This window comes from Oenanthe melanoleuca, chromosome 1A (assembly GCF_029582105.1).
Source record: "Oenanthe melanoleuca isolate GR-GAL-2019-014 chromosome 1A, OMel1.0, whole genome shotgun sequence".
NCBI lineage: Eukaryota > Metazoa > Chordata > Aves > Passeriformes > Muscicapidae > Oenanthe > Oenanthe melanoleuca.
The window spans coordinates 8,827,484-8,898,211 of NC_079334.1; the positions used below are offsets into that span (position 1 = coordinate 8,827,484).

The 70,728-nt window shown below is 44.2% G+C and overlaps 2 protein-coding genes across 7 annotated transcripts; both read left to right on the forward strand.

The window, feature by feature from the left end:
• The first annotated feature begins 10,454 nt into the window (after positions 1 to 10,454).
• On the forward strand, positions 10,455 to 21,377 carry LOC130248332 (elongation of very long chain fatty acids protein 4-like). Of its 3 annotated transcripts, none has more exons than XM_056482034.1 (9): positions 10,455 to 10,688; positions 11,151 to 11,262; positions 11,801 to 11,866; positions 13,338 to 13,519; positions 15,232 to 15,312; positions 16,058 to 16,114; positions 17,194 to 17,308; positions 18,165 to 18,292; positions 19,529 to 21,377. In XM_056482034.1, the coding sequence occupies exons 3-9, from the start codon at positions 11,809 to 11,811 to the stop codon at positions 19,697 to 19,699; spliced, it is 792 nt and encodes a 263-aa protein (XP_056338009.1). In that variant the 5' UTR covers positions 10,455 to 10,688; positions 11,151 to 11,262; positions 11,801 to 11,808; the 3' UTR covers positions 19,700 to 21,377. The 3 variants fall into 3 exon arrangements, with proteins under 3 accessions (XP_056338009.1, XP_056338010.1, XP_056338007.1); XM_056482032.1 differs by having other exon boundaries at positions 10,474 to 10,688; positions 11,151 to 11,217; XM_056482035.1 differs by lacking the exon at positions 11,151 to 11,262 and having other exon boundaries at positions 10,461 to 10,688.
• A 4,980-nt stretch (positions 21,378 to 26,357) lies between these two features.
• On the forward strand, positions 26,358 to 50,210 carry KCNA5 (potassium voltage-gated channel subfamily A member 5). 4 transcript variants are annotated; one of them, XM_056482036.1, is made up of 4 exons: positions 26,358 to 29,778; positions 45,016 to 45,095; positions 46,912 to 47,033; positions 49,547 to 50,210. In XM_056482036.1, exon 1 carries the CDS (start codon positions 26,358 to 26,360, stop codon positions 28,230 to 28,232), a length of 1,875 nt encoding a protein of 624 aa, XP_056338011.1. In that variant the 3' UTR covers positions 28,233 to 29,778; positions 45,016 to 45,095; positions 46,912 to 47,033; positions 49,547 to 50,210. The 4 variants fall into 4 exon arrangements, with proteins under 4 accessions (XP_056338011.1, XP_056338013.1, XP_056338014.1 ...); XM_056482038.1 differs by having other exon boundaries at positions 49,504 to 50,202; XM_056482039.1 differs by lacking the exon at positions 45,016 to 45,095 and having other exon boundaries at positions 49,504 to 50,210.
• Positions 50,211 to 70,728: the final 20,518 nt, after the last annotated feature.

Genomic DNA, 70,728 nt, shown 5'->3' on the forward strand with positions numbered 1-70,728 from the left:
GCACAGTGACTCACCTCCCAGGAACACTGGTTTGCCTCCAGGATCTTTCAGGTGGGTAAACTTGGGTGAGATGAAGCTTATCCCAGGAAGCAATTTCTGCTGCCATCTCTTGCCTTGCTCTGCAAGCATCCCCAGAGAGAGGTGTGCAGTGACTTGTGAAGAAATGTGCTCTTGAGGATGAAGCAGCAGCTCTGAAATTAGCATTGTGAAATGTCAGTGGCTCTGCCCATGGACCTGTGGCCAGCTTGTAAGAGTAACTATTGAACTTGGACTGGGCTGGAAATCCACCACTCTGAGTGCTCAGCTTGCTTTTACCCACTTTACTTCACTTACAGACTGATCTCAGGGGTTACTCTGAAATCCACAGCAAAGTTTTCTCTACACCTGCAGAAAATTTGCATATCAGAGCAAAGCAGAGAGTTCAGGTGGTCAAATCAACATGAAAGATAACTGAACCAAAACAACATGATATAAGCAGAAATCTTGTTTTGGAAATACCCATCTCTTATGACTACTTGAGAATAAAAAAGTGTTTCTCAACCCTTCATGCATAGGTGAAGTAATTCTTCCAGGCTACCAACACCACTGAAGATGTCAGATGTGCTGTATTGCCAAAACAAATGCATAAACATGCTAGATGTGAATATTTATTCCTAAATTTCTATTTCTTCCTAACTTGAAACCAGCTGGCTGGGTGTCTGCTCAGTAAATCCCAATCTAAGCAATGTTACACAAGAGATCAGTCCACAGGTTTTAAAGAGAGCTGAGGAAAGTTGCTCTTGTTTATAAATATTAAATTATTTGTTTATTAAGTATTTTCTTTTATTAGACTGCTGAAAAGTTGCTTTTTTGAACTTGTTCTGCCATTGGCAGAAAGTTGTCTTCAGAAGCTGAAATTAAATATACAGAAACTTTTTTACAATCATGGTGCAGATTTGGACTCGTGGTACTTTCATGCCACTGACATAATGAGGATTTTTCCAAATGTGCAGCACATTACAGGCCTCTAGTGGTAGAAATAATAATAAAAAAAAATCTAGCTTAGGATCCATCCTAACTGTAACAGTTGCTTATGGTACTCAATTCCAGTCTTAATAAATTACATAATGCTTTCTGTTTATAGAATTGGCCTTGTAGTTTGCTTACCTGAGGAGAAATGGAAATTCAGCAGAGGTCAGAGATGTCAGTGACAATTCTCTGTTAATCTAGGGGGGAAAAAAAAACCAAACAGATTTTAAAAAACAAGAGAAAAGCACATGGTGCATAGCCCCTAGTCTTGCTCAATTAATTAATTAATTAGTTAATTAATTAATTAATTAATTAATTGCAGCAGCCAAAGGAGGTAGAATGCTGTGAGTCTGGCAGGTTACAGCCTTGCCACACCTGCTGAGGCTCCAGCCTTACCCCCCTTTTCCTGCCAGGTCTATGTGGGACTCTGCCAGCCCATCTCAAATCCTGGTTGCTGTCACCTCCTGACATATTCAGGTGAGAATTGCCCAGGAGCATCCTCCTTTCAGCCCTTGCAAAAGGAGCATATCCTCCTGCCAGGGCTGATCTCACAGCACTTAGCATTTGATTTACTCAGCACAAATTTATTTGTTTTGCATCAAGTACAAGGCAGTGACTAAGCAATTCCCACAGGGTTGTTTGGTGATTCGGTTTTGGTTTTCTGAGTTTTTTTATTTTGTGTTTTTAATGATAATTTTTTACTAAGATTACTAATAATACTCTCAAACTCTTCATTTTCGAGATAAATATGATGCAGATTTACACTTCTCAAAATTCTCAGCATTTTACTACATTTTAAAGGCAGCTAACACTAGGGAGAAGAGTATTGTATGTAAAAAAAAAAAAAAAAAAAAAGTGAGAAGTGTCAGAAGTGATTGCAAGTGTTTTCCCCCCTTATTGTAAAACAATTTTTGGGGGGGTGTTTGGTCACTGATCACTGTATTTTGGTGGAGGAGCAGGCAAATTTGAAAAGCTTCAGAAGAGGTCAAATGAAATGCAGGAACGTGGTGGGATTGTTGGGGTGGACCCAATGATCCCAGAATCCAAGAGAGTCTGTTTCTATTGTTAAATCAACTTTTTAAGCAGATTTCTTGCAGCTGTTAAGTGTTCCCAAGTATAGAAGATGTGATGTCTGTGATGTCTGAGATATGGCTAAAGACTCATGGCTACATGGCAAAAAAAAAACCCAAAATCAGGTAATAAAATAACTGGCATAAGTCCCTAGTCCACAGCTAAGCCCTGGCACCTATGGTTGTTGATTTCCAGAGAGAATGAATATTTGCCTGGGAGCTAGAGGATGTCTCTGATAATCCATTTAACTGAGGTATAAGGGCCCCAACAGAAGTGATTTCCTGATAGTGCTGAGGAGGGAATTATTCTATTAATTTAGGGCCACAGCTGATCTCTCCCCTTTTTGAGAAATTCCTCTTTATGAGCCATTCATGGGGTGGAAACCTTGCTGCACATTTCCCACGGTGCTGGGGCAGTGTCACCAGCTCCCCAGGATCCCAGGGAGCTCTCAGGTGGGACATGAGACCCTTCTCTCACCACCTTTTACTGCTGGCAGCTGGATTTTGGCTGAGACATTGCTCCTGGGGAAGGGGCTGGGCAGCTGAGGCTGTGAAATCCTGAAGTGAATTCTTCTGTAAGCAGATGGGGGGAATCTTGGTGGATTGTGTGGAGGGCAGTTCTGGCACTGTGCTGGCACTCAGCAGAGCCCTAAATGGATGCCTTTGGAGATGCTTTTGGGGGTGCAGCTCCAAATCTCCCTTTAAATCTTCTTCCTTACCTACCTAGCACAGAGATGGAACTATCAGCCCATTATAGTTTGCTATAACTATCAGTTATAGTTTGCTATAACTAATTTAATCCTAATTTCAGTGCACAATCTCTGTAGTCTTAAGGAAGCCCATAAGCCATGTAGACATTTTTTTTTTGCTAAAGAAGACTCCTTTTCTTTTTCCTATCTTTCTTTATATCATTAGTTTGGGCCTGGCTAGTTACAGAGTCATCATATCTTATTTTAATTGTCTAAATCTCCTCCTGACAGAAAGTCATTAAAAGGCTTCCTTCATCTGCTGTAAGACAGATAAAGACAAATTGTGCACCCTCCATTTTTTTAATAAGCAGATGAGACAGGGGTGTGTGACCTGCATACTCAGAATCAGGTTTTTTCCAAGGTCACTGCCTGCTCTGTGCTCCATCGTGCTGCCATGGCAGAGATCAGTGTTTTCTCCTCAGAAGGTGCTTTGTTGCCTTCCAGCTAGGAGAATACTCTATCACTGTGTTTTTCCCACACTGGTGTGTCAAAGATTCTGTCTCAAAAGCACTGAAGGGCAACAAGGACTAACCCACAAACCAAAGCAGCGTGTACAATCCCAAAGGGATCGGTTCCAAACTTCTCTCAGTAGTCAAGATGAGAAGGAAGGATGAAATCTATTGAAGTAGATTGAGCTAGCCCACATCATCCCTCAGGATTTGGCCTGTAGCCTGCAATTATGACAAGACCTGTCCCTGTAGGGCAGGTCAACTTTCCCTAGTACCTAATCCAGTTACAGGGAAATGGAAAACAGGAGGAGAAGGAATTCCTGCGTGTTACTCTGGCTCATTTATTGCCACCTTTACCAGGACTGCACTGCCAGCAGCAGCACTGATATTAACAGCTCTTGCCATGAACAGATGGCCTTTCTGTAAGGATCCCTAAGAATAAAACAGTAATTAAACCTCATGAAGCCTCGGGGAGTTGCAAAGGAGTCATGTCACTTTTATGATGCAGCTCTGCAGCTGTTTGACTGTGTATGGCCCTTCTGTTATTGACTGATTCTCCACAGGCCCAAGGAATCTGAACTGGAGGAGTCCCAAGCACATTCTTTTCCTGCAATAAATGGAGGGAGAATGGCAGTTTTTCTCCAGTGAGTCACCCACGCTGTTTTCAGAGAATCCCAAAATGGTTTGGGTTGGAAGGGACCTTAAAAATCATCCAGTTCCAACCCCCTGCCTTGGGCAGGGACATCTTCCACTAGCCCAGGTTGCTCAGAGCCCCTGAGCAAAACCTGGCCTTGAGGATTTGAACACAGTGTTCATTACTTTGAGAGCAATGCATAAAATCCAGCCAAAGTCCCTCCCAGGAGAGATGTTGCCATTTTTTGATGTGTGGAGGAGTTTGTTGCCTCAGTGAGGATTTCATGTCACTGTCTTTTGTCATGAGTTGCTTTAACTCAAGGTGAAATCTTCTATTTCACACAAAGATAGAGATTCAGGATGGACCATGAAAAACACTGAATCTTTTTTGCTATTGTAAATATGAGGCAATTTCAGGAAGGTGTCTGCTGTTCTCCACACAGTAATTGCTTTAGAGGACAGAGATCAGAACACTCTGTGCTGCCTATTGGCTCCAAAATCCACCATTGGAAGCTGGAAAGTCAAACTGCTCATTTTCTGTCTCCTATAAATATCTGCTCTATTTGGCTTCCAGATCACTGGGAGCAGATGTACCAGATCATTAGAGGAGGAAAGAGGATTTTGCATCCTCAATTTTTATTGCTGCCATAAATACTTTGGTAGTCACTGCACAGGGAATGAGAGTCTGCAGAGCCTGCAATCTGCATGTTAGATCCAGTGCTTTGCAGGCACAGGAGAATGGCAGGAGCAGGCAAAATGGGAATAAAAGGAGAAGTGGAAAGAGCTGGGGACACATCACAGGCTGCTTGACCACCACATCTCAGTGATTTGCAGGCATGATCAGGGTGAAAGCCTGGATGATGAAAGGGAGCCATTCTAATTTCTGTGGGGAGGTTTCTCCAGGTGCAGGGCAGGAACAGAAGGGGATGAAAGCACAGAACCATCACAGAGGGATCTAAGTTTGATTTGGTGGACACATCTTTGCAGAGAGAGGATGACATGGGTATTTGCCAGACAAACAAAACAAAACAAAAAACCAACTAACCAAAAAAAAAAAAAAAAACCAAACCAGGAAGAGTTGTCTTAGACTTCCAGAATCCTCATGAAGCAGACACATGTTGGTGTGGTAATTCAGGGCATCTGACTTTAAAAACAGAATCACATTATTTTCTTTCAACAGCAGCATCCTCTTTCCTATGGTGTGAACCCCAGACATTTGCAGGTGGCCTGCACAACATTTGTGCACCATTTAATGTCTCTCTTCAGCTTCTGAAGTGGCATCTGGTATGACTGGCATGTTTGATCAGCTGAGTGCACATAGCAGAGGAATATCAGAAACTAGAGGGGAAAAAATAAAAAAGTAAAAAAAAAAGGAAAAGATTCCCTTCTCCAATGGCAGTGGATGTTCAGTGGCAAGTTCTATTATGTGCTCTCCCTTTGATAGGAGCAGCTGGTCAGAGTTAATTTCTCAGCTCAGTGCTGTTGGTCGTTTGTGTGGGAGAGAAATGGAAGAGCAAAGTTCTCAGAAGCACTGAAACATTCAAATATTACCAAGAGACAGGTATATGGAGATTTGTACTCCCTTGATTTCCAATGGGAAAACAAGAGACAGCAGTCATCAGCACTGCACTCTCATTCTGTGGGTACTGCACTAATTACAGCAGGAATTTAATCTGTGCTCTACCCATGGTTCCAGCACATTGGAAGTGCCATGAGGTCTGGGTTTGGAGATCCACAAGCTGCTTCTATTGGAGCCCTTGGAAAAATCAGGTTCATTCTGTTCTTTGTAGAGCTCTAGGACTAGAACAATATTCCTGGATCCCTTGGATGTCTAAATGAAGGCTCATCACCTGCTCTTCCTTTTGGCTTCTCACTCCTTTTATGCCAAGATCTTGGCATAAAAACCTTGTTGCTACCATGATTCCTAAGGTTTGGGATTTGGTTTGTTTGGTTTTTGGGTTTTTTGAGTTTTTTTTTGTAAGAGGTTGTTATTACCCAATTGATCAATACATAATTTTAAGCTCATTTCTGGGAGGTTTTTGCATAATGCTTGGGATCAGCATTAAATCCTTTCTCCTTGCCAGTCACAGTGCAACTTTGAAATAACACTGATTCAAGACATGCTTTAAAGACAGCAGATTTTGAGATGAAAGTCAAAGGTTTCTGAGTTCTCTAGGCCTAGGAGTTACTGGGGAATGCATTTTTGGAGGCAGGGCTGTTTCAGGCTCCCACAGCCAAGACTGATGCTTGGTCACAAAAACACATCAGAGAAGGTTCTTATCTCAAAAAACTGGTCAAGTCAGTAGGCAAGGCTGGCAAAAGGTGGGTCTGGAAGCAAAGAGGACTCAATTCAGATTCCTGCACATAGGTAGGTGCCCAGTGCCACTGGAGATGCCTTTAGATAGCTCTGATATCCACGTGGATGTGTTCAGGTGAGATACCCTGGGGCATCCTGAATGGCAGCAGGTTCCTCTGTGTGGACAGCTGGGTGAGCCCTTAGAACTCCCTTCAGCCTTGCAGAAGTTCATTAGTGCAGACACCTAATTTTAGGGCTTTTGCTTGATGATTCACACTTGAAATTACTGGCCCAAGGTCACAAAGAGCCAGAAGTGCCCTAGTTTGCCCCCAGATGGGTGGAACATGGCAGATTTGGCTCTCCACTCACTGCAGGTCACCTTCACCACACTCCTGTGGGACAGACAAAGTTTCCTTCTCCTTTACAGCTCTGGGAAGGAGAGGCTGAATGACTTTTCTGAGACCCCCATGGTTTAATTAAACTGAAAAATCCATGCTGGTAAAATTAAAATACTGGGGTTTAAGACTGTAATTTACACAAGAGTTGGTGCAGTCTCCTAGTCCTATGCTCAGAGACAGTCTGTTTAGTACCTCTGCCAAAAATCCCTTCCTGTAATCTCTTCCTAACCTGTCAAGGTCTGTGCAATTGGTTGCATGGTGCATAGGGAAGGCAATCAGGAAACAGAATCCCTGTGCCAGAAGCATCTTCAGCTGCTTCACTGTGCCTCTTTAGGGCTCTTTTTTGCTCTAAATCGATGTGAGTTTGGATTTTTTCATTCACAAGAGCTTGGTGAACTAGACCCAGATGTAGTGGAAAGTTTGGTGAGGTTTTCAGAGTGTTTTAGTGATGGCTGATTGTCACCTGAGACCACCATAAATCCTAGAAACATATATAAGCTGGTAATTGCATGTTAGCAAAACTAACTCAGCCATTCAATTATTATTCTTTGTATGTAAAAACATCTATTGTTGAGAGAGTACTCATGAAACCAGCTGTCATTTATTGCTGTTGTGAGCAATTGAGAGATGAAGTTAAAAAACCTTTACTGAGAGCTGGTTGTTAAAAATCTTGGATTAGGGGAGATGACACAAACCTCCCTTGGCAATATATTCACAAAGATGTGAATATATAACTTATTTCAGGAGTTCAGAGCTTGCTCTGGGGCACACTCCTGCCAAGGAGCAAGGTAGTGCAGACACAATCCTTGAACTTCTCCTGACTCAGAAATATGTTGTCCCATAAGCAGCTTGTTTAGTAAGAGTGGAGATGTGAAGTGAGTAAGAGATTTGTGGGTTTGTCACCTTCCTTCCTGTTCTGTGGCATCCTCAGCTCTGATATTTACCTCTCATTGAAGTCAGTTCCATACATAAGTTACCAGTCTAGTTCCATACATAAGTTATCAGTATTTTTTATTATCTGCATATATAACACTTCATCTGAGTATCTGCATGCATCAATCCCTTGAGGAGTTTGATCCACTTGGATTGCACAGGAAGTGAATTTGATGCCATTCAGGAGTTCCAAGGGCCAGGTGTGTGCAAGTTTGAGAAGTTATCTGGCCACATCAAATCTTTAGGAGTGTGCTGATAGCTAAGGTTGTGGTGCCTGAAGAGTTTAGATACTCTGTGACCCAGCTTGAAATTCCTGCTGTAATTTGATGTTTTGTTGATTTGAGCAGGTTGGTTATATGAATTGAAGGTGTGTTCTGCTGAAGAAAGGATTAAAGAACCACAGAATGGTTTGGAACCTTAAAGATCATCCTCTTCTTCTTCTCCCTGGGGAACAGAAGGTTTTGGGGTGACCTCACTGTGGCCTTGCAGTGCCTGAAGGGGACCAGAGGAAAGATGGAGAGAGACTCTTGACAAGGGCCTGGAGTGACAGGACAAGGGGCAATGGCTTCACACTGACACAGAGCAGGGTTAGATTGGATATTGGGAAGGAATTGTTCCCTGGCAGTGTTCCAGGCCAGGCTGGATGGGGCTCTGAGAAACCTGGGATAGTGGAAGGTGTCCCTGCCCATGGCAGAGGGGTGGAATGAGATGAGATTTAAGGTCCCTTCCAACCCAACCTATTCTGTAATTCTGTAATCTGCCAAGTTTCTGCTGTGGGGTTCAGAGCAGCACAGTGGCATGTGTATCCAGATGTGGGTGGTCCCCTGCTCCTTGTCATTCTCAAGCATTTAAATTTGGTAATTTGTGCTTTTAGTACAGCTCTGGTTGAAAGCAACAGCAATCATAGGACCAAAGAGCAAAAGCTGCACAGTCTAGAAGCCCTCAGGATTGTTTTACTGCTGGTATTTAGTGTTGATAATAATTTTGGGGCAACATATCTAAACTTTGCTGGAGATAGCCAGGTTTTTCATTAGTTAAAATATTTTTCAATCTCTGATGGAGTAGTCTGAGCTGTCACACACTCTGCATAACTGAGTTCCTTATTACTGTGCCTGTCATTCATATCCCTGTAATCCCCTTTTTTCTTGCCAAGTCACTGAATGAAAAACCCAATTCACTCTGGCATTCAGAGCTCCCCTAATACTATTCCAGTAAAGGAGCAATGCTGGGGGTTATTTTTCTACTGAGTTCTTGCTGAAAGTGAAAGCCCTGAGGCTTTTGTGTGTGGTCCCTGCAGAGCTGCCCTCTCAGTTGCACTGAAATTCATCAAAGGATGCCCATTCCTGGAGTGTAAAAGTACCACATTACTGATGACATCTCTCCATCTGCCAGCCATGCTAGGGAACATCTGCAACAGCACCACTGGGAATACTTCAGGAACAGGGAAGGTTTTTAAAAAATAAAATAGGTTTCATGGCATTAAAAAAAAAAAAAAATCCAGTTTATGTGAACAATTCCACAAATGAAGTTTGTGAAAATTCACTGCAAGTGGTGCTTTTCACCAGGGTAAAAAACTTGATGGAAAAGTTTTCTGTCTGTAATTCTGAGTCTTATACATCAGTATAAATAGCTCAACAAATACTGCTTAAATTACCAGATAGATATAATAAAATATAGTCCCATCTATATGTGAGAGATAGAAAGGACTGGTCTGATTTATCACTTCCATTGATTCACACAGATAAATCATTAAACCTCCTTTAGGACTAGGGCACCAAAAATATAGAAAGGAAACCTGCTGGTTCATGAGCAATTAGAAAACTTCAAGAAAAGGTCTTTATAGGAGGCTCTGAAAAAAAAAAAAAAAAAGGAAGTGTGTAAAGTTCACTATAATTGTCTCCCTCACCCTGGGTCAGCAAAAAACCCAATATGATACCCAAGGTCAGTCAAACCCTCTTCTAAACTCCATTGCCCTAAATTCAAAACCTTCATCCTAAATCACCTTTCCCAAAAATATTTGTTTAAATTCTTTCATGGTTTCCATAAATCACAGACAGGCAGTAGCTGTCCAGCAGCATCAGCATGTGATGTGTTCCAGTGAAAAACTCCCAGCACATGATATGCCTAATTCCTAAAGCAGCTTTGAACAGCTAATCTTTGGTGCTTTGCCCTTCAGAAAGGTTTGTCATGGGTCTGGTGGCAGACACAATGCAATGGTATGAGAAATGGTGCAACCCTCTGTTTTATTTGGAGTTTGCTAATAATCTGTGCCCACTAGGAAAAGAATAGGACTTATCCACATCTCAGGTGACCAAGCTGAACCCCGTCACCTGGCTTTGGGCTGTTTCTTGCAGGGTGGGGGTGCAGGGTCCTGGTTCTGCATTGGTGCCCCCACATGGGGCTGGATCACTGCAGCTCTCTGCATTTTCCCTTGATGCAGTTGCTGGACACCACTTGGCATCACTGCCACACAAATTATCCTGTCTCATTAGAAAAGGTGAATGTGACTCCCCCGGGGACACAGGCTGGATATGAGGGGTGGGTGGGTGAGTGAGTGAGTGAGTGAGTGAGTGAGTGAGTGAGTGAGTGAGTGAGTGAGTGAGTGAGGTGTCCCCACTGTTCTCTGCCCCCTCCTTTGGTGGTCTGGACCTGTTTTGGCCACACAAAAAGCTTGCTGACATCCCCTCGCGCTGGTCTGAAGGAGTGCTCCATGCAGACTAGTTTCCAGCCGTGATCCCTCTCCTGTCACCATCTCCAAAGCTGTCGCGACATGTCCTGAAGGAATGCAGAAGAAACGCTGGCCCCGTTCCCACTTGGCCGGGCTGACACTAAAGGTCAGCGGCTCCCTCCTGTGGAATCCCAGCCCTCTCCTTTCCAGTTCCCTAATCTGATAAACTCGGGGCGGGGGAGGAGAATGTGATGTAAGCTCTCAGTCCCGCCGTGCCCCGGGGGTTTTGTGGCCGCCGCACTTCGGGAGGCTGAAGAAGAAGCTGAAGATCCAGCACGGCTGCGGGAGAGCCTGGCAGGTGATGTACTCACCTCCCCTGCCTTCCTGGAGAGGAAAGCCCAGCACGGTGTGCAGCTCCTTGCCTTGCCGGCTCCACCTGCGCTCTGCGCACCTGGAGAAGAACGGGATGCTCGGAGCGGCTGCGGTGAGTCTGCTCCTCCTCCCTGCCCCTTCCCTGCCCTGGGGAGGGGAGCAAGGGAAGGTTTGGGGTCATGGAACCGTGTGGAATCCCTGCGGGATTGACTCTGAGCCAGCTGATCATCGCCGGCTAATCTGGGCGCTGGCACAGCCCGGATTACAAGGGCGTGTGGCTCTGTGTCAGGGTGGGTGGGACACCTCGCAGGGCTGTGTCACAGGGACAGCCCAAAAAGGAGCCTGACTGCAAGGATTGACTGCAGGAGAGAAATTTGTGAAGTTGCGATTTGAGAAATTGTGTCATAGGCACAATACCGGGCATGTCTGTGAGGAGGAGCCAAAGGAGAAAATGTGCTTTTCTCCATGCCAGCAGGAGGTGAAACTGGGAGGAAGCTGGTCCTTGTGTGCTGATGGAGAGAACTGGATCAGTAGCTCAAGCTGTTTAAATTAACTGTAGAAAAGTGTTTTCTAGGAGAACTTCCAAATGCCATTGAAAACATCCTGCTAAAGGAAAGAAAGGAAGAGGAGGATCATCATATGTATGAGTATTCTATTTTATATACAATATTAGAGAATCCCTACAGGTAAAACAAAATTAATGTATAACAGGGGCCTCAGAAAACCAAATGACTAGCTCTGTTAACACCTCTGGAGCTGTAGCAGTGCTGAAAGAATCCCTAGCTGCCTTCCAGCACTGGGAATATCCAGTAATACCTGCAGGAGGATGCAGTTATGACACCTGGTGTGAGTCCTCACTTGAATGTTGTGCCCATACTGCTTTGGGAAAAAAATGCCACCTGACTGATTTTCCAATGGTATTGGCAGTTCCCTCCTGGCTCTGGCAGATCACATGCAGCTGCTCAGAGCATTTTTTAGAGGTGAAACCTCTATATATAAAAATCTGGAAATTAAATAATAAGTTATTTAAATTTATAAATTAAAAAAATCTGGAAGTTAAGCAGATAATCATTACGGGGGGGGGGGGAGGGGGTGTCACTTCCTTTTTCAAAAGTCTAAAAGTTAAGTTTTTAGAAAGCTATTGTCCTTTCATTAGCTGTAGTCCTGAGCCTTTGTCTAAAGAGCCCCCTGATTCTAGGCTCAGTCAAGTTAATTTCTTTCCAGAACTTGGGATGGCTTCAATTTGGCAGAAAACTCAGGACTTCTACAACTGGATTCTTGAAAGTGGAGGTAGGTAAGAGATGCTGTCTAAAATGGGAATTTCTGCATGAATAGCAGGATCATTAAAACCAAACCCAGAAGGAATGTAATCCTTATACTAGCTCACATGTTCTTCACTAGGCAGATTTCCACTTTTGCTTCTCCATGATCACAAACTTCCCTCAAGTCTTGAAACATCCCAGGAAGCAACATCCTCCTGTTGAATCACAGCAAGGAATAAAGGATGATGGATTTTCCATTGGAAAATCTGACAGGACTACAAGCAATAAATGCTTGGGATTGCCTGGAATACTAAAGGAAGTGATTTTTTTAAATGCATATTGATGTATCATGGGAAAGCTTAGTTGACTAAAGGGTTAATACTTTGGGGTTTTAACTCTTTGTGATGCCAGTAAAACCTGTTATCAAATGAAATATTGGCAGTAACACTCCTCAGTGCTTGAGATTTGACACCTTGCAGTGAGGAGACATCAGATCTTCAGTAGTTAGAGGCTCAGCCTGGTCCCAAAGGGCTCTGTTGTATCTCTGGATGTAAAGAAAATCCACAAAATGCCATGCAGGCTTGCATGATGGCTTTGGCAGGAGGAGGACATGGGGCATAATGCTCAGAGTTTATATAATGCTCAGTAAATGTTTCAGGACTTAAATTTCACAAGAGTGTAAACTGGAATTCAGTACTTCTGACAAACTGCTAAATCCAGAAATAGAATATCAAAGAGCTCCTGACCCAGCCCATAACACCCATCATAAAGAGCTGGGAGGTTTAGAAGGGTGAGGGACTAACAGTGTTGTCCAGACTGGTATGGCATTTATAAAAAAATGAAGGAGTTTGACAGACCACTGACACTTGGAACAGGAAAAGAAAGCATGAATGGCACCTGGGACATTTTTGCTGATATAATATATCCTGGGTGATAGCAGGATTAGGAGGTGGCATGACAGAAAATCTGTTGAGTTTCCCTTTGTTGTAAGACCAAAGAGCTGTTTCAGCAGGGATAAGTGTTTTGGCACTTCCCAGTGAATTCATGCTTCTTAAGACAGCAGGTATAAAAATGAAGGAGTGGAGAATTTCAGATGTCCTGAGGATTGTAAGGGAATAACACCAGTGATTGAAGCACTTTTATGATTCAGCTGTAAAGATTTACAGTCCTGAAGAGCCACTGTTGCTTTGGCTGCTCCTGTGCCTCCCTGCACAGTGTCTGGGATCGCTCCTTTCACCCAGGGAGGGCTCCAGCTCATCCCAGGAAAGATCTGCCTTCCAGTACTGCAGCCCATACCCAAAACCTGGGCTAAAACCTTTGTGCTGAAGCCTTTTGGCAGAGTCAGAGCAGGACTGAGGTGCAACTTTGCAAAGACACAGAGACAACAAAACTCTTTTTACCAGCGAGCGCGCTGACGGGAACGAATGAAATACAATTAAATATATCCACCCCGCGCTGTGTGGAGCTGCCAGCCGTGGCTGTGTGCTTTTTTCTTCCAGATCCAAGGACAGACCCGTGGCCACTGGTCTACTCCCCAGTTCCTGTCACCCTGATCTTCAGCTGCTACCTGCTGCTGGTGGCCCTGGGGCCGCGCTGCGTGCGGCGGCGGCTGCAGCTGCGGGCGCCGCTGCTCGCCCACAACCTGGCCATGGTGGCACTGTCCAGCTACATGTTCTACGAGGTGAGCAGGCAGGACTAAGCACCTGGGCAGGGCTGGAACTCCAGAGTGTGGTAATTGATAAGTGATTCGTGTTAATCGTAGAAGTTTTGGAGTTTGGATAAACCAGAATGCTTAAAATAAGAAAAGAATGTGGACATAGATAAAGGGAAATAGATGGTTAAGCCCACTCTGTTTAAATCCCCCTGTTGTGAATATTGTGTATACCAGTTTGTAAAAGAAAAAAAGGGTTTTCCATAAGTCTGAAAGGTTTCTTTGCCTTTGTGTGATCAATCACAAACTATCTGCTAAAGGTCAGACTTCCTACTTCTGCTCCTTATCTACCAAGACCAGATGGTTCCATGACCAATTGTCCCAAGAGCTGTCCCACAGAAGTTTGGAAGTTTCTTTGACCACCACTGCTTCCCTTGCAGAATTACACAACAAAACAATAACAATTATTGATTACTACAAGGAAAACCATCCTATAAAAAGGGAGCTGCAAACCAAGTTCGGTGGAGCGTGGAGAGGGCGGTGACCCCCATGTATCCCCAGCACTGCTTGCTCTGTCTATATAAAATAAACCAATCTAAATTTTGCTGAATATCGAGACTTTTGTTTCTCATTTACAACAAGAGCCTCCAGATTCCAGCTTTTGCTGATGGATTCTGCTGAAGGGAGTGGGAGCTGGCGTGGACATGTCTGTGTTTTGCCACAAGAGAAGCAGCATTGTCCTGCTGCACCTGATTTCCTCCCCTTCCTCCATCCTCCTGCCATTCATGAAATTAACACGGGATTTCATTCATCCTGAGTGAAGGATTGTAAGTTCACTAGGCACAGAGTGTGTGGAGGATATGGAGCAGCCTCATTTTGCCTCCAGTCTGGCTGGTGATGGATCCATCTCTGAGGATGAGAACCACTGGGCTAATGGAAGCTGTCCCTGCCCAAGGCAGGGGGTTGGGACTAGAGGATCTTTAAGCTCCCTTCCAACTCCTTAACATTCCATGATTTTCCAAAGTTGGCAGTTCTCTCCAGGAGTGACAAGCACTCTCTGTCTTCCTGCTGCTGAGAGTGCAAAGGATATTTTTTTCTGCTTGTTCTTAATGCATAAGCCTTTCCACAAGCCTGTCCCCCCTAGTTTATGTAGGCCACTGAAAACTCTTCGAGGGAACATGGCCAAATAGGTTTCAAAAACATTCTGATGCCAACAAATATGCCCTTTAATTTGTATCACAAGTGTTACATTAACCCAAAGTGCTTTTGCTTTTTTTGAACAAATGCTGCTCTATCTGAGGACAGGTGTGAAAATTCCTTTTCTGTGCTTGATTGTTCAGTTATACTGGGTACTTGGTCTTTTTTTTTTTTTTTTTTTGCTTTCCAGTGAACAGGCAAATGTAACCAACCAAAACAGAACAACCTGTGATCTTTGCAAAGAACGGAGTCTGTCAGAGAGATGCAGAAGACTAGAACTCACTATTCTTGCTGAATTAGTTTTGAGCCCTCCAGTGATTACACAAAGAGTTATAAATCTTCCTAGGCCTAATTTGCTCTTTTTTTTGATATTCCAACCTGGATGTGAAGTATTTTGTTTTAAGTTTTTACTATTTGTTCATGGATTTTCTGTCAGTAACTATAATACTGAAACCCTACTACCTTAGCATTGATATACCCATCTTTTTTGTAGCAGATTGCATTGAACAGAAAATTGATTTCTATTTGCTTTTTGTTTGTTTCAGTTTCTGGTCACTTCAGTCTTGGCCAACTACAGCTACCTGTGCCAGCCAGTGGATTACAGCCGGAGTGAGCTGGGAATGAGGGTACAGCTCTGGGGAAAGCTTGCCTTGGGCCCTGCCCTTCCATGGCTATGCAGATTCTTTTGCACATAAATAGCAATTTGCATGGCTAAGAAGGCTTTGACTCCAGTTTGTTGTTGCCTGGAAATCTATTCCATTCAATTGTCTGCTTCAACAGCTGGTGCACTTTGCTTTAGCTCTCTAAGATTAATCATCTCAGTCCACCCAGCCATCTAAGTTGGATCACTGCAGAGAGGGTGATCTCACCAGCTGAAGTATCAATATTGCAAATTACCTTTGAAATAGATGTGATTCTTTGCATGGATTATAAGGATTCTGGGTGATCACTTCCAACAAGGAAACCAATTTTTATAACCTCTGCCTTGCATGACAGAAATCTTACTCAACACTTCCTTTAGCAGAGGGCTTTGCCTAAAACTATTCCTTGTTCATCACAGGGGGTTGGGTCTCACCAGCATCAGCTTTCTAAAAACACTGCATGGGTTTTTCCTCTTTGAATTTGGAGTTACAGTGCCTTACTTTGAACAGATGCATGCATCATATTAACTTTTCAGTTATTCAGAGTCTAGCCATCTGGAAAAAAAAAAAACAAAACAAAACAAAACAAAAAAAAACCCAAACCAACCAACCAACCAAAAAAAATTAATGTCCCCCCTTGCTGCAGAGCCCGGGTGGGCAGGGATACATGGTGGTTGAAAATGTGATTTTGGGTAAAGCTCTAACCGCCGTGCCTTGTGCTGCCCAGCAGATGGCAAGAGTGTGTTGGTGGTTCTTCTTCTCCAAAGTCATCGAGCTGCTGGATACGGTAAGGAGGGCTCAGCTCCTCAGCGGGAAACAGATATTTCCTTGTCAGAAAGGGGCAGCGGGCCAGAACTGATGTCCTGGGTTGATCCTGTATTGATTCTCTGCCTGTCCATCCCCTGGCTGCACACACTCCCTCCCCAGCACCTTCCTGAGGCTGGGCACGGCACTAGGGGAGAGGTTTTAACCCTGGCTGCTGCCAGGCTGGCCCCCAAAATTTTAGCTGCCACACAGCTTGTGTTGTGCTATACCTGGCTGATTAACAGTGGGGCAGAAAAGGAGCTGCAAGTGGACAGGTCCTGGCATCTCTGCTGCCATGGATTATCAGGGAGCTGTGTGCTAAAGGTTTGTGTCCTGGGGGTTTGTGTCCCACCTCTTTATAGTTTGTCTTCAGCTCTCCTCCTGCACTGTAAATGAACTAAGTGACTGCACAAGGCCAGCAGAAGAAAGCTGTGTCACAGCCCTTTGTGTCACAGCTAACAACCCACCAAAATGTGAATAAACATGTGGATCCTCCCTAGGCCTATTGCCAGGGGTTTGGCCAATCCCCTCTCTGTTTGCATCAGCATCAAAAGCAGCTTTTTGCCAGTCCTGAGTTCCTGAAAAGCAGATTCACTTTTTGGTATGTGTGTGTGTATGTATGTGCATGGTGAAATGCAGTGACCTGACACATCTGGCAAACCCGTTCTCTTTACTAATGCAAATTCCAGGAGAGTTTGGCCATTCAACACAGTAGGTTTTTTCTATGGGTTATTGTCTGATAGCAGTAAATATACAATCTATGTCTTGAAAAGGAGCAGACCCAATTGTGAAGTGTATGGAGGCTCAGTCAGAGTCTCAGATGTGTCCTCTTTGGACTTGGGGCCCTGAATCAAGACATAAAAATATTTTGGGCTTTGTGGAAGAAATTCTGTCTTCCAGTTCCCACTATAAGTTCTGTTGTGTTTCACCAGTTTTTGTCAGCAGCAGAGGAAATGAGTTTGGGAGATTCAGACTCATCATTAGTTTTTTTATGAGTTCTTACTGTGAAATTTTTGTCTAACCACATCGACTCAAGGTTTTCCTTTGCCTGGCTTCTTTCAGGTTTTCTTAATTCTGCGCAAGAAACAAGAGCAGGTGACTTTTCTGCACGTGTACCATCATGGCTCTATGCTCTTCAACTGGTGGTCAGGGGTCAAATACGTGCCTGGAGGACAAGGTATGCTTGTAAGAAATGCTGCTGCAAGAAAACCCTGTGTTTCTCATGGCTTTTTGGGTGGAGGTAGCATTAACAGTGCAGATGGGCTGACTGGCAGGTAGGAAGCTCACCTACTTCCAAAGGTGAGGAAAAGCATGTGCATTTCAGATGATCCCATCTGCTCAGATCTTGGGGCTATTTAGGCTGCCATGTTCACTGCCTCACCCAGAATGAGAGTGGGCCATCAGAGTGAGTCCATCAGAAAAAATAACCTCCTACAGAAGGTCTGTGTACATCTCCTCCACAAGCAGTGCTCCCTCTCTCCTCATTCAGAGGCCCTGGGGCAGCAGCCCAGGGTCTGGCTCTGTCTTCTGCTCTGGCTGTGCCCATTTCTGGGCTGTATCCAGAACACTGCCCCTTTTTGCTCAACTGGAAGGGAAGATTCTGGGCACTAAGCCACTCCCAATACAAGATGCTGGGAAGTCATTTTGGCTACATGGCCTTGACACCAGAATGGTGTGAAATGCTTAGGTCAGACAATCAAAGTCTCTCCTCTGAACACTTGATATGGGATTGGATATATTGTGGATGCCCCTACCCTGTCAGTGCTCAAGGCCAGATTGGATGAGGATCTGGGCAACTCTGGTGGGAGATAATGGCCTTTAATGTCCCTTCCACCCAACCCATCCAATGATTCTGGCTGCTGAAGTAAGAGAAAAGTTGATGTGTTTCCATGGCAGAGCCCAGGGGGAATGTCCATGCCCAGGGGTGGGTGTGATGTGTTTAGGAAGCATCACCATAGTGGCTGTGAGCTTTTCACAGGGTTAGCCTGGAATGGGTCGTGTGCCTTGCTCACCCTCACTTCTTCACCCCTCAGCCTTCTTCATTGGGATGCTGAACTCCTTTGTCCACATCTTCATGTACGGCTACTACGCCCTGGCCAGCCTGGGGCCGCGGATGCGCCGGTACCTGTGGTGGAAGCGTTACCTGACCATCCTGCAGCTGGTAATGAGCTCCAGGTGTCCTTCCCTGCCCTCCCTGGGCCAGGGGGGATGGCCCTGCTGTCTGTCACCTCTCTGGCTCAATCTCTGTTTGCTGCCCACGGAGAGCAGCACGTCCCCAGTGCCCTCCTGTGCTGCTCTGAGAGGTGGAGCCATGGGTGACCTGCTCCAAATGCTGCTTCCACAAGACTGCTGGAGGCCTTCAGTGACCATATCAACCTAATTACCCACAGCTTTGTAATGGGAAGGGGAGAGAAAAATTAACAACTGGATTCCTCCTGTTTAGGTTGTATAAGGAGCACTGAAAACAGTGCTTGGTGTGGAGAGGTGGAGCAGTGATTAAGGGAAACTTTGGATTATTGATAGGGCAGCAGATTGGGGAGCTTTGATTCGGTTCCTTCAGACAGGAAGGGTGTCTCTAATGGCAGGTAAACGGGCAAATTAAATATGTGAAGTTTTCTCTAGAAAATCCCTTTAGATTTTCTTTCCCTCGTCTCTGATGAAATTACAAATCCAGAAAACCCTGCTGGTTTTTCAAAGATACAGCATAAATGCAATGGTCCAGACAAGGACAATGGTTGTAGGAGAGTATTTTCCACTCAAAGACAGGCTTTGCATACCAAAAGTATGCAGTTACAAGGGAAGAAGATATGTGTAAAATAGTGGTGCAGTGAAGGCTGCTCCAGAATTCTAACTTAGCCTGCAAAGCAAAGCAGAACAAGAAAACATTGCATGAAATAAAAAAAAAAATATTTAATAGCTTTTGGGTAAGTAGAACCCATTGCTTCAGTGTATTGAGACAGGTGACTTAGTAAAATACAAAAAAGAAAAAATTATCATTTAATGTTTAAATTAATAAGGGTAGTATCTGTAGTTCCCCTCTGCAAGCTAAAATACAAATCAACATAATTATGGGTACAATAACCTGATTACCACTGGGGAAGGGGAATCTCCCACACTTAGTCTCCATATTCCAACATCTCAGTTACTGCACTGTGGCAGAGAAACGGGCCAAGGGCAGGAGAGGTTGGGTTGGTTAAACCTCCAGGTTGGATGGACATCCTTCCTGGTGGGAAAACACTGCTGGGCGGAAAGGCAGGTTCCCAGAGATGTCAGGAGAGGCAAGCCAGTGATGCTCTGGGTTGAGGACAGTGCTAGGGTGTTGTGATAGCTGTGATGGTCTCAATGGCCAAGCTGAGGTGTCCCTAATCTGGCTGCTTCTTTTTTCCACCTCTTGCAGTGCCAGTTTGTGGCCGTTGCTGCTCATTCTTCCTACAACCTCTTCACAGAGTGCCCGTTCCCTGATGGCTTCAACATTGCAGTCTTCCTCTACAGCCTCAGCCTCCTGGCTCTCTTCCTGCACTTCTACTATGGGGCCTACATTAGGAGAAAGCAGGAAAAACTGGCTTAAAGGAGATCAGAGGGCACAGAGAGCACAGTCTGATGAACATGTGCATTCTCTGCTGCTTGTGACGCGCTTTCAGGAAGAAAATGTGTCTGGGGAGTGTGTGTGAGGCTCATGTCTTGCCTTCAGATATCCCAGGTTAGGGAGAAGGAAGGAATGATGTAAACTCAGGGATTAGGGAATGAGGAGCACACTTAGTTAAGCTGAGACCAAGCTAAGCCACGTAGTCACCAGCAGAGCAAGCCTTGGGACATTTGCAAGATAAGGTCTCTTTCCCTTCCATCTTTAACTCAGTGTCCAAGGTCTAGCAGCCAGCTAGAGCTCCCTGCCTCATTTCTTAGGCTGTAGAGGGTTTCTGCATCCACAAAACTATCTCAGCCTCAGGGTCTTGTGCCTCCAGGCTGGAAACCAATGTCCAGGTAGCAGCAGCAGCCAGGAATCCACTCAGCTGCACACTGCATCCCACCCTGCCCTGCTAAGGGAGCTCCTGCTAGCCCTGGGGTGCTCCTGATGGTTTAACTTCAGATCAGCATCAGCAGCAAGGAAATTGGACATTAGGTTGTCTGGCTGGGCAGGTGTCTTCACTGTCCTGGAGGTAAAGAAGGCATTATTAGAACTTTCACCCTAAAAAGAAACTAGTGCAGTAAGAGTTACCATGTCTCATTTTCTGGAATGTTTATTTTGTTTTGTTTGCTCTCGTACCAATAGAGAATTTTAATGCATGAAGATACTTGGTATTATTCCTTATAGATGCCATAATTGAACTAGAAAGAAAATATTGCTGTTCCCTATTCATAACTTATTTTCTCCAATTTGTTATTATTTTTAATACTGTTACTTTAAAATTTTGCTTCTTGTCAAACCTAAAGAGTTTAACACCACCATAAGCAATCACCTCTACTACCTAATTGTATAAGAATTAATACAAAATGTATCAAGTCAATTCATTGGGTAGTGCAAAGCTGCATAGCCTCACTGATTTTAAGACATGACTCATTGTCTTCTTTTTTTGCTCCTAAATCAATTACAACTAGAATTTGGCACTTATATTCATCTTCAGACTGTTAAATACTTTTAAAGTTTTGATATGGTAATGCTTTGAAAATCCTAATTAAACTACAAAGTGGTAATTATTGATTGAATCCTGCTCAGTTGATTAAAACAGGTATTACAGAGCAGTGGTATTTTGTGAAATGCAAAGGTGTTGAAGGAGGGGGGCTGGACATGGTGCATTGCCATTGCCAAGCCAAATCCACCTCAAATATAAAGAAGTCCAACTCCACTGGGATTGTCCAGAGGACTGGAGCTAGCCTGAAGCAAATGGATGTACCCAAAAGACCTGTGTGCCCTGGAGTTGAGTGGCTACAAAAAATAAATTCAACTTGTTCCTCACTGCTCTGTGTTCATACCCTGAACATTTCCTTCAGCCCTTCCACACACATGTGGAAGATAAAACAATATTCTGCCATTCCTCACCCTCCTCCCCTTCACTCACAGCCACAAAGGACTTGTTCACCTGTCCCAAGGACACATCATAAATGTTCTTCCTTTGGTTTGAGCAGTCTCTCTTTTGATTGCCACTGGTGAGAATGAGAATCACTGCATCTGTGCTAGTTGGTTTTCTTCCTGTCAAATATTTTTCCATGCTAATTAATAAATAAATAGTGACACTTTTGCATACTGGACTTCTGCTTCTCTCAGAAATTTTAACTAGCAAATCCCTGGGTGGGTCCTTCATTCCTCCCTTTGTTTGGAAACACAGGAAAAGGGGATCTGCTGTGTATCTAGCATATCCATGTAGAGGATTTCCCCTGGGGGCTCTCCAGATCCTGAAGACTCAGTGCAAGTAAAGCTGTTTCATTACTCCTGTCCACTTAATGATTAATTTATGGCCCTCTCCTGCTTAAATCATCAGTACATTTGGCCCTCTAGTTTCATGGTAGAACATTTCTTGCAGCTGGCTAAATTATCTGGGCTCACAAAGCAATCTAATGCTTTTTTTCCTACACATGAGTAGGTGTCAACCTCAGTTTCCCCTTACTTTAATGTTTTCAGAATGTAGTAAGTAACTAACTCATAATTTCATGCCAGAATAAGCATCATGTATTTTGATTTTCCTTGATTCATGACTGCTTAAAAATTAGAAATGAGCACAAAATCTGAATGAGATCACTCAATGCTTTTCCACTCTTAAAATACATGAATTTGTAAGCATGCCATTTAGCTTTTTTTAAGGCAGCCTATGCAGCCTAATTTGTGTCTGTGTGTGACAGAGCAATGGATTTTGGAGTGTCACTGGCCACATAGGTAGTAACAAAACATGAAAGTACAAATCTGTCACCTGACAGCTTGAAGTGACAGATCACCTAAATCAGACACTGCTGTCACCATTTGTTCCAGACATGAAACCTTTGATTTATTCCTGTCCCTCTTCCTCACAGCCTGAGTGAGTGGCCTGATGTTGAATGAGCAAGAGCTTTTTGTTGGTGTGACTTTGATGGCATAGGATGAAAATGAAGTATTTTCAGCTGACTGATAAGGAGGGATTTGAGCTTTGAGAAACACCACGTTTTCCATACAGGAACAGACACTGGCATGGAGCACAGCTGTTACAGAATCATTGATGCAAGCAAAATTCACTTGTGAGGGCATTTGCACTGGCAGTGAAGAAAAAACTGCAGTGCTATGGCTGAGTGGCTCCTTCAGATTGCACTTGCTTGTCTTCATTCTCCTGTTTTAAAATTGGGTTATCCCAGTTGGAACTGTCCACCTGGGCCACCCTGTTGTGACAAAAAAACAAACCTGAGAGAACAGCTATGTGCTCCTGGAATTTAGCAGAGAATAAAGGCACCGAATGGGATTTCCCTACTAAAATCAAGTCCCTGGAATTAAAGATTACCCCACAGCAAAGCACTGAAAGTCAAAAGGGATGGAAATTATAAATTGCAAGCTTGGATGGCTCATGCTGTCTGCTAGAGTCCAAACCTTGAGGATGAATTAAAAATACCATGTTGCAGATGGATTTGTGAAAATCTGGGCCAAATGCTGGTTCTCCCCATATCAGTGGCAAAGGCTGCAGATTGCTCTGCAAGGAGGCAGGCACAGCTCCTGTGTGGAAAACAGCACGCCCAGCTCCACAGCCGTGTTTGCTGGAGCAGGCTGGAGTGTTATTCAATCTTTACAGATGACTTTAGAGGGCAGGTGGTGTGCAAGTCCCCTCCTTGTAAAATGTGGGTCATTAGATGTCTGTAGAGCAGTTTACATGAACAAGATGTAAAGCACAGTGTAAGTAGGCTGCTGAAATGAATAAGCTTGATATCTGGTAGTGCTCAGCATCTTTCCTGCTGTTCCAGTCAATGTAAATTATGGATGTTCTGATCAAATTACTTTTGAATTAACCAGACCATTTACTCAGTGCTTACTTTCCCTCTGAAGATAAATGAGAGGGATTCTCATTTTAATCAAAACAAAATACAGAAAAGAAAATCAATTACTATTTAATGTTTTTTCCATCCCTGTGTGATGGAAAGTTTCCAGAGGAACTTAGGCTTAAAACTGCAAAGCAATATAAAATGCAGGGACATGGTTGGGTTTTAGCTATTAGATTTTTTAGGTACTATCAGAAAATATGTCTGTGTTTTTTTCCTTTTTTAGGGCAAAATAATTACTCTAAACAATTAAACAAGCAAAAGCAGAATACAGTAGATTGCTTCACCCAAAAAAATAAAAATCTGTCGATAGAGATGTAAACCACCTAGAAGCCAAACATTTAAAAAGATCAGCCAGCTCTATATATAGAACAGTGTGAATGTGCTGAATTCATTAATGAATAGCTTCGTGGATTAGGGCTTGATAGATGGAGTGCTCCCATCCAGATGTTTACTGTGATTTGTCAATGGCCTCGTACTTAATCCTCCCGGGCAGGAAATACGAGCCTTTCCTCTGGGGTCTCCCCTGGGGACTGTGGCAGTGCCTCTCTCTGCCCTGAATCATCTCAGCCCGGGATCGGGCTGCCGAGGAATTAACCAAGAGGCACGGATTTGCTTTTAACCCTCTCGGTTTCCTCTCAGCTTCAGGTGATTTCCTCACCACCTGCCACAGCCTCGCTATTATTTAGTCAGCACATGGAGAAGGAAAAAAGGAGTCACTCGTGTCACCCTGGGGTCCCTTGTAGCACATCTCAGCCCTGTTCTTCCCTAGTCTGTATGTCATCCTTTCTCTCCAGTACCTTAGCTTTCTGCTGCTTTTCAAGAGAGTGTTCAGGATCTTTACATGGAGATGAAAAAATGAAGGCTATTAAATAAAAATTGTCCTTTAAAGTTCACTGCTTGGAGTAGATGTTCCTTCCCCTTTAACATCATCCTTCTCTTTTTCTTGTCCTTTTTCTCTGCTCTTCTTTTGTACCCACACACAGACACATATACAGATACAGATTCTCAGAGCTTTTAAAGCTGCAAAGAAACTAGCTACAAGTTACTCAAATGCTATACCAGCAGATGCATTTTTCTGATCCATCAATTAATAATGTACATTTTCTTCATAGGGTTTTCTGCAAGGCTTTCATCCAGGTGAATTGGGCAAGTCTTTCTTTGAACTTTAGCATAATCCCATTTGCCTTCAAATTCAGGATGTGAACACTGCAACTGGATGCTTGGAAAGGCTTGAAACTTGAACTAGAACTTAAATTCAGTGTGGTCCATCCCAGGCATTCCCTGCTGTTGATGAAGGAATGGCAGAATGGATACAACCATCTGAGAGGCAGCAAGTTACTGCTCCTCTGTACACTTTATTCTGCTCTGTGTGGTACCCACCATCACAGATGTCTGAGCATGTTTCCTCCTGAAATAAATGGGTTATTCCTGAGGCAATATTTTGGAGCTGACAGAGTAGGAAAACCAGAATAGTTTTTGAGTGTGCAAGCCCTTCTCTGGTTGTAATTCCTGATATGCATTGGTAGCAGATCAGCCACTCCTTGTTGGGGTGCACAGGTGTGTCTGTGGTGTGTCTGTGTTTATTGTGAGTTTTGCTATCCCAAAGGGAGTTATCCCACATTTTGCAGGTTTAATGTGTTATCCCATTAAATAACTGTAAATCAAAGGGCTGTTATTTTCAAAGGAGAACTTATTTTCTACATAATTTTGCTTCTAGAAATTACTTGTGTGAATAAAGCTGTCCTTCACTTCACTGGCACGGTGGAAAACAGGTTGGCAATTCTGTGCTCAGTTCTCAGAGATAAAATGCAAGCCACCACTTACAGAAACCGTTTAATACAGGCATGATTTTCTATTTATGCTTTTAATATCTTTGGGCATATCTCATACACAGAGGTAATGTTTTAAATTAAGGGAAAGCCACTAGTCACAGTGAATCTAGGTAAAGTGTTTGATGGAGCTATGAGTAGTAACATAAGGATTTAGGAAAAAATGTCACTGTGATGCCAACTGGAAGGCAAAATGGTCACACTTAATTTTGTTAGAAAATCAGAAACTCCACAAGACTGGAGTGGTGTACATATACCTACAAGTTCTAATCCTACAGTATTTATATACATATTTAGTATATTTCTTTGCAGACCTCGAATAGAATGGATGAGTTCATGGCTTGAATACTTGGCATTGATAGTTTTACTGAATTGTAATTGAAGTAATTGTGTAAAGCTGCTTGCTCCTCTCCAATAAAATGTGCATCTACTGGAACTTTCCATCCTTGGATGCGGGTTTAGGAATGCATCAACGGGAAAGTGTTTGCGAATGTTAACATGAAAGTAGCACGGCAGAAATGTCGTTTGCTGGCTTTTGGAGCCGCACTAATTCAGCGGGAAACTCGAGGGAGCAGGAGCAGGGAGAACAAACGCAAAGCTGGAAAAAAAAAAAAACAACATACCAAATCCTTTCCTTTGTTCTTATTCCGCTGGGAATGGGGAGGGGGGACACGCCAAGAGGCGCCAGGGGGATCCCCGGGGCTTTCAGCTCTGATTTCCTCTAGCGGTGCGCGGGGGTTCGCAGGAGAAGCGCTCGCTGCGCGCAATCCCTGCAGCGAGCAAACCCACGGGGGGCCGCTCCGGAATCCCTGCGGAGCGCCGAGCCCCGGCCCGAGGGCAGCCCCAGCCCCAGCCCCAGCCCCTGCCCCGGCCGTGTCCCACACCTCGGCACCTGCGGGCATCCCCCGGCCGGGCGGGGCGCGGGGAGATGCGGCATCCCGGCTCCCCAGGGATGCTGCCGCTGCCTGCGCGGGGGCGCGGAGCAGGAGGGATCCTCTTTGACGTCAAGCCACCATAATATAATGATGGCTCGTTCATATCCGGGTCCCCGAGCGGCTCCCCCGGGCCGCGCTGGGCCGCGCTTGGCGGCGCGGTGAGGGGAGGCGGCTCGGGCAGGGCAGTGAGGGCAGGGCAGTGAGGGGAGGCGGCTGGGGCAGGGCAGGGCAGTGAGGGCAGGGCGGTGAGGGGAGGCGGCTCGGGCAGGGCAGGGCAGTGAGGGCAGGGCGGTGAGGGGAGGCGGCTCGGGCAGGGCAGGGCAGGGCGGTGAGGGCAGGGCAGTGAGGGGAGGCGGCTCGGGCAGGGCAGCGCGGGGCTGGCGGCGGCGGCAGCGCGGAGCGAGCGCAGCATGCCCGCCGCCCCAGACGCGCCTGCCTCCCGCCGCCGCCGCTGCTGCTGCTGCCGCCCATGGAGATCGCGCTGGTGACTCTGGAGAACGGCGGCACCACGGCCATCGCGGGCGGCGACGATGCCGCGGCCGCCGGCGGCCGGGCGCGCTGGCGGGGCAACTCGCTGCACCTCGGCTCGCCGCAGCTGAGCGACGGCAAGGAGAGCTCGGCGCCCCGGGAGAGCTCGGCGCCCCGGGAGAGCTCGGCGCCGGAGCAGCGGGAGCGGCCCCCGCGGGGTCCCCGCGCAGCAGGCGGCCCCGAGGAGCGGCCGGCCGAGCCCCGCGCAGCCCCCGCGCCGCCGCCGCGGCCGCCGCCCCGCGCCCCGCGGCCCGCCGCCGAGATGGGGCCGGCCGAGGAGGGGGGACACCGCCGGGGCATGGCCATGGCGGCGCCGGGCGACGACGAGGAGGAGGCGGCGGCGGCGGCCAACTCGGGCGCCATGCACCACCAGCGGGTGCTGATCAACATCTCGGGGCTGCGCTTCGAGACGCAGCTGGGCACCCTCAACCAGTTCCCGGACACGCTGCTGGGCGACCCCGACAAGCGCATTCGCTACTTCGACCCGCTCCGCAACGAGTACTTCTTCGACCGCAACCGGCCCAGCTTCGACGGCATCCTCTACTTCTACCAGTCCGGGGGCAAGCTCCGCCGGCCCGTCAATGTCTCCATCGACGTGTTCGCCGACGAGATCCGCTTCTACCAGCTGGGTGAGGAGGCCATGGAGCGCTTCCGAGAGGACGAGGGCTTCATCAAAGAGGAGGAGAAGCCCCTGCCCCGCAATGAATTCCAGCGCCAGGTCTGGCTCATCTTTGAGTACCCCGAGAGCTCCAGCTCAGCCCGGGCCATCGCCATCGTCTCCGTGCTGGTCATCCTCATCTCCATCATCACCTTCTGCCTGGAGACCCTGCCCGAGTTCAGGGACGAGAGGGAGATGCCCGTGCCCTTGCCCCCACAAGGCGGAGGTTTGAACGGCACTCCCGGGGACTCCCCACCCATGCAGCCTGCCAGCAGCCTGGCTGACCCCTTCTTCATCATCGAGACCACCTGTGTGATCTGGTTCACCTTCGAGCTCCTCGTGCGCTTCTTCGCCTGCCCCAGCAAGCCCGAGTTCTCCCGCAACATCATGAACATCATCGACATCGTGGCCATCATCCCCTACTTCATCACCCTGGGCACCGAGCTGGCCCACGAGCAGCAGCAGCCCGGGGCTGGCAGCAGCAATGGGGGTGGGGGCCAGCAGCAAGCCATGTCCCTGGCCATCCTCAGAGTCATCCGCCTGGTCAGGGTCTTCAGGATCTTCAAGCTCTCCAGGCACTCCAAGGGGCTGCAGATCTTGGGGCAGACGCTGAAAGCCAGCATGAGGGAGCTGGGCCTCCTCATCTTCTTCCTCTTCATCGGGGTGATCCTCTTCTCCAGCGCTGTCTACTTTGCTGAGGCCGATGACCCTGAGTCTCATTTCTCCAGCATCCCTGATGCTTTCTGGTGGGCAGTGGTAACCATGACTACTGTGGGCTATGGGGACATGAGACCTGTCACTGTGGGGGGCAAAATCGTGGGCTCCTTGTGTGCCATCGCTGGTGTGCTCACCATTGCCCTGCCTGTCCCTGTCATCGTGTCCAACTTCAACTACTTCTACCACCGAGAGACTGACCACGAAGAGCAGGGTATCCTCAAGGATGAACACAGTAGCGCTCAGGGCAGCACTGTGGGGGGAGAAGGGAAGAGAAGAGCCAGTAAAAACTCTCTGGACAAATCTGTTGTGCACTTGGAAAACAGTGAGGAGTTCAACAGTGGCACCTTAGAGAAAGCCAATATCAAAGCAAAAAGTAACGTAGATCTCAGAAAATCCCTCTATGCTCTCTGTCTGGACACCAATAGGGAAACAGACCTGTGAGGAGAGGAGACAGTAGGAGTTCAGAAGGATTTTCTGGTGTCAGAAACTTGCTACTATAATTATTCTTTTAGTACCAATTAGTTTTTTAAGTCAGGCTGTATTTTATAAATTGATCACTGTCCTGAGCAGTCCTCCAGGAATACATGTTTTTATGTTCTTTTTCCATGACACAAAGGGTCACCTATTTTTAAAATAGACTAAGAATAAGCTACGCTCCATGATGCAGGAGCTGGTAAATTATGACAGTGAAAAATCTAATTTGTAGAAACTTATTTTAGCAAATGGTCATTGGTTTTGAATGGGTAATTTGTAACCAATTCAATTGCTCCGAGTTTAGTATAAAGAATTGGGGAATGTGTGTGTGGAGAATGAATGGATTGGGGATGGGAGGGGGGAGGTTGAGGGGTTTTGTACTGTAGCTTCAAATTGAAATTATTCAAATATATTTTGTATCTGTATGACTGTATTTATGGTTGAAAGGAGATTTCTTATTCCTGTGAAATATGATATCATTAAAGCACTAGGAACATTAGCAGATCAGCACTTTCTGAATTTTCCACTAGTGATCAGTACAGATCTGGTTATCTTGTATGTGAAGTGAATTTGGTGCTTTGAACCCTAGAGCAGAAAACTTCTGTTGTCATTGATATGTTAGTTTCTTGTGAGCCTTAAATTATTAAATATTGTAGATATACTTCTTTATAAGTATTTTTATTAGTTACCTTCCTGTTTCAGAGTTTCTAAGTAATTCAGTCATGTGCTTACTGGCCCCACTCAAAAAAAGTATGTGCAGCTTTTTTTTTGCTTTTTTTTGCTTTTTTTTTGTGATTTTACAGTTTTATACTTTTGTTATATTTTTGAGACTGAAAGAAAAAAAAACCCACACTGTTGTTACTGTGTTGTTACTGGTTTCAATCCAGTGCACCACAGATCGAAAGTGGTCTGAACAGATTTTCAAGTGCACAACAGATCAAAACCATGAGGGAGTGGATAGGCAAAATGAGAAGGTGGAATATTGAGTGCAATATCTGCAAAACTGCTCTCACTGTGCAATTCCTTGAGCGTGTGTGTCAGTCACTTCATGTATGCACACACCATTTGTGCACACAGTTCTGTGGTTTTAGTTCTCTCACACCAGGAGTGGATGGCACTTGAGGAGTCGAACGGGGTGTGCCGTGCAGCTTGAATAACCGTGGTGTGGCTTTTCTCTTGGACACGGATGGAAGGCACCATCTTTTCATCAAAACACACCCCTGGCTTCTTTTATTTCCAAACAAAACCTTCTCAGCCCTGTGGATTTTACAGTTGAGGTGCTGTTGAGAGATGAGTGACACATTACCTTCATGGAGATCACAGCTTGCTCTGAAGACACCAAGTTGCAAATTTAGCTCAGAGAGCTTTCTTACCATTTCTCTTGCAAAGGACATCTCTGTTTCCCCCTCCAACTCCTGTTGTATTGCTGAAGGATGTTCCACGCCTTTCCCACATCCTGTGGCACAGCAGGAGTAGCAGAGAAGAGAAGGCTTGATTGTCAACATTGCTCCAGGTTTGTTTCTAACACATTTGCTAATAAGTGCTCAGTTGGGTTTATGATTTATTCAAGTACCTCATCTTTGTGCTGAGATAAATTGATACCAGCTTTGCAGAGCAGTGCTCTGACATTCTCTTCCCCAGCTACAAGTGCTGCTTTCCTGTCCCTGACTGTGCTCTTCAATGATAATATCCAAATGCATGATGATTTTTTCTTTCCTAGTCAGTAAAATAAGTGCCAAGCAAGTCATACTTTTCAGGAACAGAGTGCTCAGCCCAAAACCCGGGGCTGAGGGGAAGGAATTTGAATCTCATAACAGAGAACAGCATCTTTCATGTTAATTTTAGGATTTTAGATGTTGGTTTCTTGGTTTGCTTGTTTATTTAGAAGTAGAATGAGGCTGTAATGTGCTGAGGAGCTGTCTGAAACAAGACTGGCAGGAAAAGTGCAGCTGCACTCCAGACTCAGGGAGATCTCCAGGTCGGTTTGGTGGGAGTTGCTGCACCGGGGGAAATGCAGAATCGGCTCTTTGGTGAGGCTGAATCTCAGATGAAACAAAGAAGTGGTGTAACTCCTTTACATGTGCTGAGACCAGCTCATTGATGGAGAGTTAAGGCTTTTTGTTCAGACAAGTGCTTTGATTTGCTCTCGGTGATCACATCCATCTGACTTGCCTGAATAGGCACCAAACAATTGCAGTGATAAAATTTTGGGCAGGTCATACTCTAATTTCTTCCTCCACCTTCCTGACCACCAGAGTTTGGTCTTCCAGCTGTGTGTTTTTTGGATTGGGCTGTGGGCTCCTCAGAGCTGTGTCCACACAGCCACTTGTTTGGAATCCTGTGTAAGGATTTTAGGGATCTGGATTACATCTCTGCAGTCACTGCAGCAAGCTGATGTAGGTGAAAGCAGATCAGGGCTGTGGGGTGTGGGTTAGGCAGATCTTGGTGACACAAAGGGAAGGCTTGGTCTTCCTCCCTCCTTTTTTACTTTTCTTCTTCCCACCATATGTCCTTTCACTGAACTGGTTCTCCCCTCGAGGAAGTTCAAGTGCTGCCTTCTCTTCCTGGAGCTGCCTGAGCTCACTCATCTGACAGGAAATTAAATTCAGCCTTCTGTTTGAATATGCTGTGTTTTTCCATAACAAAACACCAGAACTTTTCAATAGAAAGAAAACAATACTCAAAGTATGGTTAAAAATATTTGCTTGGCTTGGGTTTCCAAACAGTTCTTAAGCACAGTTCAGGAAAATTTGGTTTTGACAGCTTTATGAATAAATACATAATTTCTGTTGGCTTACAGGGCAGTAAATTTGCTTTCTAATGAGAGGTACTGCTGCCAAACACTGAGTAATGTGACCAGGAGCATGGTCAGAGCCCAGTTCAACAGAGCATTTAGCATGGACACGTGCTTAGACCAGCACAATTTTCAGCAGGTGTTTTAGATGCACTTATATTGATGATTTTGAGGTTTGAGATCATGAGTTGGACTTGGATGTTCGTTGTGGGTCCCTTCCAGCTCGGGGTATTCTTTGATTCTTTGGTGGTTGTTTAAAGATGAGTTACAAACCATGCTGAAGCCTTGGAGCCATTGGTTCCTCTTGGATTTTGGGGCAAATACGTGGGTACATGGTTCAGTCACAGAATGTGGCAATGCAAATTTGTGCTGCAAAAGAGTGTGAGAGTAAGAGAGAGCTGAATCCTGCCAAGAAGGCTCCTGGAAATGTGAGACAGGACGAGTTTTCTCTTCCAGGCCCATCACAAGAAGGAAATATGTCCTGACCACTGTTGATTTTATGTTAGCTGGCCTGGAATGAACAGCAGGCTGAATCAGACTTCTTTGTCATATCAAAAGCATCCAGATATCAGAGCTTAATGAATAGCAAATCATTGCAGACATGCAAAACCCAAACAAACCCTGACAAACAACAAAGCAACACTTTTTTGTAAACTGTTTTGGCTAGGAGCTGCAGCAGAGAGGCTCCCTCACCCCACACATGCTGTAGTTATTAATGGCTTGTTCTCTCACGTGGGACATGCACTAAAATGCATTTTTAGGGGTGCTGAAGTGAATGTTCATTTGGGTCACTGGTAATGTAACTTTAGTTTGCTTAGCCTGGCCCCAAGGGGAGTCCACATTTGCCTTTTACTTTTCCATCATCCTAAAAAACGATAGAACAGTAGCAAGCAGTTATATAACACCATCCATCTCCCAGAGCTCTGTGAACAATTGCACCATGCTCTGTGTACAGGCAGGGTAAAGAAAAGGCTGTGGAAGGGAAGACCAAGCCTTTCAAAGGGGGAGAGGGCTTGGAGAGGCACAGATAGGAGTGGGCTTGGCTGGACTGGGAGGTCTGAAATGTGGATATTCCCCCTGTGGTCTCTTGCATGGCTCTGGGTGGCTCTGCAGGCAAGGACTGGGTGCCAGCAGCTGTGCACCACGACCCATCTGGTGGGGTCACTGAACACAGAGGGGGCTTAATGCTGCTCTGAGCAGCACAAACAAATCCCTCTGTTCTGTGCTCTTTTTATTTGTGCTCTGCAGGGAGAATGTGGCACTCCTGCTGGCTGTTCCTGGCCTTTCCAGCTGCAGACACTGCTGGTCTGGTGGGGCTTGCACTGAGCCATTCTCCAGGCACTGCCTTCACCTCCCTTTGGGGAACAAAGCACATGTCAGAGCACTCTCAGTGTGTGTCAGGCTCTTCTGAAAGCTGTCACAGAATCACTGAGGTTGGAGAAGACTTCAAGGTCAGCAAGTCCAACCTGTGACCAGTCACCACTTTGAGCACTGAGTGCCATGTCCAGTTCTTCTTGAACACCTTCGAGGATGGTGACTCCACCACCTCCCTGGGCAGCTCATTCCAATGCCTGACAACCTTTTCTGTGAAGAAATTCTTGTTCCTGCTCAGTGCCAGTGAAGCTGAGGTCAGATGAGGAGAGCATTCAGTGGCAAGTCATCTGATCCAGCCACTGAGCAAGATGCCATGAGCAGGAGTGGAATTTGGCAGGGGCCTCAGGGTGGTTGCTGCCATATTTAGGGAATAACAGAAGGAGGGCTTTAGGCACCTCATCAAGACTTTGGCTTTGCTACTTGGCCAGTGGTGGGATGGGAATGTTGTATGGCAGGTAGGGTGTGGGGGAAACCTTGGGAATAGCTGATCCCATGCAGGACAGAGGGGCAGCAAGGAAACTGGGAGATGAAGCTCTAACAGCATCTGCCTGCCTTTGGTTCAGCTTTAACCATGTCACTCTGTGACCACCAGCCTCACTCCACAGCTACAAATGTCCAAAAAAATAAATAGAAAAAGTCTTTATAATAATATAGCCTACAACCAATTAAAATCATTGTCCCAAAATCATTCTGCCATGGCTTTTGCTATATACAGCACCACTAAATATTTTTTTACATTGTACCACTTAGTCTTTTTGTAGATTCTGTAATGTTTGGTTTTTGGTTGGTTTGTTTCTAGTTTGTTGGGATTTTTTTTTTTTTTTTAACTTTCTTTCTGTATGCATAAACTAATCCCTAGTTCTCCTAGTCAGCTTGTTGAAGTTGTGTTTCTCTGACCTAAATTTGGGACCTCAGGGTGCTGATACTCTTCAGTGGACCAGGGTCATGCCACATCAGTGTGTCAGCTCATAGGAGAAATAAACATGGAAATTCTCCAGTAATTCTGTGGGCCTGTTAACCAGAACATATCTAATATTTGTATGATGAAATATTGTGAAAAATGTGGTTATGGGAACCATTGAAATAATATTAAATAAAAACTTCTGTGTTAATTGGAATCAGAAAAAAAAAAATAAAGCTGATAATGGTATGACTAAGGAATTAATTGGAATTAGAAGTTTTGAAGAGAAGTACCAACTTGTTTAAAGAAAAAGAAAGCTTCAAACTAACAGAAAGTAAATTTTGATTGGATATTAGGCAGAATTTTTTCCCTGTGAGGGTGGTGAGGCCCTGGCACAGGTTGCCCAGAGAAGCTGTGGATGCCCCAAAAATGACCTAATAGTAAAATTAATATCCTTCCTAGATGGCAAGAAAGTGTTTTCATTAGAGCTGGAGCTTCCTAGCACATCTTTCTGGTTACTGCAGAATTAATAATTTTCCTGATAGAATTTAAAATTTACCGAAAGTCATTTGCAAGTTGTCGTCTGTATAAATTATTTACTGTCATCAGGGAGATGTTTCCAAATAAATCAGTGTAGGTTTTAACACCTGATTGACAGGAAGAAAAGAAAAAAGAAAGATATTTCAGTGCTTCAGCTGTGGTGTTCCATGGAGGTTGCCATTTGCAATTTTGTGGAAAAAAGCTGTGGTAGTGTTAACTTTGGAAAGAATTATTCTGGAGAAGCCACCTTGGATGTAAACAGATAATAATTTCTCTCTCAAGACAGTGGTTACTCTGACCTTCTGTAGTTTTCTGACAAAGTCAATGTGGACATAAATGTTAAAATATAAAGTCTCTTCTCTCAAATCCCATGTCCAGTTGTGGTCAGGAGTGGTATTGTCCTGACTGCTGTGGGTGAGGAGTCAATGAAACCTTCAGCTCTCCTCATGGCAATACAGCTGCAGAATGAATACTCACATGAAGGTTGATATTTCCATAAAGATGCTGGAGGAAAAGATGTGATTGAAATAGCCTCCATTGGTCTAAGGGTCTGGTGTGTACAAGGAGCAGGTAGAATTTCTTCCTTTGCAGTATTTCACTCCAGTGGTGGTGTCCTAGCACATTGTAATTCCCCCAGAAAATATCACAAAATCCATACCAGGATTTGCTTTGTTCTCTTTAGTTAGTCCAGATTAGTTACATTATACCATGCCTAATTCTCTCAAGCAAGTTCAACACATTTCAAGCCTCTCCCTCTCCCTCCTCCCTGCTTAATTATAGGTAGAAATGCCTGTGGTTGGAAAGGTGAAAAATTATTTGAGTTATTTAAGCAACGTAGCCTTATATTTTTTTTTCTGTTGTGTTTAAAATGATTTGAAAATCTAATTCATTTAACATGAATTTGCAGAGCAAATTGTATGAGTTTCTCAGTTCAGCAAACACAGTAATTCTCAAGGTAGTGCTGCACAAGGGGGATGTTTAAAGGAAGGTTATTGTGAAAATACATGGTGTTTTATTATGCAAGAGAATGGTGCAAAGAAGCAGGGAGTCTGGAGGGTGACAAAGCTTGTTCTGGGAAGGAATGCCCTCTAGCTTAAGCTCAGCCTCTGTGCTTTGGAGGAGACAGTGTTCCTTGAGCCAAAGAGGAAGCAAAGGGAAGAGCTGTCAGAGCATTTGACTGAAAGGGATGGTGGCTCCCACAGCTCTCTCTGGATTTTCAGCCACTGGGCAAAATACCTGCTCAGGATCTCTCAGGATCATGTTTTAAAAGTCTGCCCAGTGCCTTGAAAGGATAACCTACCTTTAGGAGAATGTGCTAAAGTGTGGATTCAAGGCAGGCACAGGCATCTTCCTGCAGCCTGGTGGACTGTGTTCCAGTAACCAACAAAATTTTGGTCAGATTCCCCTTTCCCACTTGTCTCCCAGAGTATCTCCATCTCTGTGGCACATACTTGCAATGGAGCAGGGGCTGAGAAGTGCAGGATTCTGGAGCACAAGAGAGAAATCTCTCTGGAAGGCTTGGAAACACGGGGCATTTCAAAATAGCATTTGCACTGCCTCTTGCTAGTGGAAAAAGGGGTAGCTGTGTTCTTAAAAAGGAAGCTGGGTATTGCACTGAGGAGGAGATACAAATTCTCATAGACATCCTGGCTGCATCTATATTAGAAAACAAAATGTGCCCAGGACCATTCCCTGGCACTGAGGCCAGCTGGCAGGAGGCAGGCTGAGCTCCTGCTGCCAGAGGCTCGCTCTGAAACAAGGTGTTCAGCACTCAGCCTGCTGGGCTCCCTTCCTGCCCTCTGCTCATTCCCACATCCTGCCCAGGAAGTATTTTGGGTGCTTGGCTACAGACTCACCAGCCTGAGCAGGAGCCTTTAAGTGGAGTCGATTGTGATTAATTGCTTGGGAACATTCTCTCCAACTCTTGAGGTGGCAAGTGTAGATACAGCTTTGATGCCTCTTGCCCTCAAGCAATTTTTGGGGTATCTTAAAAGCTCTACACATTTCCCCCTATTGGCACATTCTTAAACAATAATCAGTCTCTATTCAGTGAGAACAGTTATTCCTGCCAAAATCTGTTCTCATCTAATTCTGCTTCCACCTGCACTAATCTATATGCAACTCGAACTAAAAATCACTACACTCTTCCAGCTGCACACAGAGGAGCACAAGTGGGTCTGACAGTGGGAGGGGGATGCTCTTGCTTTGGTTTTTGGCTGATTTTCCTGTTTGCCTGGCCCTAGTGTAGGCTGTATCTTGTGTTTCAGTCACTGCACCTTCTAACTCTGCTTAGAGTTCCAGTTGAAGCCCTGGTGGCCAAGCACATCCCCTGGTCTTGCTATCCAACAGGATGCACCAGGGAATGACTGTACATTAAAATAAAAAAATAAACCTCAATAAAAATACAAGGAAGGAGTGAGGACACACTGCATTCTAGGGCTGAAGAAACCACAGACCACCCAGCACAGGCAGAAAGTGGACCAGCACTAGAATTCTAGAAAGGTTGGAATGCTGAGGTGCAGCACCTGAGAAAAAGTGATGGAACTTTTTGTGCCAGGGTATCACTCCTTGAGGTCTGGTTCATCAAGGCTGAAAACTATTTATTGTATTTATGAGTTAATATTTATTTAGAGACATGACGCATAGTGAAATGCACATGTAGAAAACATGAAGATTTGCAAGCAGGCAAAAGTGTAATTCAGGTGCAAAACACATCCTGGAGGTGAGCAGATCCAATCATCATCAGAGCCAGTAAGGGGGGAAGGCTTTCTAATTATTTCCCCAAGGGAGAGCAGTTGTAAAGCCATCTTTGCAGCATTCATGGAAATATATATTTAAAATATCTCAGAAGCACTCTGTTCACTCTGTAGCTGCAGATTAGTCCTGCTGAAGTCAACTGGATTCCACTCCAGGAATCTGCTCAGATAGACTTGAGCTCTGCAGTCGCATCCTTTTGTTTTGCTTGACTCCTGACAGCCCAAATTAAACGGAGATCTCTTTAGCAGTGAGGGAATGCTGGCAGCATGTGCTATGGGCACGGTGTGCAAACAGTCATTTTCCTGCCTGAACTCATAATGGCCAAATGGCAGCCTGGCATGTCCTGGCTGCACTTGTCTCTCAGGCAAGGCAGGTGGTGCTGGGGAGGGGTGCAGGGTCCGAATTTGGAAGAGAAAATAATCAGGGACTGATGACTGGAACAAAATACTCAAGCCAAAATGCTTTCTCCCTAGGGAAGCTCTCCCACAGCCAGATGCAGTGTTGTTTAGCTGTCTGCATTTCATTCCAGGACTGCACGTGGCTCTTAAGGTCCTGCCTGGGACTTTTTGTCTGCTGTTGGGTAGCAAACCCAAACAAACAGGAAGTCAGGCTTGAACAGGACTCTCACATATCATCCATTCCTCATCCCTGTAAAACCTATCCCCATTCTCTTGTCTGATTGCTGATTGAATGGTCATGGGCGTAAAATCACACTGTGAAATTTCCTCCTCTCGTTTGCAGAGAGCCCAGAGGCAGGAGCCAGTGTAACATACTTGGAATTTGTTTTCCTTTTTAGAAGGGGCTTGCATATTGGTTATTTTTTTTTTCCTGTGCTAATGTACATCTGATGTCAGGCTCCCCAGATGAGAATGGTTAGACTGGCGTTGACATTTTTAGAAATATGTGCGAATGGAAAAAATATCCTGGGAGTGCTGCCAATGGCTGATTTTGTAAAGTTTTAGTCTCTGTTGGATAGGAACCGTGAGCCAGGTACCTGTACTGAAAAGAAGCCTTACTCATAAAGTGTCTTGCTCAGGTGTGTGCCAGACATGCCTTCTCAATTTAAAGAGAGGGCAGGAGTGAATTTCAGCAGGCTGTGAGTCAGCCAGGCAATATTCAATTCCCCTTTCTGATCAGATGACAAACAGCCAATTAGCATCTTTCCCAAAGGGGGCTACAATGACAGGAGAAGTTCCTCCAAAAGATGGATTTTCCAAGGTTTAACTGGGAAGAGGTGCAGACAAATCTGCCTGACCTGTGGCTGTTCCTTCCAGTTTGGTGCTGACATGACTGGGACAAGCCAGCTTAGAGCTGAGCTGGTTTGCAGCAAACCAAACCTAATTCAAGCTTTCCAATTCCCGGCGAGCCAGTGGAATTTGGAGGATGGGTGCAGCTGATTGCTGGTGCTGTGAATGTCAGCAGTTTTTATGGGCTTGGTGGGGCTTGCCTTTGCTGCCTCACCAGAGCAGATGCCCTGTTAGCAGCTCCCACTGAGCCAGCAGAGGCTGGCAGGGTCCTGCAGAGCTCCGTGCTGAGCCTGCCCTGCTGTCCAGGAGGATCAGGATGTGCCAAGCTGCCCCTGCCTCGGTGCTCCAGACAGCCAGCAGGGCACTCCTCCAGCTTGGGTGGGCACAGCAGCCATCCCAGCACAGTGCCAGGCTGCTTTTGTGCACACCATGCTTCTCCCATCCCTGTCTCTTCTGCAGGCTCAGCAGCCTCTGCCTCATCATCATCTCCCTCCTGATTTCCATACTCCAGGCTCAGTGGATGGGGCTGTGCCTGGTGCTCCTTGTTGAACAGTTGTCTTCAAAATATTTGTCAACCCCTGGCTCCAGGAGTTGAATGCACCCTCAGCAGGGAGGTTGGTGATGGCAGCATGTGCCATGGATAGGTGTTCTGGCCCCAGCAGGGCTCCTGGGGTTGGCTCCTGTTGGGGATGGTTCCCCACACAGGGACACTGTGGCTTAGTGGTGGCCTTAGCAGTGTCAGGAAAATTAAGCCACAAACACCAGAGGTTTATGTCCAAAAAAGAGACAGAGGAGTCCTGTAACTTTATTTGAATAAAGGGAGAGGCCATGAGGCATTCCCCTGGGATCTCTCAAATTTTTGGAGGATGCAGCCTCCTTTTTATCCTATTTTCCTGGCCGCATTTCCCTCTCTCTTTCCCCTTTGGCTGAGGTACTTGAGAGGTACAGAATTCCCAGAACACCTGATACCTGAGATTCCCCTCTAATGTATAACCCTCCCTTTTAATTTTTAATTCTTATGGAATTCATGGGTTTTCCCCATTGTTTCTTTCATCTTTCAATATCCAGTTCCATTTATCAGCAAACCTGCAGTTCGTTTATAAAGGCAAATATCTTTTTATTCCATTCATCAATCAGTTGGAATCCTTCCCATTGTTTCTTTTATCTCTCAGTGCTAGTCTTATCTACCAGCAGACCCATAGCTTGTTTGTAAAGACAAATCCCTCATTCCTGTCAGCAGGAAGTTCAGGTGCAGCTGTTTTCACACATGGGTGGCTCTGGGGAGCACTCCAGAAGTAGATTTATATCAGACAGCGTGGACAGAGCTGGGTTCAGTCTGGACAAGGGTTTGGTGTTCTTTAGTCACTCTTTTGTTCATCAGTAGCTTTTGAACCCATGAGCCATTTCCAACCAACTTTGGCAGAAGGACACTGGCCTTGAAGAGAATAACGTGTTTTTACAGCTTTTGGAAAGGCAGCTGGCTGCTTGGGGGAAAGAAAGACAGGAATTAAAACTGCTTCTCTTAGGCAAAAGCTGTGGCATGACCTGTCCTAAACTGTTGCTCTATGAACACAGGAGAGACTGTGAAATGTTCACTGACTTCTCTGAAGTGCTGCAAATGCTATTTAGATGGGATTTACAGGGCAACAACAAGAAGTTGTGCTTAGAAATAATGCAAACAGTGCCTTGTATCTTGAGGCAGAGTTCCTTCCTTCCTTCCTTCCTTCCTTCCTTCCTTCCTTCCTTCCTTCCTTCCTTCCTTCCTTCCTTCCTTCCTTCCCTTCCTTTCCTTCCTTTCCTTCCTTTCCTTCCTCCATTAAAGGCTCAATATACACAGGGAGAGGAGTGCTCAGACAGTTGGGCCTTTCCAACTGAAAATATTACATTTTTTGGTTCTGTTTCCTAAAGCTGTGAATCACCCTGGAGAGAGGCAGTCATGCTTGATTGGTGCACACACAGGCAAATCTGGGTGAGGATCAGAAAGCATTTGATGTGCTGCCATTGTTAAGAAAGGCTGCAGAATTTTGTCAGTGATGGATTTCTGGTGAAATCTGTTCAAAACCAGTGATGAAATGCTCGCCAGACCAGACACTTGAAACACTTCTGACTTTATACCATGCAAAGCACACAGTGTGTCTACCTAAGCAGTGGGGAACAGGAAGAATCTCCTGTTGGAAATAGGATTTTTACATTAATCTTATGATGCTGTGAAGTCTGACTCATAATCATTGAACACTCAGCCTGTATTGAGCACTCAGCCTCTCTCAAAAAACAGCCTGATTTTGACAGGTAAGAATTGCTGCAGAAGAGAGGCAGAGGCCCAAAAATCCTCACCTTCAAGCCTGTCATGACCTCCAGGTCTGGAAAAATCTTCAGTGAAGGGTATATATGCTTTATTTTCCCTTTATGTTCTTTTACTGTGGTAAAATAAATGTAGCAGCCCACTGCTAAACAAATGGAACATAATTTGCCATTTTTTCTCTTGACCATTTTGAAACAGTCTGTTCAAATAGCCAAAGAATGGCATGCAGGCAGTTTGTGAAATCATTTTGCATGAAGGGATTTCAAAAAGCTTCCCCAAAAGCTACCTACAAGTTATTAACTCATACTTGGGGCCCATCTGCCCAGTGGCTTTTCAAAATAATGCTATAAGCACACAGGCTAAAAGCAAGAAATCTTACAAAAGCATATTTTCCAAAAAAAAGAAAGAAAAGGAAACAGAAAAAAAGAAAAGGCAAAATCTGCAGTTACTGATACTTACCTTTTGTTGTACCCTAGGTGATAAATCAGAAGGTAATTGGGAACAGAAGTGTATCTGGGGCTTTGCCACAACACGTGTATGTTCTGAAAATCATCTTGTAGTTCCTGATGCAGAATTTTGACCTATTTTGCTCCTGCTGCATTTGTTTGGGGAAGATGCAGTGCACGTAAAAAGGACATCTGGTGGCTTTTCAGATTTTAGAGGCAAGAATTTACAGCAATTTCTCTTCTCTAGAGAATGACCAGAGATTGAAGAGGTTTTTTTTTCCCTAAATCTGTAAGGCTTTACCTAACAGGAACACTTGGGAAGTGAATGGGAATTAGAAAAAATATTGTTCTTAATTACGATGACTTGTTGCACACTCCTTTGTGGATAATCACATCTGGAACAAGGGTAGGCCTGACTTATGTTTAACTGAGTCCACTTTGGAATACTAAAACAAATTTAATCTTTATTATTTTGAAGGAGAATGGCTGTGCAGGGACTAACCAGGATAAACATGGCTTTTTTCTAGGTAGACCACCCCCATTTTTAAAAGTCATCTCAGAAGTCAGGGAGGACACTGGAGTCACTGCAGACAGAGACAGTTCCACAAAGGGAACACTTCATCAAGGTGCTGAGCAACATTTTTTTGGTGTGCTGCATTGCTTTTATCATCTGTGAGTGTTGAGGACCATTGGTGTCACCCATGGTGAAGTACAGGTGGCATTGAGGGTGACATGTGCAGTTATGTCATAGCTGTCATTAAATTTCATAGAGAGAAAAGTAACTTTATCCTAAAAGGGATGAAAAAACCTTTACCATTCTTAGCTGCAGAGCACTAACCCCTGGGATCAATCCTGAGATCAATCTCCAGGAGAAGGGAAGGCTTTGGGGTGACCTCATTGTGTCCTGAAGGGAGCCACAGGGAAGATGGAGGGAAACTCTTGACAAGGGCCTGGAGTGACAGGACAAGGGGAATGGCTTCACACTGAATGGCTTCACACACATCTCCTGTGAGGCTTCTTAGACAGTTTTAAGCTCCAGCACCTAAAGCTGGGTCCTAAAATGGGCTGATCTATATATTAATGTAAAGATATTTCCACTTTTACTCTTTTTTCTCACATATCCTGTTACATTGTTACAGCTGTGACTGGATCCTGTGTGGTGAACTCAAGCCTCCACTTTGCAGGCACTGAAACTCTTCACTGGGGTCTCCCAGAGGTAGAATTTAGAGCACTGACTCTAAATTCTAAGTGGTGGCAGCCAGGTCTCTTGAATATTCACTGTTGGTTAAGTGTCAGGCTGATTCACATTTCAATTTGAGCTGGCATCACTATAAATACCCAGAATGTGTTTTTTCAGAACACAGACAAAAGTTTAGAGCTCTGTGGTACACATGAGGATTTTTTCTTACACGTTATGCAGCTGCAAGTTTTACTGGCCATTTTGCTGTGTGTTCACCCAGCTTTTTCCTTTCTCTGAAGAATCTCAACATTCCTTTTGTCCCAGCTATTGTAAATGAATTGAGCATTTGCAGGCTACTCTGTCTCATTTCTGTCTTTCCAAAGAAAATTTAAATATTCTGTGGAACACAAGCACCAGGGAGCCTTGTCTGGTCTTCTCCCATGGGTACACCAGGTGTGTGTCACTCACTGAGAGGGGACATTCAGCCTTTCTTAAGCAGGTGCAGGGGTCACAGGAACAAATCCCTTCCAGTACCTGAAGGGACAAAGATGAAGAGGGATTTTTTACAAATGTAGTGACAGGACAGGGGGGAATGGGTTCACACTGACAGAGAGCAAGTTTAGATTGGATATTGGGGAAGAAATTCTTCCCTGTGAGGGTGGTGAGGCCATGGCACAGGTTGCCCAGAGAAGCTGTGGCTGCTCCTGAAAGATCTTTTGCAGCTTTTCCTTTTGTGAATGGCCTGGTTCTTCCTACAAGCAGCAGTCATTAACAGGACTGGCTCCCCAGGCTGCCCTGTTAGTTCTGCCAGCCTCCATGAGTCACAGCAACACCTCCCACCAGCTCCAGCAGCACCTGTGCAAGTCACACACTGCCAGACTCAACACTGCCTTGTGCCAGCCTAAATTTGCCTTTGCCATAGGCAAACCTGGCCTGATGCTGCATTTTGTGAGGGGAGTTGCTGTTGTCTCAGTAAAGCCTGTGTTTTTCTCATGGGAAGGTGCTCCTGGTCTGCATTCCCAGTTCACAGAGAAAAAAATCTGTACTCACAGAGCCACTGTAGGAGCAGAGGAAAGGCAATGGCACAGAAAGATTGCTCTAATACTGCTGAACATACCAAAGCTGGTCTAATTAAGCTGGAGGTGAAAGAGTTAATCCAGGCTTTGCCATGGCAGCCAAAGGGTGCACTTTGGGTAATTACAAGTGTCTGACTTAAAAACAGTAAGTCCCAGTCCTGGTGCAGTGGAAGACACTTGGTGTGGTGCCACTGACTTCACACGGGTCAGAACTGAGCTCAGGGCTCAGTTTAGACATTTGGGACAAGTAAAGGATACTGATGTCTGCCAAGAGCTTAAAACTGAATCCAGCCACCACAGAATCAGGTAGTTCCTTAGGAAAGTTTGTTAGACTTGTCAGTATTGACACTGAATTTCAGATGTGTATTTGCTTAATTACTCTTTTGACAAAACCCCTTATTAAGCAAGACTGCTCTCCATCTGGTGCTGATCTGACTTAAAATACAGCAAGATTGGCAACTCATTAATTCATGGACAGGATGAGTATAAAATTTGCATAAATCAGTTAATATTAGAAAGTACAAAACTTGTAGTTTCTTGAAAAAGCAAACTGTGAACCTTTTCTCTTAGGACAGAAATTCTTTGTGAGATGGAGAAATATCTCACATGTTTCTCGTGAAGAAATACTGACTAGTAATGTTTGGGTTTTTCAGATTCTTTTCCCATTAATTCTTGTTCCAAATATAGAACTATACTTGTCTTGAAACTGGTGACACTTCATGTTCAAGGCAAAATTCCTGCTCTTTAATGATGTGGTTTTATTTTTAAGGCTTTAATCTTACATCAATAATTTTAAGTGCTTTTCAGTGATGCTCTGAACAAGGAACTACCATGCTTCTTTGTTGTTTCCAGTGCCAGATGACATTTTTATCCAATGGTAGGCATCCATTTGCCATGAAGATTGAGTTCTAGGAATTCAGTGTACAGATGTGAGGCAATCTTGATCATTGCTCTCTAGAAATTATAGTGTCTATATACATTTTAGTATTTAGTTTACCCTCTGGTAAACCTCTGGTTTCCAACTCCTTCTCTGAATCACTAAAGGGAAATCACACTAGGTTTTTTTTTGGTGTTGTGTTTTTTTTGTTTTTTTTTTTTTTTAATATTAAAAGTCTTGTTTAGAATGAGCCACCCTGCTGCAGCTTGTAGGAACTGTGAGTTACCATCTGTGAGAGGTGGCAAAGAGCTCATCTCCCCTATGATTGAGGAAACCTTTACCAGAGAATTTAGGATTGAATCAGGAATGTTTCCACAAAAAATGTCTCTTCCACCTAGCATCCTCCAGAAAAAACAGTTCATGGAGAAAGTCCCTTGCTTTGCTCTCTCCTGTGTTCCAGTTGACAAAAGTGTCCCTGCATCTTCCTTTCCTTGTGTTTGGAGAAGAGTGGGAGGAAGTGCAGAGACCAGCTCCATGTGAATGGAAAGCTGCTCTTTGCAAGTAATTTCCTGACTGCTGAGTGATTGCTTTCACAGAATCCTTAGGGCTGGAAGGGACCTCTGGAGCTCATCCATTCCAACCCCCTTGCCCAGGCAGGGTCACCAAGGGCAGGTGACACAGGAACACATACAGGTGGGTTTGAAATGTCTCCAGAGAGGGAGAATCCACACACCCTCCCTGGGCAGCTGTTCCAGTGCTCTGCCACCCTTGGTGTAAAGAAATTCTTCCTCATGCTGAGGTGGAACTTCTTATGTTTAGTTTATGTCCATTGCTCCTCATCCTGTCACTGAGCACCACAGAAGAGAGCCTAGCACCATCCTCTTGACACCATCTTTGAGATATTAATATGTCCTTTCCTGACCTTTTGTGCACCTCAGGTGATAAGGCAGAGCTGAGAAGTAAGATATGGGAAGGGTTCCTCTGGATTCATAGAGTCTGCTTAGAACAGCTGCAGACAAAGGTTCAGAACAGGAGATTGCAGCTGAGGACAAACCTTGCCCTAAAGGACTCCTGACAGGTGTTTGACAGCAAAAACTTGTCTCACTCAGTAGTACCAAGGAGCCTCTCTGTTCAACAGAAAGCTCACAGCAGGACACTGCTGCATTAACAAGATTTTCTCTGGCTGCTCCAATTCCCTTTAGCTTTTTAAATTTTTTTTTTTTTTTTTTTGTCTGTAATGGTCTTTCAAACTGCAGCAGCATTTGTTGTCCTGAGGTGCTGACTCCAGTGGAAGAGATTTTAGTGGAAGCTTCTCCTGCAGTGTGCTTCATTTCAGGTCAGTAACCACATGCTCCTCAGCCTCTCCTGAGGCTCTCACATTGATCACCCTCCAGCTGGAGGAATTGTGTGAGAGGAAGGGCATGATGTTGTGTTGAGACATTTCTAGACTGAGGGTGGACTGAGGGAAGCTTCTGCCCTTTGGATTCGGGGGAGACCTGACATTTGGCTGTGGTGTGGATGTGCAAGCCATCAGCCTTCCTGCTCCATCTGCCCCCTCCAGGCAGCCACTTATGCTGGGGAGGGACAAGAGCAGAGGGCAGAGCATGTGACTGGTGGCTTGAGCTGGTGTTTGGGTTTGAGCAGCAAAGTCTCTGCTGGATGAGGCTGTTTCACCAAGAGGCTCCTTGACTGTCCTGAGTCATCAGCAGCAGTCCATGTGAAGCACTTGAGTTGATGTGATGGGGTAGGAAGTTTGCCCCAGGACAAATCTGGAGAACAAGACATCCACAGAAATAAAACATGCTTTATGTTTTCCAGTGTTACCTGGAGGGCCAGACTGGAGCAAAAAGAAAAAGCAGGAGGCCAGGGGATCTAAAAGCTTTTGAGAAAGTGCTGTTTGATGTCCTTTGCTAAGTTTGTGGAATAACACAATGGATCACAAATGATCCTTCTGCTAAACTGACTCCAGAACCAGCTGACTCCTACCTACATTCTCAGCAAAAAAGAGCATTAATTTGGCTAGATACACTCTAAGGTGCTGGAGAGCCCATTGCTTCAGTACCTGCATCAGGGGAGTCTTGCTACTGAGAGGAATTCATACCTGAGTTAGGATTTCATTCTGCTCTCCCCAGATAAATGCCTTTTTTTTTTTTTGCAAGATGTAAATATTCTGTGGACAAGGCTTCTTTGACATCTTTCAATGAAGCTCATTTTTGAAAGCAGCAGGGCAAAAGAGGAGAAAACATCTAGAGTGAGATTTATCCATTATTTTATGGTATGAGTGTTTGTTTTTTTTTTTTGAAGGGTGATATGGTGTCAAATTGCTGCTTGAAGTACTCCTATCCTAGAGAATATTTACTCCTTCATATAGAGAGAACCTTCTGTGCTCTTGGCTTCTGGCTGGTTAGGAAATGTCCCCAGGAAAATGGAGGTGGAAGTTTGGATACAGGGAAAGGAGGGAATTGTGATTCTTGAGCAGGGGCTGTTTTCATTCAATGAGGAGATAAGAGAAAGTAATTATGCTTCCTCTGGTCAGCCTCATTTCTGGGAGGAAGTAGAATTTAGGTTCCTAACTAGCAAACTCCGTGTTACTTCTGGATTTAAAGAGAAGCCAGAGTCCAGGCACTTGGGAATGTGAGTGCAAGATTCTACAGCAGCAGACTACACTGGGCTTTAGATGTTCTACATTTTGGATCACAGTAGCTATAGGTGCAGTTAGTAAGGATTTTGACAACTAATTGCTCCTGTGACCTTGCCTTCCCATCCCACATCAGGGAACTGTGGTTTGGCCTTAGGAAGCCAAATGACATCGACCCTGGATGTTCTGCCTAGAGTGGCATTGAGGACCATATTCCTGAGGTGATAACCAAGAAATGTGTAAGGAGCAGCTCTTTTACTCATCTTGAATTATATTCAACCTTTCTCACCTCATAGATTGAGCCCTGTACTTTCACTAAAGGCTGGTGCAGTGCCAGCTTTCCATGAGATTCTCTGGAACTGGGACCTGCATCCCAACACATCACTAAGGCTGCAAAAACAAGGGAGAGCTGCAACCCTCTCAAGTGCTGGAGACAGCTTGCCAAGGAGGCTGCAACAGCCAGAGCAGGTGTGTGATAAACCAGTAAATTCTGTTGCCTCTCTGTGTTTTCCAGGGCGACCTGGAGCTCAAGAGGAGCGGTGTTCTCCAGACAGCTCTCCACGTCTTCCCTACCACCAGCAAGCCACGAGACTGAGGCAGAAATTCCAGTGTGGGGAGGGTGTGAGTCATGAGATGGTGAGTGAAGGAAACAGCAGGATAAAAATAACAGAGCCCAGTGTGATGCAGAATATTAATCTCTCGCCCTGTGTTATCCTCGCTTGTATTACCACTCTGCTGTAGCGTAGATGCTCTGCTGCTCAAAACAGATCCCTCAGTGCTACTCAGAAAGATTATGGCTCAGGATGCCAGATTGCAGGGACTCCTAATACTCCTGCCTTTAAGTTGGCTGAAAATTCTTAATCAAGAAATTCCTGCTGTAGAAAACACGTAATCAAAGAGCGTCACAATGCTGCGTTCGTATTTTTCATGTTTGCATGGAAACGTCAATTTCAGGCAATTTTGTGGCAATTTCCAAATGAGGCTGAGCAGGGAGCGCCAGTTTGGCAAAACAGGGTGGAAAAAGCTACCTTTCAGCTTTGGCATCAGCTGAAAAAAATTATTTAGACAAAATTTAAATGAGTAAAGTCTCATTTTCCCACCTTCTTTTTTATTTCCTCTCTCCTTCTTCCTTCAAAAGGAGAAAAGAAAGGAGAAGAGAATGAAAAGTCAAGTTTGTTTCTAGCTAAAATAAATCAGTAGGGGAAAAAATAGGAAAAGTGGAATTGGTAAAATTAAATTTAAAAAAAAATCCAAGTATTTTATTTTGAGATGTGAATCTCTTTTTCTGCTCAAATCTGCCATCAGATTTGCTGAGCTTTGTTCTGAGATCACTCACAACAAAATCAGGATCCCTTCTAGGGAGCATTTCCAGCTCAGCCAGTGTGAGGTTTCTAACCCAGTCCCCTTGGCATCTCCTCTAATCACTGGGCAGTGATCTTCAGAGAGTTCCTGGGAACTTAGGAAGCCTCTTACTCTGGTCTTTTTCAATCCAGTCAGGAATCTGGGCACCATAAAGACACCAGGAGCTTTTCCTTTAACTTCAAAGGGTGCCAGCTCTGGTACTGAGGCTTCACTGCAGATTAACACGTGGGGAGCTCTTCTGACAGAAACTGCCTTTGGTATTTCACAGTGGGGAGAACTGTTTATTTCATTTCACACAGATTCAGTTCAAAACCTTGCCAGAGGAGTTCACTTTGCTGCTTTTTTTTTTTTTAATTTTTTGTTGTTGTTGTTGTTGTTGTTAGTTTGTTTTTTTTTTTGTGCAAGTCACCTTTGGGTTAAGTTCACCTTCAAGACTGTAAAACTTTGCCAAAACTGGGGAACAGCCTTCTGAGACAGGCAGGGGGTGGCTGTGTGGTCCCCATGCTGCAGGGCTTCTAGGGGCAATGACCAATATTTGTAGGGCTCCCTCTCCTCTTTCAGGGCTGCTGTATGAAGTGGAGCATTTGCACACATGCTGAGAGAAGGCACCATTCAATTGTGATGGATTTAAGGGAGTGTGTGTGTGTAAAATCATGGAGCTCAGGTGTGCAGTTATGGTCAGAGTACTCCTTGCTCCCTTTCAGACCCTGTTGAAAACAAATTATTTGATCCCACTAAGCTGAAAAATCCCTTTTTTTCCCTGCTTTTTTTTATTTTCTATTTTGTCTTACAGAAGCTGCCTGGGAAGCTACTTGGGAATAACTTTTCTGGTTTAAAATACTCTTCTTAAGCAATCTCCTGTTATTTTTTACTTTTATATTTCCATCTATTTAACTTATTCCCATATACCAGGTCTTTTTTATTTTCCAATGCGTAAAGAAAGACTTATTTTGGAAGTTCTACAAAAATGGAAGTCATTGTAATCATGATTTGATGTCCTTGGAACACACTTTATTTACTATTTGTTTTTATTAGGACATTGTTTGAATGTAACTTTAAGCCCAATAAGGTTCCAGGACTAATCTCCTGGGAGAGGATATTTATGGTCCATATTTTCAGAGAGGGAGATTGGAAGTAGAAAAAGGCTTAAGTATTTAGGCCTCACTTCAGCTCTGAAGGCAGGGGAAATCTGCAAATAGTCACTTTACCAGCTGGAGTGGAGGGTGGCATGTGCAGATGCCCAGCTCCAAGGGGCACTTGCATTCCATGTGTGCTCATTCCAGGCAGAAACGTGGGCCTCAGATTGTGTGCATTACTGCAGGGGGAGCTGACCTATTTTTCTGGAGAGGAAAAATCTACCATAAAAATCTAATTTGCAAGGATTGTGGGAGTGGAAACAGGGCTGTTTTTTGGGGGTTTTTTTGGTTTTTTTTTGTTTGTTTTTTTTTTTTTTTCTCTAAGATATTTGGTTATGCAAACAATTTGATGAGGGAGAAACTTCCAGCAGGAAAACTGCTGGTGGTGCTCAGTGTCACTCAATTAATTGTAACAGTCTTGAAAGGAAGGTGAAATTATGGTGAATCTTTCAGAGAATCAGAGAATCATAGAATGGCCTGGGTTGGAAAGGACCTTAAAGATGCTCTAGTTCCAACCCCTGCCATGGGAAAGGACATCTTCCACTTTGTTCTAAGCCATAATTTTGTGTCCAGTGTGGACCCTAATGGTTTTTCCTCCTTAATTACAGCAGCTTTTTGCATGACACTCTCCTGATTGCCTTCCTCCTGCAGACAATGACCATCAGGAAGACCCTGCTGCAGATTCTGACACCAAACCAGCCTATTCCTTGTTCTCAGGTCATCTTGGGTTGGAAGCTGCTGAAAAACTTCCTTTTGGATAAATAACTGTGATGTCCCCATCATCCCCAGAATTGGATTTCTTCACTGGGATTGCTGAAACACTGCTGTGCTCTGAGGTTTCTCTCATAGAGGAATTGTTCACAACAGGAGTGAGAAAAGTTTAAATGCTTTGGGGCTCACTCCCAGGCACAAGACTTTATTATTTGAGCTTTTGTTTGGAAATAAATTCAGTTCTTGTCAGAGATTGGGCATCTTCTCCCGTGGTTCTTACATATAAAACTTTCTCATCTTTCTGGAAGAAGATTCAAGTGTTTGTTCTTTTTCTTTTATTGGCACTCATCTTTGTTTATTTATTTTGTATTCTTGAGATGTGCTGCATCTCTGGAGTTTGTATTTCTACTGTTAGCATAAAAATGCTGTACATACAAGTCTAGAATGCATCTGAAGATTAGTCTGATTTTTCATGTGACTTTGACTTGAACATTTTTCTGTTTATGTTTATATTGCTATTTCAAATATGTGCATTACCTGTATTCTTTATGCCTTTTCCCCATCTATAACTCAATAAAATAATGTCCCCATTCTTCAGAACCATATCACGTGTGTGTGACAGTGATAACAGTTTCTGAATAATAATGACTGATAATTTTAAATGTGTTAATCTATATTTATATCTATATCTGTATCTATATCTGTCTGTCACAGCCTGAAATTCTTCTGATTTGAGGGATTTGAGATGGGGAAAAAATTACCAGCGGGTTGTAAGCTCAGCTCAGGAATAATTCTTCTTAAGTCTGTTTGGACTTGAAAGGTAGATTTTCCTGCTCCATAAAGGTTTATATTCTTTATTTCAGTTCTCATCCATGGCTAAATTTAGAACTGATATTACATGAATCAGTGGAGTGTCAGCCATTTCAGCAGAAGTTTGTGTGAGGACAGTACTTCCCTGTGCAGCTGTTGGGACTGGATGCTGTGGGACTGGCCCTGCTTTGTGCCAGTCCTTTGAGCAGATTCTCAGCTGGCATGAACCAGCCTCATTTCCTTGGCATTAGTGGAGCTCCTCTGGTTTTTGCTCAATGAACACCTCAGAGTTTACCTGCATTTAAATGAAACTTGTTTCTGTGAATCACAAACTTTTTAAAGGATTTTCGTTGTTTGGTTTTTTTTTTAAACCCTCTCTACAGAGGAAAAGAGTACCATGACCTGGGAGATCTGTGGGCTGATGTAAGCCTTGAGCCTTTAACTGGGGAACTTCATCCTTGTCACATGGATCTTCCCATTCCTTCCAGCTCCCTTGATTTTCTTTTGCAGGATGGATCCAGTGAGGTGCTCAGGTCTGTGCTGAGGCACAGTCCTGACTGACATGAACAGATGCACAAATGGATGCAGGACTGAGCTTTAATGAGGAGATTTCTGAGTCTCTGGAAAGAGCCTTTGATCTTTGAGTGAACTTATCAAAATTCTGAGTGCTCTGAGCATTCATGGACATTAAAGTCCCTCAGAGCAAGGACATGAAACCATTCAATGTCTCTCCTGCTTTGGGGAGATTCAGCTTTTTTTGGCTTTTTCTTTGGAAAAGGCATTCACTGCCAGGAGAAACTCGAGGCAATTGTACAATGCTGGCTTTTTACTGTTGTAATATTCCTTTGGGTCTCAAAGGTTCAGTGAAGTCACTTCTATCACTTTCAGAGTGTTGGGAACATGTCCTTGCTGCAAGTAAGACTCCATCAAATACAGCTGTTTACAAAGCAGAGCAAAGAGAGAAGGACATTTCTTGTCCTTGTCTCTTTAATGCTGTATGCCAAGTGGCTGTTGTGGATTTTAAATCGTACAAATTGCAAAATGTTCCATTTAAATAGAATGAAAGCTGAACCAACTCAAGCTGTGGGGTATTTACCACAGGGAGCAGGCAGTAGGACCTCCAGGGAGAAGCCTGAGGATTGTGAGTGGTGACAGTGGTGATGGGGACAGGTGACTTGTGTGACTTACCTACACCTCCATCGCTGAGCTGAGTGGAGTACATTTGGTACATTTGCTCATGTACCCCAAAATGACACATCCAGACATCTCCAGTCAGAAACAAGATATGTTCCTGTAAACAAACAGCTGGGGCTGGCTTATAATTAGGGTTTCTATTAATAGGACATCTTTAATTTAGGTGAGCTGCTGCTGCTGTTTTGCCAAAAGCATGTTCATTAATTTCTTTCCAGCTTCTCCCTGTCATTATTAGAGCCTAGGAAGCAAGTTCATGGTTTAATAAGCTTGAGTTTCAGACTAGGCTAAACAAATCATTTTGGTTCTGTTTATCAGCTTTTAATTTGCAATAAAAGATTAATTTTAGATGAAAATATCTTCAGCCTGAAAGGGGATTTTGCTTAGAAGCTGGCTGTCCTCAACCAGCATTTAGCTCTGTGCTTGAACTGTAGTTACAGGAAAAATGGTCTAAGGTGGTCAGGAAACACGAGAGAAGCCTCCTAACGATAAGACGAGTGATGGACTGAAATCCACGGAGGTGAAGGCGGTGCAAAGAGCTGTCTAGGGCAGGATCCCTAATCCCAGCATCCATTCCCGCATCCCTGGTGTGCAGCAGAGGAGCCTCGCAGAGCAGTGCCTGCCATCAGCCTGACCCTGCTGCCAGCACCGCCGAGCCCATTCATTATTACTGCCGGCTTTTCAGGAGGCTGGATGAGCAGAACCAGCCTCAATCTCCAACAGATGGGACCGGAGGAGGGCAGCTGCAGGCACACGGGGCGCTCCACAGGGCGCACGTGGAATCCCCTGCCCGGAAAACACACGGATGTGAATGGAGCGCCGCAAATCCCCGCTCGGGACCCGCCGGGCACGGAGCGCCGCTCCGCACGTGGCTCGGTGGGAAAGCACACTCCTGCCTGCGTGAGACGAGCAGCCTTTTCTGTTTTTTCTTCTCGCTCTGTTTTGTTTTTACCATTCAAATGAGATTACAGCACAGGCACGCAGAAAATAAAATGCGGCGGAAACGTGTGTAAACAAGATTACCAGGGCAAAACAGTGCCTCTCAGCACATCACCTGCACTGGGGGATGTGAGGCTGGGGCAGGGCTGGGAGCAGGTTTTGCCTGGGTACGGCAGATGCAGGCAGAAAATATTAATGATGTGCTCTGAGAGCTGCAGACAAACTGAGGGTGGGAAAGAAGAGTTCACCTTTTAGGGGTATTTTTATTATTCTTTCCCCCATAAACATAGTCTTGAAATCATGTTGGATTTTGATAATTTTTAGAGGATCATTTTGCTGTCTCTCATGCAGGGACCCAAGGATAGGACACCAGAGCTGTCATAAGATGAGAAATCTGATAATGACCAAAAATGTTTTGTTGGTGATAGAGAGGGGATACTTTGGGTTGGATTATTTGCTGTCAGTTTAAAATGCTTGAGCCCTGCCAGCCCAGCCTGTCTCAAGAGCTGTGAACTCTTACCTTGCACAGCTCTATATGAGGAAGGGGCCACGGGAGAAATTAAATTAGCTCATGTTATAAAAAAAAAACCAAACAACAACATCACAACAAATCCTCCTTTCTGCTTGCTGGCAGAATCTCTGCTCCCTCCCACGCAGCCCCAGCTGGAGAGCTTTTACTTGCAGCAAAGCCACTCTGGTTGTGACAGTGCCTTTCCACTCACTGCTCCCTTTTCCTCCCCTCCTGGGCAGCAGCAGCTGCCACCACAGCCCCTCTTTTCTGCCTCCAAGGGGCTCCCCACTTCTGCAATTTGCAGAAGGCAAAGGAAGAAAATACTGAATTGATGCTAGGCAGGGCCAGGGTGATCTTCCTAGCTGCAGAGATTAACAGGTGCAGTGCTGCAGTGAGCATCCTGCTTCAATTTCAGGTGGAGGAAAGTCTTTCACCCTTCTGAGCCTGCCAAAACACAAAGCCAGGGCAGAGGAGCCCTGTGCTTGTGTGCTTCTGGGTTTAAAAGTGCCTTTCAGGCCAGAGCTGAACCTGGTGTTTGGAGCCAGGCTAAGTTGATGTGTTGGGGGAATTTTGGCTGCGTGGGAGCTTTTTTGCACTGGCCAAAATCTGGTCTTTTTGGCAGTGCCAGGACTGGTGGTGCTGCTGAGGGGTCATCTAGGGAGACTGTCCCCTTACTCCCCTCTCTATCAACCACAGAAAGGAAGGAATAAGTTTCTTGAGCAACCTGTAAGGTGTCCCTGCTCAGGCCAGGGGCTGGAATGAGATGATCTTTGAGGTCCCTTCCAACCCAAATCATTCTGTTATTCTGTGACCCCACTGAACCATGCTGAGTGCTGGCTGAGTCAAGGGCCCTTAGTCTCTGTCCTTAACGAGCAAAGCTCAAAGCAGCTTTTGGGAAGAAGATGGTGTGGAAGGCAAGAATTAATTTTCATCTTTGGTTCTGCCCCATTCCTGCCCATGGGTGGAAGCTGGGAACAGATGTGTGCTCCAGCAGCTAATGAGGTGTGAGTGATTGCTTCCCTTCTTGCTTGGGAAGCACAGCAGAGTGCTCCTTTCTCTGCCACAGGACATCTGAACAGGGATTCCAGGAGGCAGAAGTGTCAGAGAGTGAGGAATGAGTGGAGCAGCCTTTGGGTGCTGCAAGGGTGGCAGCAGCCCCAGTGCAGTTTGTGTGTTGGCTAAGGACTATTATTTATTTTACAAATGGAGCACAGCTATCATCCCTCAGCTGTGTGGGGGTTACAGACCTCTGTGGAGGATTTGGATTGGCTTGTAAGCTCCTCAGCAGAGTCACAAACAAGACTGAGGGGAAAAACAATCCCATCTGTCAGTGCAGAATTCACACAAAGCCACCTGATTGCTAGAATTCCATACCCTGGTATTCCATGGGCTTCACAGAATCATGGGATGGCTTTGGTAGGAAGGGTCCTCAAAGCCCATCCAGTTCTACCCCCTGCCATGGGGGACACTTTCCACTGGGCTGCTCAGTGTCTAACCTGGCCTTGGACATTTCCAGGGATGGGGCAGCCACAGAAACACCTCTGGGCAAGTTTCTTTCAACTCTTTGTCTCACTGAGCCTGCACAGCTCAGGCTGACAGGCACAGAGGGTGTAACAGCAAACCCTTTCCTATCTGGTCACAGAAATTGCTACCTTTGCTCAGATACATTTTGCTCTTACAGTAGAGAACAAAATTCTCCTTTCAGAGCTATTCCAATGCCATTCTCCATCCTCTGTCATGCATCTCTGGGCCCCACTGGCACTGCCTGGCTATGCAGGTGGAGAATTCCCAGGCTCAGCACCACACCCAGGGGAATTTCTGGGTTGCTTTGGCTTTCCTTGATTTTTCCATTCTTTTTGTGCCTCATTAGTGTGACAAAAAACCAGGCTGCTCCCAGCATGTATTTGTTAGGCACACACAGAGGGAAGAGTAAAGACCTTTAAGAGTGAGGGGCATGTTTTTCTCAGTAGCTTTTTCCACCCTGTTTTGCCAAACTGGCGCTCCCTGCTCAGCCTCATTTGGAAATTGCCACAAAGCCCATACTGAAAACCTTCAAAGTACAAATAACTATGAAGAGAATGAGTCCAAGAGTTCATGGCTGTCCCAGCTTTGCTTAAATTGGAGTTTTGCTAGGCAAGATTTAAGATTCTGGAAGAAAAACTCTAATATATATATTTTTTTATTAGATCTATTTAAAGTGCTTTGATCCACCAGAATGCAGTGTAGAAAAACAGCTTTTATCACTTACCTTTGATTATCAAGCAGATTTTCTCTGAGGAATATGAGCAAGAGCTGATGGGATAAAAAAAGGGACAGGCAATAGTTAATGGTAGTTTTTAAAACTGGCCATCCAGACTAGTGCTGCTGAGTAAATGTGACAGCTAAAACTCTGACTTGCCTGGCTCTGTCCATATGAATTGCTGGTAAAACTTCCTTTCCCCTGAGATGAACACTTAAGAACTTCATGGTGAGTTTTGCCATTCTCTGTATTTGAACCAATATGAATCAGAATAAAAATTTCTCCTTGCAACTTACTTTATTCATGATAAAGGTTCTAAGAATAAATTCTAGCTAAATATCTACTGACCCACCCTCCAAGAAAATGAAACTCAGGCCTAGAAGCATCTTTACATGTGGTTGTGTGGTGAAAAAGTGTTAATTTTTTTTAATGGCGCCCATAGTTTGAGGATAGGCAGGAGGGAAAGTCATCCTCTGGAGAGAGAAAATCCAAGGAAAAGCAGACACACATGTAAGAGAATGGATGGGATATGGAATAAAAATCAATTATTTTGCCATGGCTTGAGGCCAAGAAGATGGGATTGCTGATAAGCAGGTGAATCATGTGAAAATGAGGTAAGAATATTATTTTGTTCTCCCCTTGGACACAGGGAGTCCATTTGAGGAAGTGCTTTGATTAAATGGAAGTTGTTTCCATGCTACACAACCCCTCTTTCTCTGGGTAGGATGAGCCCCAAAGATCCATCTTGGCAAAATAATGTACTAAACTCCTAAAGGAATAGGCTGCAAACAGCCTTATAAGGAAGGTATAACTTGGGGAAAGAAGGTTGTACAGCAGGGAAGAAAGTAATAGGGAATGACTTTGGAAGAAAAGCAAACCCTGAAGTTCCAAAAATTCAGTGTAATGAACCTCCCAAAGAGAATACTCAAGCCCAGCCAGTGGAAACACCCCTTGGTGACCAGCTGGAACCTGCCAAGATGTGAGGATGGGGTGAAGTGAAAATCACCCCCCATTGCTGTTTCTTCACTGTTGTCCTGTCTGCTTTGTGCTGGAACAGAACAACAGCAGGCAGGAGAAAGGAAAGAGGGAAAATTTGCACTGGCTGGGATTCCATGGCCAATTGATTCCATGGCCACCGATCCCAGTGAATTCTAACAGGCTGATGCCAGCACAGTGCTATCTTTCTTTCATGGGGTGAATTGATTTCATAAGCCCTTTCCTTTCAGTAAAAGGTCTGATTAAAGTGATGGCAATATCTCTGAAAGGGATTCTGATGGTAATATCCCAAGTGAAAAAGCTGCAGGATGCACAGGAAATTTCCATCCATCTTCTGTCCCAGGTAGCCGTGGCACTGAGAGCACTTTTTGTGACATTTCTGAAAGAAATGTCAATAAATCAGCTTCACTCAAGGGCCACATTAGCAGTGTAACCACTTTTTAAAAGAGTCTAGAAATAAAGACCTCAGCTCTGTTCCAACATAAATCTGTGATTGTGAGGCACACCACAGTGTGTGGGACTTAAACTGTTTTCAGAAAGTCTTTTGGAGTTCTCCTGATGTAGGTCAATGCATAAGAGTAGGTTATAGATGGTCACTTGTTAGAACACTCAAATAAATTGAGAAGGAAGAATTTATATTTTTCCTATTTCTCTTTTTTCTATTTTTCCCCCTTTACAATTTGTCCAAAATTTAGAAGTAAAAGTACTTAATGAAAATAGTTGAAAATTTCAAAAGCTCAAGTGTTTTATAAGTCAGCAATTTTTATCCTAGCTGAAATGACACAGAGTACCATGAATAGAATATGTAGGAAGTTATGGTTACCCCTGAATAATATTATTTGTAGTAAGTGTAGTAAGATAAGAAGGTGAACCAAAGCTTTACTGCTCTGGATGAGATGTTTCCAGTCACCTAAACCATGTTATCCAGCAGAACATTGTTCTGATTTTTTCCACTAGCTCCATCTTTACTCAAAATCCATTAGACATTAGGGAGTTATAGGCTAAGAAAACCACATTGGTGATCAAGACAGAAGCTGAGAATAAATGAAGTGTGGCTCTATCCTGCTGTGGAGGATGATCTGGTCTGATGTGTGTGGTCAGCTTTCTGTGCTCCCACCCAGGATCCCCATCAGCTTTTCTCTGTCCTTGTACTCCTAAAAAACCTCCAGGAACCCACTGGAAGCTGTGGAAAAACAGGTCCTGCACTAAGCACAGCCCTGTGCTGGAAGAGTGATGTGGAAATATGAAGAATAATCTGTGAGAAGAATAGTTTTATATTTCTGATCCCCATTCTGGGAATGACATCATTCCTTTCCAGATATACCCAAAATCAGAGCCCATATCTCAAAGTGTGTTTGTCAATTCAATCATACCAGGAAGAAAAGCATGGAGCAGCTGATACTTGTGAGAGAGTTAAGAATAATGAATAGGATTTAAAAACCACCAGCCCTACTGAGGTAACAGCTCTGCTGTGCTTCAGCCTGATGCTACACAACTTGTGTTTGCTTCTCTGTTGCCAGAAAAGCTTAATGGAGGTTCAGGTTTCTATCAGCACTTGAAATTCTGTTTTGATATCTCAGATACCACAGAACATAACTCAGGGAAACAATACAATTTTCTTTCAGCAGCACTGATCCAGTTTGGACCTTGTGTTAGTTGGAGCTGTAACAAGTCAGAAGAGTTATCTTGGTCACAAAATGAGGCACAGAAATGCCTTTGCTATACATAAATTAAATTAAAATGGTATGATTGCATCTCATTCCCTTGGGTGGTTTAAGGCTAAAACAGGCTGGCACCAGGGCAGAGCTGATAGTGAACATTTTTTTACACAGGCTCTCCCATCTTCTAAAACTCCAGCTTTCCCAAAAACCTAAGAACTTGAGCTTTGGTAAATTTCATAAGATGTTCTGCCCTCACCCTTCTTAATGTCCTTCAAAATATGTTTTGGTTGTTTTTTCTCTTGGTTGTAACTACTTACCCTTTCTTCTTAAAATATAAGAAAAAGGGGTTTTTTCTTTTTTTTTTTTTTTTTAAATCTGATTGAGTATTTTGCCAGATTATTGTATCCCATGAAGTTTCTCTGTCTCTGTGGATTGTTCTTTATTTGCTCAGAAGTTTAGGAAATTAATCTTTCCATCTCTGGCTGTGAAACTTAGATTGAATGATCGTGGTTCCCTACTAATTTCTGGTGCTTAAGGTGGCCCAAAAATTCTTTTTCTTCTATTTTTTTTTCTTCCCACGCAGGATTTAAATTTAGACTGTTCTCCACCCTAACACTTATCTGATGAAATACAAATGCAAGATGAATGTGGAGGACCACAAACTTGCACTTAATCAAAAGTAAGGACTTTTTTCTTCATTTGTCACACTTAGGGAAGTCTAAGTGCTCTCACCGGTTCACATCAGGTGAGTAGGAGAAGATTCCAGGTCAAAGAGATTGAACTGCTCACCACATGAAGAAAACTTGACCTGACAACCCCAAATTCTGCCCTCACATCAGCTCCAGGATCAGTGACCTCAGTGGCTCTTTCCCCTTTCTCTGCTCCATGAAATGTGCATTGCTTTGACAGCCAGCAGAGCACTGAAAGATGGAAAACAAATACTGCAAATGTAAAGTTCTTGGCTCAGAGCTGATCTCCCAAAGGAGATGTGTTTTGTCCTGGCTGGGGTCTTCAAACTCCAACACCGTGAAATAACTTCTAGAAGATTTTGTGACACACACACAAAAAAGAAAAAAGTTATTATTAGATCTCCAATTAGCCCTCTAGTTTCTGATTCCTTTCTGTCTTGTCCATTGTCCTTTGCCCCCAAAACACTTTTTAGCAGAAATCAGGTGTTTGAACTCAGCTCAAAGCAGATGGTGTTTGCAGTAGAAATTCTGCTTCTAGTCACATGCAGTCCATACTGTTTGCTCCTTGTCTTGCTTGAAGATAAAAGATTTTCCTAAAAGCAGCTGCCTGGCTAAGAACAGAACAGGGAAAGCTGAAATTCCAGGGATTAAATTGGATTTTCCCATGCAAGAGCATGTATCCAGTGAGATTTGCCAGCCTGTTCACCCCTCTGTAACAGCTCCAGAAGCTCACAGATAGCTCACATACCAGCAGAAGTCACTTCTCAGTGATGAATCCACACTAAATTTATCCCAATTCCAGGGCAGCAGTTTATAGTGCTATAGTTTATAGCAGTTTATGTTTTAAAAAAGAACCTCCTTTCCTTGCCTTCTGAGACTTGAGTTTCACTTGGGAAACTTCTCTCAACAGCTCTGGGTTTTGTTTTTATTTTCTTCTCTTTCAAGTAAAATCACGAGCTGCTGAAAGGTCCCAATTTAAGTTCTGTGGGACAGCAGGGCTCTCCAAATGGTCTCTGCAGAAGTGGCTCTTGGCAAAGGCAACATGCCTGCTTTTTTTATTTGGTTTCCTCTCTGAGGGTGAAATTCCCACCAAGAGGGCAGCAAGGAAGGTACTGTATAATCCTGGGAGGTAAATACTCAGAATATTACTAATCTGAAAGTGGAAGGAGGGAATACAGACCCCAATTGGTAGAGGAGATAAACGGGTAAGGGTGCAAACTGTGGGGATACAATGAGAAAGACAGAAAGAAGAGGGTGAGGGACATTGTCCTCTGCTCTGTGAGAGTCCAGGGATAACACTGAAAGGAAAATCTCCATGGATAAAAAATAAAAATTATTAGGAAGAGGCATGATAGTCAGATAATTACAGGAAATTTAGAATGCCTGACCTGTAGCATTTTTATTCTGTGAAATAGGTGTAAAACACATGGGAGAGGTGCAATCATAGAAGTTCTCATCAGAGTGTCCAGCTCAGGGTAGAGAAAGGAACCTGCAATCAGGCTAAGCATACAGCTGAGCTGATAGCTCTCTGATATTCTGGGTTATTTTTGAGGTTTTTAAAATTATAAATAGTTGCCAAATTCACTTTGTACAATGGGCACCCAGTAGCAATAGCTGGAATGTAAGATGGTTCTGCTTAGTTTCCTCTGAGACTTCAGCCTGGAATCAGGTCACTGTAAGTGAAACCTTTTTGTCCCATGTGGACTCACATTGTTCCCTCTTCCTCCAAGTCTCCTGATTTGGGTGGATTTTGAAGATAAAAACGGATCACATGTAGGCCTCAGGTGCAGCTTCTCAAATTTGCAATGTTTCAATGTGTAGAATGGTTTTGGTGGTTCTAGGATAGCTGTGGATAAGAAGGGAAACATTATTTTCTGGGCTGAAGCAGTGAATTCCAGATAGTGACATCACACATCTCAATGGACCTTGAATACACAGTCCATTGATCAATCCTAAAATTTAGACATTGAGCACCTTCAAACCCTCAGAAATCAGTCTAGGAGAGAGACAGCTCCAGCTTCTGCTTGCCCATGGTTAAAAGCCTTTCCTTCTCTAGAAGACACATTGGCCATAAAAATGGAACAATCCAAGGAGGCAAAATCCCATTGTTTCCTCTAGATGGAATTAAGTGATGTGAGAGTTGGGAACATCAAGTCTCAAGAAGCAGACTTGCTCCTGAATTTGTGTTATTTATCTCTTCTAACAGTGCCAATCCCATGAAAAGGGAAGAGCTCATCATCTACAACCATATAAAATAGTGTTAATAGTATGTGCCAGACACACATTTTTTTCCAAAAGCATTTTCCCAGAGTTTCCCCTGTGTCTATTAAAAATGTGTCTCATTACCTGCAGTCACCCAGGTATTCCAGGAGGAAAACAAAACAAAATCCTGGTTGAAACTGAACACTGCTGACCCTGTGCCTGAGGTTGCTTGAAAAGAGATAAGGTTGAAATAATGTGAGATAATGACTGATGATGCAACTTCCCTCCCTCAATTTAAAAGGAAATAATGACCTGTTAGATTCCTGCCTTGCTTGCATTTAAATAACAAAACTCTCACAGTCTCAAGATCTTAAGGGCTGCAATCTTCTGCACAGAGGAAACCATCTTTAGAATAGTGATGAAAGGAAACAGATGGTCTCTCCTTTATGCACTAATCTTCCTGTATGTTTCAGAAAATTAAGGTTTGGGGGGTGGAGTTGAGGCGGGGTGAATTCTTCTCCTGGGAGAGAATATTGAACAAAAATCACTTCAAGTAGATTCACTGAAAATCGTATCTTTTTATGGATAAGTAGTTTGCAGGCAGATTGCCTACTGCTTTTCCAAAATATTAAAAGCTTGTTTTAGCAGTTCTCTATTGTGCAACCTCTTTGTAGCCATCTCCTCTCTTCCCAATTCCATCTGGGCTGCACTGTGACAAAGCAATGCTGTCTCTGCTGCAAGTTCTACCAGTGTTCTTCACTTTAGGGGGAGGAAGGCAGATCTTCATCTGGGATTTAGTCTCATTCTGCTTCCTTTGTGCACTTGAGAGGAAAGACTTCTGGAATAAAAGGTGTATCTGAAGAAATTTCTGAGAAAATTTCAGATAAAATGTGTATCTTAAGAAATCAGTCAAGTCAGTTATGGATTACCTTGTGTCTAATATATTTATTATCATGAAATGTTTGATCTAATCATGGACAAGTACAGTATCAAACTTCCAGTGACCCTACAGGGAGACTTTCCTGAGTGAGACTTTCTTGAGTTTTGGGTTAGTGGTGGGGTTTTTGGTCATAATTTGGTTGTTGTTGGTTTGGCTCAGCATTTTGACTTCTTTAAAGAACTGCCCTTAAGGTCCCCTCCACAGAACTGCAGGATCATGGAATCATTAAGCTTGGAAAAGACCTCCAAGATATCAAGGCCAACTTCTGACCTTGACAACTAAACCAGAGCATTGAATTTGTGCTCTGTGCTTGTCTGTGTTTGTGTTTGTAGTAACTGTCCACCACCCAAGGAGAAGCATGAAAGCCCATATATATGTACAATTCTCTTGAATGAAGGGGAAAAACCCCATTTCTATACTTGAAGCTTGCCAAAGCTGGAGGTAAAAATCTTAAAAGGGGAAAAATGACAAATTTCCCTCAGGAAATTTAGGAACAGAAGGGAAGTTACAAATACTTGCAAACTGCCAGTACTTGCTTGTCTACCCCCTTAATGGAAATATGAAAGCTGCACTGAGGAAAACCAGAGCACATTTTCTGCTGTATTTTGTGCTTTTTTTTCTTGAGGACATTTCTGACTTTTCACTCTGTGTGCAGGAATAATGAGAGAATGCAGGTCTCTATGGTCACAGGAGCCTGCTTATGTTTCCTTACACCTGACTGAACACAATCATGTGAACTTCAGGAAAGTTGTGGCTATTATTTTAAGGCAGCACTTCCCACATTCCCAGCCTCCTGATTTTAACACAGGCAGGTGACAGAGGAATTGGCTGGTTCAGTGGCAGTGCCATGCTGCAGCACAAGCTGATCATGTTTCTTCAATATTTGATATGATGAAGCATTGCAATGCCTTTAAAGCAGGGTTCTATCATGCAGAACACCCCATGACTTGGGAATTAGTGTTGGGATGGCAAAGCCCAGTTTCAAGGGCCTTTGCAATTAAGTTAAGCAAGACTTGCTTTTCTTAAACCAGCTGCTGTGCTTCACTTTAGTCACCTTTGATGCTGACTCTAATGAAAAACTTTTGCAAAATGATACATGATACAGGCTGCTAATGTTCTGCAGAGGTGAAAGATAAAGGCAGGTGTGGGGTTTCACTCAAGTGATTTCATAAATTAACTTTCATGAGACCTGTAGCTCCTTTGCTAAATAATAGCTTAGCAAATGAATTTGAATATGTATTATTTGAAAGATGAAAGTTAATGTTAGCATCTGAATGGGACCTGGAAACCTGACAGGTTTTTATTGAGTGCCAGTCTTCTTATTTCTAGTGAATAATTCATGTCCTGAAGGAGGCTGTGGCAGAAAGACTGCATCACCAGCCATGAGACAAAAGCAGACATTTACCCCATCCCATTCACACTTCAAGGTGTGCATTCAGGTAAGAACAAGACTGCAAGCCTAATTCTGTCGGGGTTCAGTAATTCACAGCATGTGGGAGCAGCCTGGTGTGGAGCAAGCCCCAGGGAAGACAGCAGGGTGAAGTTTCCTGGGCACTCAGGGAGCTGCTCATCAGTGATAAGGATGTGCCAGGAGATTTCCTTCATGCACCTGACACTGTGATGTGGTCTACTGCAAATAACCTCCTGCCTCCTGGATATCATTTAGTGGAGAATTCTTGAATGATTTCCTAAATGATATCAGGGAAATAAAATGCTGTTGAAACACAGAAATGATGGATTCTGCTGCTTGAAAATGATGCTGGGACTGAGACTAGTTTTTTATTCTGCAAGTAAAATGTCAAATTAAACACAGCTCTATTGATACACCAAGAAAAGGGTTCTTGGTTCAATGCCAACATCAATAATTATAAAGGGGAGACAGCAGGCTAAAAGGCATGGCTGGCAGCACTTCTAAAATATTTGTCCTTGGTGGGACCAGAGACTGATTTAGTTTAAATTTAGATTCCAAAGAAAAATAACATCTCAAAGGGCATATCATAAAACTTAACTGGTTTATTTGTTGCAAACCAGATCAAACAAAATACAGCAGAATAAACATTTATTGGTTTTTAAAATAGTGGAACAGTGCTGCAGTCAGATGAGTGAGTGGGTTCAGGAGGTGAGGATTAGAAGACTGAGTGAGGGGGATCCTGTCCCACTCTGCTGAGACCCCCAGAGGGATGGAGCAGCTCTGCTGGGAGGAAAGGCTGAGGGAATTTGGATTGTTCAGCCTGGAGAGGAGAAGCTTTGGGGTGACCTCACTGTGGCCTTGCAGTGCCTGAAGGGAGCCACAGGAGAGATGGAGAGAGACTCTTGAAAAGGGCCTGGAGTGACAGGACAAGGGGCAGTGGCTTCACACTGACACAGAGCAGGGCTAGATTGGATATTGGGAAGGAATTGTTCCCTGTGAGGCCCTGGCACAGGTTTCCCAGAGCAGCTGTGGCTGCCCCATTCCTGGCAGTGTTCCAGGCTGGATAGGGCTTGGAGCAAGCTGGAATAGTGGAAGGTGTCCCTGCCCATGGCAGGGGGTGGAATATGATGATCTTTAAGGTCCTTCCAACCCAGGCCAATAGTCTCTCTTCATCTTTGAGGGTTTCAAATCTGTTTGTCAGTGTCTATGAACATGTGCTATGTTCTAGACAGTTCCACAGGATGAAGAGCAGAAATTTAAATGGACAGATTCTGTCTCAGTTATGGCTCATCTCTTTATGATTTATCTCCAAAAGGAAGCAGGTCCTGTGTGTGGAGGGCAGACAAAAGGTCTCCAAGCAAATATTAGCTATTAAAGTCTATTGAGTGGAAATCTGCCTTTATGGAGTGGTCATGCACTCAGACAGTTAAGGCAGAGCCTATTGCCAGTGGGTGATCTAAACATTTTCTGGCAGATCCTGAGAGAAATCCCTGTGACTGAGGTTTGTGAAAAAGGCTTGTTAGTTCACTCACCATTCTCCAACCACTTGTGCACAAGCCCATGGTGGTGCAGAGCACAAATATGGGCTGAGCCACACTGAACAAGTGACAACTGGTGACAAGTACCTGGGACAAGGCACCTGGTCCAGATAAGAGAAATAAAGTTTATTGTGACTTCCTGCTGCTCTGGCTCTGCAGCCTGTTGTTTGCAATGAAGAGAACACATTGCACAGGAAGAGCGAATGATGTCTCTGCACACCATGGAGATAACTCAGGTCTTTGGGACCAAGTCAACAGGACTGCAGTGGCTGATCTTTCCTGACCATTATTTGATAGATCCACACTCTCAAAGTCATACCCCTCTGAGGAATAAATCATCATTATCCTTCCAGAGCCAGTGCAAGGCTCTTCCATGCAGAATGCTTTCCTAAATGTATTTTGTCAAACATTTGCTAGGAAAGAAATTTGTACAACTCTCCTTACAAAGACGGTTTTTCAAAGGGGGTTTCTTGGAGCTCCCTTATAAAATAGTCCTCTTAAAACTGTTTAAAACCTCTATTTTGAGGGAGAAAGTTGTTTCTGAGAGTGCTGCAGAAATGTTTTTAGTTTTCACCACTATTTTGTTAATATGTACATTGGCTTCAAATGATCTCACATTCCTTGATAATTGTCAGGCAACTTACAAAATACTAAGTTAAGAGAAAGTGTTCTGCACCAAGCCAATGCCTGCTCTGATGTGGTGACAAATGCTATTTTGGGAATACTACATCTCTGTCAGAGATGTCTCATTGCAATGCATGAGTGTAATAACCCATGGAATCCTCTCCCTCTCCTACTGGGGTCACATCAGGCCTGAATTTTACCCTCTTTTTCAACTGGCAGTCACCTGATCTCACCTATTGTGCCTGGTCTGAACATTAAAAAACCAGTCTGATCCACTGTCTGAAGCATTAAGGATGGCAGAAAGGATATTTTTTTTAGGATCACATGCTCAAGAAATTATTTTCAAGTCTTAATTTTCATTCAAAATAGGAAAAATAAAAAAGTCAAATCACAAAGATTTTATGCTCTCATTTTAAATGAGAGCTCTAAAGTTCCAAATGTGACTGTCTAAATAGTAAAAACAATCCAAAGTAGAGTCTCTTTCCAGTGGTTAAATTTGATTTTGTAATACATTTTTATAGTAATGGTGTCTTTATCTTTACCAAAAATAAGATAATGCCTACTTACTCCAGGAGCTGTGTAGTCCCAGTGGAGATGCCATGTGTTGGATAAGAACTTTTTCTTGTGCAGCCACAATGTTCTGCAATCTTTCACCTTCCATGTTGTGAAATTACTCTGCAAGTGCACAAATTTTAAGGAATTATTTATGATTGTCATTTGTTTGTGTCCTTTTCCAACCCTGTGTGAAAATTTGCTTCCTTCTACCTACCACTAGAACTGGAATTTCCCTTGAAAAAAAAAAAAATCTCCATAGGATCATGCCAGGTTGCATCAAGTCATTCAGGCTTTCAAGACATAACATCAGCCTACACAATGTGACATGGTTGCTGCATCGTGTCACAAGTCTTCAGGGATATTATAGTTTTTTAATAAATTATTGTGGAAGTTACCATGGCTACAAACCCTCTTTATTCTGTTCAGATTTGAAACATTTCTTTAAATATTGGCTAAACCACTCTGAGGATGAGGAAACTCCTAGAATGTTTCCATGTGGTTTTTGTTGTTTTGTTTGGTTGGTTTTTTTTAAATCAGCTGTGATTTCTTTCCTTGGGATTAATGCAAAATGTGAAGAAAGGGATTTTGTTGCTATTTAAACAGACCTAAGAGGACTTAGCTGCTGTAGACCAGGACAAGCCCAGCAGACTTGTGAAGCTCAAGGTGTTTGTGGGTTAGAAAGGGGCAGTGTCTGGAGCAGGGGCAGTGCCCTGTGAATGCCACTTGTCATCCCTGCTCATTATTTTCCTTGGAATTTACCAGAGGCATGAAGCTGGAGCAGCCTGGCAGCACACCCTGTGGAGCAGGGTGACAAAGAGGATTCATTTCCCACCCTAACACCAGTGGGGATTTGGAGATTTTATCAATGGAAGTGTTCTGCCTCATCCTGCAGCTTCTCATGGTGGCCAGCATCAGGCAGTCCCAGGGAAATAAAGTCACTTTTAGGGAGAAGGAAGTGGATTGTGATTCCCCAGCTGACCCCCCTGTCAGGCTGGCCCTGAGAAACCTTAAGGCAGGTGGTTTAATAAAATTGGAGGGAATCTAATTTTATTTCTATTACTATGCTGCTGTTTCCTCCTCTTTCTTCCTCCTTATTTATCTTTTTCTTTCTCTTTTCTGGCCACAGAGGGTTTTATTTTCATGATTCTAGTGTCCACCCTTGGCGAGTCCCAAAGTTCTGGCAGTCTTGCCAAGAAAGTTTGTGAAATTCTCTTCTGAATTTGCAGCCAGATGTTGGGAGTTTCAGAGTCTGTGGGGGAATACAGCCTGGGAAAATCACCTCTGGAGAGAGAAGGTAACTTTCTCTTGAGTTTTGCTCCAAAAAAAAAGGTAGGACACATCTGGGTTCATCTTCTTCTTGTGTAGCTCTGGAATACTCCATGGCTGGTCTAACTGGGCTGAAAGGAAGAAAAACTTATTTATCTTTTGCCCTTTTGGTTTTTATTTGCTTTTAATCATTTACATGACATGATTTTAATTTCTGGATTCTATTGAAAAATTTACCCTAGTTTTACCTAAAATGCATTACTTTCTGCCAGGTTTCTTTGCTTGCTGTCCTAGTTGTGATTTTTAATATTTCCAAAAGAAATGAAAGGGAAATTTGTTGGAATTTGACCAGATGCTTTAATACTCTTTATCATAATTATCTAATATCAGCATTATGAAATGTGAAATCTAGGAATTGAAAAACAAGGAAAAGACTTCTATCCTTTCCCTCTGGGGATTTTGCATATCATATTTTTATACACATTATATTATTGGTATATATTTATTATATGCAATAATTACCACAATATATTGTTTATAAATATTTTAACTACACATGCTTTTGTATTTACACATTTTGAAGTGATTTCCTTCAGTGCTAGGAGAATCATTAGGAGTAATTGCTAGAAAAGTAGCAGTTGGCAGGATGGAAGATCTTGAGGGACAAGTTTTAATAGAAAAACATCTATATTAGGAACCTTTTCTCTGTCCTTCCTCATTTCCATCATAAAAATGGAACAAATATCAGTGATTAAAACCGTTTAAAAATAAATCTTCCCTTCTCCAGTGTGCATGCAAAAGTTAATGGTCTCAGGGGAGTTAAGGCTCCCATGTGGCCAACATCAACTCCATTGGACTTGCATAGTTTTGTACACCCAGAGCCAGTGTGCAGGGTTGTTTTCCTTTGCCTTTTATTGGGTTGTTTCTTCCTGGTTATTTCCTGAAAATTCTCATGACTCATCTGTTTCTGAGGTGGCCCTTTTTGCAGTCAAATCTCATTCCATGAATGGATGAATGAAACTTTGTGAATCAGTGGAACCTGAAAAGAAACTCAATGAAAGGGATGCAAGTAGCCAATTAAAAATGCCACAAAAGGGTGATCAATATTCTGGTTTTTATCCCTTGGCAGTCACCTCACAATGGGTGTGAAAGAACCATTTTCAGTTGGTTTATGACCTGTGCCAATGCCTCTCTTTAATACAATCCATCATCTGGGCTCTTTTAGCTTCTGGAATTTTTGCTACCCATTTCAGAGGGAAACTGAGATGGGCCAAATTTATTGAAGGCTTTACTGGAATAACTGAGTCCTTTAATTTCTAATACCCACTCTATCTGGGTATGAAGTGATTTAAGATTGTATAATTTAAGTATCTGGGAATTGAAAAAAAAATATATATAAATGTTATTATCCTCCATTAAGTAGTTTTTTTGTTTGTGAGCAAAATGCAATTCTGAAAAGAAAGAGCAGAGAGGATGAATTTTCTTGTTAGACTGTGATTGTCCTTGTGAAGCAGCAGGAGAACCTCTCCCCCACGGGAGTTCACAGTTACTCCTCCAGGATTCCTGTTTCCCATGAAACAGGATCCTGGCTCCTACCCTCACACTCACCTGTTTGACATTATTGTGTGCAGCGTTGTGGAAATGTGTTGATGATTGTGCAGCTCTGTGTGTGTCTGTGTGAATAGGTGGATGTCAAAATCAGGGACAAGGTGACAAAACCCCAGAAAAATTACCTTTGCTTGTTATTTCCAGAATTCCAGATTTATTTTTTTTTCCACCCTGTGTCAGGGAGCAGCAAGGGCAAGGCAGATTGGGGTAGCACTCCCATTAAGTGCACAATCCCACAGATCCAAACATCAGATGATAACCAAGGTTCCTGGGTCAGGCAAGAATCCAGTGATTTTGGGCTCTAATTGACAACCAGCTGAATATGAGCCAGATAGCCAAGAGGCCAATGGCATCTGCCTTGGAATGGGGTGGCAGCAGGGCCAGGCAGGGACTGTCCCCTGTGCTGGCACTGCTGGGGCCACTGCTCAGAGCCTGGGGCACTGCTGGGAACCTCAGCACAAGAGAGACACTGAGGGGTGTCCAGGGAAGGGAACGGAGCTGGGGAAGGGGCTGGAGCAGCAGGAGGGGCTGAGGGAGCTGGAAAGGGGCTCAGCCTGGAGAAAAGGAGGCTCAGGGGAACCTTCTGGCTCTGCACAGCTCCTGACAGGAGGGGACAGCTGGGGGGTCAGGCTCTGCTCCCAGGGAACAGGGACAGGATGAGAGCAAACAGCCCCAAGCTGTGCCAGGGGAGGCTCAGGTTGGAAAAAAGAAGAAGGGGAGTGTGCAGGTAACTTTGCTGATAAATATGGCATATTCAATACCACAGAAATAATGATATACACTATATGAATGATGACTGTACATTTCTAAAAGACACCTGTTTTAAAGGCCCTGCACTCATTAAAAGGTGCTTCAAATATAGTATCAGCATTATGGGTTGGATACCAGCAGCCCTTTTCCTCAAATAGATATAGAGAGGGGATAATTTCTGAGAGTCACAGTTTGAATTTTGACTAGAGATTAATCCTGGGTCATTGTGAAAAATCAGGTCTGACTTCATTATGCTCTGAAGTGTGCTGTGAATCTGCTCTAAGTGTGACCAGACAGCTTTGGATTTTCCTGGGGAGGGGCTGAGTCATATCTGTAAAGCCTTTTTGGTGCATGGTGCCTTCAGTTCCCAGAAGGGTGAGTGGGAGCACCTCTGCTCCCTCAGAACACGGACAGAACAGCTGGGGAGCTGCTCCTTTGCTCAGCAGTGAGTTGGCCACTGACACCAGCAGGCACAGAGACAACTGGCTGGTGAGAGAGAGCCTCAGAAACTCCTTTGAAGCACTGCTCCGTGGGAAACTTGGACAGAGCTCTGGAGAAATGCTAGGCAAGTGGATGCTCCTGCCTCTGAGCAAACTGTCCCCTAGCCAGACAATCAAGCTGATGGCAGCCACAGCTCAGGAGCTGATGAGTGGCTTGTAATGAGTGGCTGCAGGGCAAATGCTCCCTTGGCAAACACTGAGCCAAGCAAGGGAAAAGGTCAGGCTGAAGCTGTATGCCACAAAATCAGGATGCTGCAAAGGTGGCTTTAAACCAGGAATTACAGACATTTTGCTTTCCACCAAGCTTTGATTTCCTGGTCCAAGCTCAAAGTCTGGCCCTTGTAACACTGGCTGCCTCTTTTTCTTCTGCTGTGTGCATGTATCTTTAAGCTTCCACACAAGATCCCAGCCTGCAAACAAATGGATAAAACTCAAATTTTCCAAGAACTGCTCTTGGATATGTGGGGGCTGGCTCCACTGAAAGCAGCAGTGCAACATCTGTGCCTCTGACGTAGCCATGCAGAGAGCACTTTGTGCAAACAAAAACAGAAGATGGCAAGGGCAGAGCTGAGCTCTTCAAAACCAAACCCCTTCAGATGATTTAATGGCAGTGACAAAAGCTGTGCCAAATGATTTCCTTGTGTGTCTGACAACACCTAGATAGGTCAGGCATTTGGGGCTCGGTGCTTCCA

Bases quoted from the DNA above. Each gene is read 5' to 3' on its own strand.
- LOC130248332 (XM_056482034.1), top strand. From the start codon at position 11,809: ATGGCTTCAATTTGGCAGAAAACTCAGGACTTCTACAACTGGATTCTT. The intron at 16,115-17,193 runs GTAAGGAGGGCT...GGCTTCTTTCAG, and splicing joins TCATCGAGCTGCTGGATACG to GTTTTCTTAATTCTGCGCAA. The intron at 17,309-18,164 runs GTATGCTTGTAA...TTCACCCCTCAG, and splicing joins ATACGTGCCTGGAGGACAAG to CCTTCTTCATTGGGATGCTG.
- KCNA5 (XM_056482036.1), top strand. From the start codon at position 26,358: ATGGAGATCGCGCTGGTGACTCTGGAGAACGGCGGCACCACGGCCATC.